Here is a 72,089-nt window from a genome sequence, read left to right as displayed (position 1 = left end):
TCGATGTCGCCAAACACGTCAAGGGTAACCGCAGTCATAGTCTCCGAGCTGATAGTCCATGTTGCGGCAAACGTCGCCAACCTGTCGTGCAGATGGTTGTTGTCTTTGAAACGTCCCCATCTGTTGACTCAGGGATCGGCACGTGGCTGGACGTTCCGTTACAGCCATGCGGATAAGAAAACTTGGAAACTTTCCTCATGTCAGTACGTTGTAGGTGTCGCAACATGCGCCAACCTTGTGTGAATGCTCTGGAAACCTTATCATTGCATATCACAGCACCTTCTTCTGTCGGTTAAATTTCCCATCTGTAGCACATCTTCGTGTTGTTGCAATTTTAATGGCCAGTAGTGTATTAAACTTCAGCTTCTAAATCAGTGTCGTTGCAGCCTCTTATCAGATAGAGAGCCCGCACAGCAGACAAGTAAGGTGGGCCTCCCTTCAAGAGCTCAGATAGAAACATCGCCAGACAATAGACTTCCCGCATAAACACGAAATACTTATTGAAAAGCTGTGTAACAGAAATCCACCACTAATGTGACTGCGTGTACCACTCTGCCGAATATGCGTTACAAGCACGCCAGCAGAGTCAGGCATGCACCGTATACCTATAGCTAGGACAGCTCCAGACAATGACTATTCTACATCTACATCAACATCTACATGATTACTCTACAATTCACATTGAAGTGCTTGGCAGAGGGTTCATCGAACCACAATCATACTATCTCTCTACCATTCCACTCCCGAACAGAGCGCGGGAGAAACGAACACCTAAACCTTTCTGTTCGAGCTCTGATTTCTCTTATTTTATTTTGATGATCATTCCTACCTATGTAGGTTGGGCTCAACTAAATATTTTCACATTCGGAAGAGAAAGTTGGTGACTGAAATTTCGTAAATAGATCTCACCGCGACGAAAAACGTCTTTGCTTTAATGACTTCCATCCCAACTCACGTATCATATCTCCTACACTCTCTCCCCTATTACGTGATAATACAAAACGAGCTGCTCTTTTTTGCACCCTTTCGATGTCCTCCGTCAATCGCACCTGGTAAGGATCCCACACCGCGCAGCAATATTCTAACAGAGGACGAACGAGTGTAATGTAAGCTGTCTCTTTAGTGGACTTCCTGCATCTTCTAAGTGTTCTGCCAATGAAACGCCACCTTTGGCTAGCCTTCCCCACAATATTATCTATGTGGTCTTCCCAACTGAAGCTGTTCGTAATTTTAACACCCAGGTACTTAGTTGAGTTGACAGCCTTGAGAATTGTACTATTTATCGAGTAATCGAATTCCAACGGATTTCTTTAGGAACTTATGTGGATCACCTCACACTTTGCGTTATTTAGCGTCAACTGTCACCTGCCACACCATACAGCAATCTTTTCTAAATCGCTTTGCAACTGATATTGGTCTTCGGATGCCTTTACTAGACGGTAAATTACAGCATCATCTGCGAACAAGCTAAGAGAACTCCTCAGATTGTCACCCAGGTCATTTATATAGATCAGGAACAGCAGAGGTCCCAGGACGCTTTCCTGGGGAACACCTGATATCACTTCAGGTTTACTCGATGATTTGCCGTCTATTACTACGAACTGCGACCTTCCTGACAGGAAATCACGAATCCAGTCGCACAACTGAGACGATACCCCATAGGCCCGCAGCTTGATTACAAGTCGCTTGTCAGGAACGGTGTCAAAAGCTTTCCGGAAATCTAGAAATACGGAATCAACTTGGGATCCCCTGTTGATAGCGGCCATTACTTCGTGCGAATAAAGAACTAACTGCGTTGCACACGGACGATGTTTTCTGAAAGCATGTTGATTACATATCAATAGATCGTTCCCGTCGAGGTGATTCATACTGTCTGAACACAGTATATGCTCCAAAACCCTACTGCAAACCGACGTCAATGATATAGGTCTGTAGTTCGAAGGATTACTCCTACTACCCTTCTTAAACACTGGTGCGACCTGCGCAATTTTCCAATCTGTAGGTATAGATCTATCGGTGAGCGAGCGGTTGTATATGATTGCTTAGTAGGGAGCTATTGTATCAGCGTAATCTGAAACGAACCTAATCGGTATACAATCTGGGCCGACCGCGGTGGTCTAGCGGTTCTAAGCGCTCAGTCCTGAACCTCGTGACTGCTACGGTCGCAGATTCGAATCCTGCCTCGGGCATGGATGTGTGTGATGTCCTTAGGTTAGTTAGGTTTAAGTAGTTCTAAGTTCTAGGGGACTGATGACCAGAGACGTTAAGTCACATAGTGCTCAGAGCCGTTTCATCCATATACAATCTGGACCTGAAGACTTGCCCGTATCAAGCTGTTTGAGTTACTTCGCAACCCCTAAGGTATCTACTTCTAAGAAACTCATGCTAGCAGCTGTTCGTGTTTCAAATTCTGGAATTTTCCATTCGTCTTCCCTGGTGAAGGAGTTTCGGAAAACTGCGTTCAATAACTCCGCTTTAACGGCACAGTCGTCGGTAACAGTACCATAGGCACTGCGCAGCGAAGGTATTAACTGCGTCTTTCCGCTTGTGTACTTTACATACAACCAGAATTTCTTCGGATTTTCTACCAAATTTCGAGACAATGTTTCGTTGTGCAACCTATTAAAGGCATCTCACATTGAAGTCCGTGCCAAATTTCACGCGTCTGTAAATTTTGGCCAATCTTCGGGATTTCGCGTTCTTCTGAACTTCACATGCTTTTTCCGTTGCCTCTGCAACAACGTTCGGACCCGTTTTGTGTACCATGCGGGATCAGTTCCATCTCTTACCAATTTATGAGGTATGAATCTCTCAATTGCTGTTGCTACTATATCTTTGAATTTGAGCCACATCTCGTCTACATTTGCATAGTCAGTTCGGAAGGAATGGAGATTGTCTCTTAGGAAGGCTTCTAGTGACACTTTATCCGCTTTTTTAAATAAAATTATTTTGCGTTTGTTACTGGTGGATTTGGGAGAAACGGTATTGAGCCTAGCTACAACGACCTATTCCTACTCTAGCATAGTAGACACTCGCCATAGCCTTCAGTGGAAAGGTGTATCTTTGTAATTATGTAGAGTGATATTTTCTTGTCATTGTCTTGTACTCTTATCTGGCTTTGCCAACACATGAAGTGTTGTGCTTCTTGCTGTTCTTGCGTTTGGAAATTAGTGCACGCCCAGAAGGCGTTTTAGTTATAATAAAGTGTTTTCAAATCTGATCATTAGTTCTTTCCTGCCTACCAGAGGACACTACAAACAGTGCACTCAAAAGACACGGAGAGTTTGTCCATGTGTACGTTCAAGTTTGTCTTCGCACCAGCGTTGTCAGCTCTTTTTGTTCCCGTGGCGTCCAGGTCTATTTTATTCCATATGAAGGTATAGTGAGTTATTCTTTTGATATGCCGACCCGTCATGAGCAGCCTAATTCTCTGGAAATCTACGATAGTTTAGTATATACTTTTCGTTTAACTTCGGATCAAGTACACACAGCGTATTTTGATACTGCTATCTATGCTTCCTTTGTTAAGTAGGTGAAACCCTTACAGGTCTGATAATTACTGTATAAAAGTGGTCCTCAGTTTCTTTCCCGTCACAGAGATGACACAGTATAGTCCTCCTTGCGGATGCTGACGTTGAGTCGACGAATTTTCGTGTGTTCATACTGCTTCCCGAGGAAGATAATGTTTATCTCAAAAACGTTTCGCTTAAGTATGGTGAGCTCAAACACATTTGCCTTGAGTACTGGTCCAGCCAGCAAAGACTTCTGCATTACAGCGGCACTCGTTCTGCAGAAATGCCGGTGGACTAATAGAATATTCTGTTTTATTTACAAGTGGGCGGTTACCGTATACACGTTACATACAGTGACCAGATGGGGACGTGCTTTTTATCTACATCTACACACATACTCCGCAAGCCACCGTACGGTCCATGGCGGAGGCCACCCTGTACCACTACTAGTCATTTCCTTTCCTGTTCCATTTGCAAACAGACAGGGGGAACAACGACCGTCTATATGCTTCCGTATGAGCCCTAATTTTTCATATATTATCTTCGCGTTCGGCAGTCAGCTTCTAATGCCTGTTCTCTAAATTTTCTCAACAGTGTTTCTCGAAAACAACGTCGCCTTCCCTCCAGGGATTCCCATTTAAGATCCCGAAGCATCCACTAACGAGATGTTCAAGCATACCGGTAACAAATCTGGCAGTGTGCCTCTGAATTGCTTCAATGTCTTCCTTTAATCTAATCTGATGATGATCCCAGATACTTTAACAGCACTCAACAATGCGCCACACCAGCGTCCTATATGCGGTCTCTTTCACAGATGAACCACACTAATATTCCCCCTCCCCTCCCCTCCCCCCAATATACCGAAGTCGACCATTCCCATTCCCTATAACATGAGTTGTCAACTTCATACGAATTGTCTTCGAAGAGTGTTTGTTTCGCGACAGTCTCTTGGACAGCAGCGTATGTTAAAGGTGGCATACCTCGAACCCTCTAGCGTTGAAGCAGGGTTGGGGGTTGGGTTGTTTGGGGAAGGAGACCAGACAGTGAGGACATCGGTCTTATCGGATTAGGGAAGGACGGGGAAGGAAGTCGGCCGTGCCCTTTAAAAGGAATCATCCTGGCATTTGCGTGGAACGAGTTAGGGAAATCACAGAAAACCTAAATCAGGATGGCCGGACGCGGGATTGAACCGTCGTCTTCCCGAATTTGAACCAGGGGCCGGGCAGTCTTCTGTTAGGGATGCCCACCGGACAGATTTGAGCTTCGCAGTTGGTGATTTTCTGCTGTTACAAATGAAGACGGGTTCTGGTGCGGCTCCCCTCACACGTACGCTGAAGTGATCCAAAATACGAGGGGCCGTTCATAGGATAGGGATACTAATAATGTTACTATACATTATTGCACTGCCTGTGTTATCCTCTTGAATTACGATGCAGAGTTCTTTTCGACACGAAAGCGTGTTCAAAGGGACATTATATTATAATTCTGAACGATACAGGCGCTGCAATATCGCATTTATCCGCCGACACCGCGCAAGCGACTTTCAATTAAAATGGCTCACTTGTACGGAAATATACACATAATGGATGTACGTGTACAGGTTGTAGACACATGGTTCACGTCATACTGAAGTTTGGACCTGATCTTGAGTCTTCCATGGACAGCCAAATGGCAAGGCGACCTCTCGTTATAAGCGGGAAACCCGGGTTAGAGTCCCGGTCTGGAACAAATTTTCACTGTCGTCACTCCATTCTACAGCTGATGGTTGCCAGTATTCGCAGCTGGGAATACATTTAATGTACTGCTGATGTTGTTTCCCCTGTCCTGTCCCCTCTCTTCCCCTCTCACCCTCCTCCGGTCCACCAAATCTCGTGCATCTGCTGATGCACTACATGATGGACATGGACTCAAGATTAATGAGCTGACAATTGAAGTGAAGGGTTTATAATACCTCTTTCTCTGCATGTAACTTCTTTTTTTCATGAAATGCTAGTTCTAAGGGATAGAGCGAGCAACAGTGTAAAAGAGCGATTGTAATTTTGAACGAAATGTTTTACAAAATCGGTGGAGGCTGTATTGGCGATCGATCTTCAACATGAAGATGCGTGACCGTGAGACGACACCTAGAAGTTTTGCGTCAGATCTGACCTTGTAATAAAATGACGTTTAAACAGGGACATCTGACTTCGTATTAAGGTTTCTGAATGAGGATGGGCTCAGTTTCTCATCGTACAGTGAGCACGGAAGGCTGCGACAATGCTGGCGGAACAAATGCGTCATCGTATTAAGACGACAGACATAGAATATTAGTGTCAAGTCATTTGTTGAAAGACATTTAAAGATCAGACTAGGGCAAGGAATTAATTCTATAATAATAATTCATTAAAGTAAATATTCATTACATTATAATTTAACTCAAGTATTCCATTACTACATGACATAATCCTTTAGTCCACCTGTTCGTGAGGAACGCTACGAAGCAATAGAACAGACGACGATGCTGAGGCACTAGTGTTTGTCCTCTCAAAACAACAAAAGAACAAAGAACAGTTCGAGCACAGATACCTACGTAATTTACTACGTCTCTGAGATCGGGAAATTGTGGAGATAAAGTTAAATGTCGTAGTATGGGTTCTGGCGCTTCTTCAATTTCCGTCGTATTTCCTCTGAACATCTCCAGCGTTCGGAACACTTGATGTCGATTCCCTTGTTCCGTTCGTTCCAGTTGCTGAGTCGCAGCACCCTCCCTGACTATCAGAATCTTTTGTCGGTTCTTGGCAGAACAACATTATAACAAATGAAAAGCACCAGTTTGGTCCTGTTCTACAGTATTAATTTTTATTTTGTTAACCGGTTTTCGGCTTACAAGGCCATCTTCAGATATTTACTGAGCATTGTCACAAAAGAAGTTACAATGTTTGCAAACAATATTGGAAGAGAAGTAACAAGTCCAGACTGAAGCAGTAACATACAGTAAGTAACATCTTCGACAGTGTGGTGGTAAAGCAATGAAAAAGTAAAAAATTGAACAGTAAATAAATAAAAATCAAGTAGATAGGAATAACTTTAACACAAAATAGGAACAGCACGCCTACATAAAACTTTGTATTAATAAACAGAGCTAATAAAATAAAATATAATTAGAACTTGACAAGGCTACAACAGGAGGTGCAAAACATGGAGAGTGACACTAAAAGAAGATACAATTATCAGTGTAACTACAGAATACATGAGGAACTTAAGCAAAATCAATAAGATGAACAGAAATAAATAAATGCAGGAAAAAGGAGGAGTTTGAAGGAACATACAGTAAATGCAATCTTTGAGAGTGTGGTGGTACTGTATTTTAACATTAACATTGTATTCAAAACTGTGGCGATGCAGCAGTTTGCATTAAATAAATGAAACAAGTAAAATATAAACAATATTTGATGAGACAACTACAAGAGATGGTAAACATGGACAGTAATACAAGTACCATTTAAAAGAAAGCCTTAACAATTGAAACTACTGTCTTCAATAAAACAAACGATCTTAATGAATACAGGAAAATGGGAATATGTAGGAACAAACAGTGTGGGAAGTAATGAACAACAGAGACGAATATGTGACGTTTTTGAGAGCGAAAGTGTGAACTGTGTCTGGTCATTTAGGGTTAGATCTGGACTGTGAGCTAGATGTTTGTTAATTTCTGGGGCTTCCAGCAGGTTGAGTTTACGGCGTTTGCTTGCTAAGTGAAGTGCATGGGACACTGGGTGGTAGTTGTGACCCTCACTCAGTACATGCTCAGCAAACGTGGAGTCAGAATTCTGCAACCTCCAGCTGCGTTCGTGTTCAGCCAGCCTAGTGGCTATGTTTCTGCCTGACAGACCGATGTAAAAATATGTCACAATCAGAACAGGTGATTTTATATACTACACTGTTGGGTAATAACTGGATCTTATCTTTGCTATTAAAAATATCCTGGGCCGTCATGTTCTTAACATAGTAAGAAAGCCTGTACTTGCAGGCTTTCAGTGCTTTCTGTGATACCTCACCTAGACATGATAGTTTACACAATTTCTTGCAGACAGTAGATGAGGAAGCAGATGGGACATAGAGGAGAGATAAATTTTTCCGTTTTTGTTTCCTGTGCAGGATGTGGTCAATAAGAACTGGATTGTAGCCATTGGCTGTGGCAATTTTATTGAATCTACCTCTGCTTCAAAAACATCTCTGGACATGGGCATAGATAAGAGACGGTGTACGATTGAGTGGAAAGCTGCATGTTTGTGAGCTGCGAGATGTTGTGAGCAAGAAGGTATTACTCTGTCTGTAGTTGTAGTTTTTCTAGAAATTTGGAAATAACGTGCGTGTGTACACCTATGACATCAACATTTTGTTAACGTGGGTCGGTCGCTTTCACTGGGGGTCATTCCGTGGAGACAGCTTCCTATTCAATCCCACCCATGACTGACTAGAATGTGGTGAACAACCCTCACACCTCACCGGTGGCCTGGGATAACTTCCCACGCAGCCGGCGTAAACAAGGGATCCACCCGGATCGTGCCCTTGCAAGAAAACAATTGAGGCATAGCGGTTCGATAGAATGCGGCACTAGACCCCCCTCCCTCAGATTCGTCGACGGAAGAAGCGATGGACAGTGACGGTCGAGGGGTGGAATAAGTTGCCATTTTCTTGTGTCTCTTATTCTGATTGATGTCCCAACTTACACCTATATTACCCTAAATGTTAACAGAATTGACGCCATCTAAGTTCGTTTTCGTTACGTCACTTTAATTATGATTCCTGTGTTGGTACTATGCCTTTTCAAGAAGTTTTGTTCAGCATTTTTGCTCTTCCTGGATTTCAGCCTGTTTTTATGTGGCCCCAGAATATTCCACAGCACCGCCCCATTTTTTCGTGGGGGTTTCCCCATTGCCGATGTTGAAGTACTTGATTCTGGTAGTGGGGTAAGGTGTCGTCATTCTGATCACACTTTCGTTGTTTCACGTGCAGAGTGTTGTTCGTATCATATAATGCTGCGTCCGCAGTTTTACAAAGAGGTGGTTATCTACTTTTTGCGCAAGAATCTTCGATGCCTCGTGTTAGGTGGTGAATTCAACTGTGTTTTACGTCCTGGAGATCAGTCCCCACATTATAATTTTTGTTATGATTTAAGTGAATTGATGTATTTGATGCCTTAGCGTGACGTGACGGAATAGAAATACCCTACCTCGGTTAAATACACGGTTTTTACCGCTACCTCTTGTAGCGGTTTTATTTATCTGATTGTTTGCGTGATAGGATTCTTGCGATTGACGTTATCCCCGTTTTCTTTTCCGACCACTGAGCTGTGGCTCCCACTGTAAACTTTGAATGGCAACCTACGAAACTATTTCGAACTCAGTGGATGCAAAAAATTGAAGCTTCGTCAGTGCTTAATACCATTCAGTACTGCTCGACCGAGGGACTTAAGGAAAAGTTAAGAAGATTATTACACTCTCCTGCATGAACTATAGGCCGACGCTCCTCTACCTTTCGCCGCATTAAAGCAAAGTTGTTGCAGCTCAAGCGGCGTCAGATGTAGACTGTTCATGTCAAATCTCAACCTCGCTCACTTGCTGAAGATAACTGGCGTCCTTGAATCACCTGCTTCGCCATAAGTGGCGACGTCGTCGCTCCTGAAGACCATAAGGTGACTGCTAGGCGGTACTGATTGCACTCTACACAAATATGACATGGGCCTATAAGCTGTGGATGTCTGCGTGAGACTCCTTCCCGGTGATGTTCGTGGAGCCCTAAGTAGACGATCACGCTTGCTCAGAATGTTGAATTTCTGGCCGTCTTTCAAGCAGATGAGATGCTTGTTCTTACTGCCGCTTCTCCCTCTCGCATATCACCTTCTCAGGACGGTTTCTCTCGAATGCATCGTTTACAGCGACAGTAAACGAAGTTTTGCAAATGATAACTGTGCCCAAAGTCTTTACGGAGTGTAAAATGATATTAACACCGAAACACCCACACCGCGTCACTGTGGATTTCTTTCGTCCCCTCACTTTGCTAAACTTTGAATTTAAAACTAAATGCTAGGTTATCTCCTCTGTTGGCGAACATGATCGGAGAACACCAGAGATGCCTTCCTAATCGCTCGGTTTTGACTTCAGTAGCGAAGTACCAGGCTGTGATTTCAGCTGCAGCAGCCACACTCGTTCATTGTGCCCTTGTGTTTCTGGATTTTAATAAGGCATTTGACCGTGCTTCTCATAGTTATTTGGTCCTTGTCTTGGAAGTAGTCGGTTTCACCCCTGACGCCCGTTTAGTTCTTTCCCACATCTTTCAGGACTACGCGGAGAAAACACTTGTTAATGACCAACTTACGCCATTGGCTGTCAGTAGGGGTATGCCCCAGGACATCCCGCTTTCCATATCCATATTTGTTCTAGCTCTAAAACTGCAGCTTCGCTGTCTCTCCCCTCAATTGCGTGTAATGACTCTCTCTGGTGCGACCATCATGGTTTGGTCGTATGACGACGATGTGGTGGTTCTCTTCCATCGTAGGAGGGGTTTCCCTTCCTAGAGGCGGAGTGAAATAATTATTATCTAGTTTTTTGTGCATGGTTGACTGAGGGCAAAAGTAAAATTCTTCCGTTTCGAGATTTCAGTGCTACTGTTTTTCTGTGGTTCACCGCTGTTGACTGACATACGTCATTGCGGGGCATCATCGGTCGTTGTTCTATTGAAATGGCGGCACTAAACAGGAAAACTGTAATTGACCAAATACAGCGGCACATACTGTAACACGAGCGCCACCAAGTTACATTTCTCCAAAAGTTCGCATTTTGGACACACACGTGTTGTGTAAGGAATTTTGCATTGCCCTTACAAGCTTTCTCTGACGATGGCAAAAAATACAGCAGTTACTTCGCTGGATTTTTGGAAACGTTACATATTTAGGTTTAGCTAAATAATCATAACCTCTCTGACATCTACATCTATACCCTTCAAACCACCATCAGGTGCATGGCAGAGGGTACGTCAAACTATAACAGTTATTAGGGTTTCTTCCTGTTCCATTCATGTATAGAGCGGGGGAAGAGTGATTGCTTGAATGCCGCTGTGTGTGCAGTAATTTATTCTTATCCTCCCAATCTCTGTGTGAGCCATGCGCAGGTAGCTGTAGTATGTTCCTAGAGTAATTGGTTTTCTCGGGATAGTTTACGTCTATCTTCAAGAATGTTCCAGTTCAGTCCCTTCAGTACCTCTGCAACACTCTCCCACGGATTAAACAAAACATGTGACGATTCGTTTTGCCCTCTTCTGTAGACGTTCAATATCCCGTGTTAGTCCTCTTTGGTACTTACACTTCCCCAGTATTCTACCAATAAACTGAACCAACGTCTGAACCTATGTGATCATTCCATTTCATATCCCTACAGAGTGTTACAGCCACGTATTTGTTTGAGTTGGCCGATTCTAGCAGTCACTCATTGATATTATAGTCATAGGATACTACGGTTTTGTTGGTTGGTTGGTTGTTTGGGGAAGGAGACCAGACAGCGTGGTTATCGGTCTCATCGAATTAGGGAAGGATTGGGAAGGAAGTCGGCCGTGCCCTTTCAGAGAAACCATCCCGGCATTTGCCTGGAGTGATTTAGGGAAATCACGGAAAACCTAAATCAGGATGGTCGGACGCGGGATTGAACCGTCGTCCTCCCGAATGCGAGTCCAGTGTCTAACCACTGCGCCACCTCGCTCGGTTACGGTTTTGTTTTGTGAAGTGCACAATTAACGTTTCTGAACATTTGGAGCAAGTTGCCAGTCCCTGCAGCACGTTGAAATGTTACCGAGATCTGACGAATATTTACGCAGCTTCTTTCAGATGGTACTTCATTATAGATAAATGCATCTTCTGCAAAAAAATGTTACTATTAATGTTGTCTGCCAGATCATTAATACACAACATGAACAAAAGAAGATCCTAACACACTTCCCTGGGCACACCCGAAGTTACTTCTACATCTGAAGATGACTCTAACTCCATGACAACATTCTGTGTCTTCCTACCAAAAAGTCGTCAATACAGTCACAAATTTCACTTGATACTCCGTATAATGTCACTTTTGACAATAAGCGTAGGTGTGGTACTGAGTTAAATGATTTTCGAAAGTAAAAAATTGTGCATCTACCTGGTTGCCTTGATCCAAAGCTTTCAGTACGTCATGTGAGAAAAGTGCGAGTTGTGTTTCAGAAGATCCATGTTTTCGAGATCCATGATGGTTCGCATTCAGGAGGCCATTCTTTTGAAGATACCTCTTAATGTTTGAGCTCAGAGTATGTTGTAATATTCGACAGCAAATCGATTTAAAGGCTATTGGACGGTAGTTTTCTGGATTACTTCTACACTCCTGGAAATGGAAAAAAGAACACATTGACACCGGTGTGTCAGACCCACCATACTTGCTCCGGACACTGCGAGAGGGCTGTACAAGCAATGATCACACGCACGGCACAGCGGACACACCAGGAACCGCGGTGTTGGCCGTCGAATGGCGCTAGCTGCGCAGCATTTGTGCACCGCCGCCGTCAGTGTCAGCCAGTTTGCCGTGGCATACGGAGCTCCATCGCAGTCTTTAACACTGGTAGCATGCAGCGACAGCGTGGACGTGAACCGTATGTGCAGTTGACGGACTTTGAGCGAGGGCGTATAGTGGGCATGCGGGAGGCCGGGTGGATGTACCGCCGAATTGCTCAACACGTGGGGCGTGGGGTCTCCACAGTACATCGATGTTGTCGCCAGTGGTCGGCGGAAGGTGCACGTGCCCGTCGACCTGGGACCGGACCGCAGCGACGCACGGATGCACGCCAAGACCGTAGGATCCTACGCAGTGCCGTAGGGGACCGCACCGCCACTTCCCAGCAAATTAGGGACACTGTTGCTCCTGGGGTATCTGCGAGGACCATTCGCAACCGTCTCCATGAAGCTGGGCTACGGTCCCGCACACTGTTAGGCCGTCTTCCGCTCACGCCCCAACATCGTGCAGCCCGCCTCCAGTGGTGTCGCGACAGGCGTGAATTGAGGGACGAATGGAGACGTGTCGTCTTCAGCGATGAGAGTCACTTCTGCCTTGGTGCCAATGATGGTCGTATGCGTGTTTGGCGCCGTGCAGGTGAGCGCCACAATCAGGACTGCATACGACCGAGGCACACAGGGCCAACACCCGGCATCATGGTGTGGGGAGCGATCTCCTACACTGGCCGTACACCACTGGTGATCGTCGAGGGGACACTGAATAGTGCACGGTACATCCAAACCGTCATCGAACCCATCGTTCTACCATTCCTAGACCGGCAAGGGAACTTGCTGTTCCAACAGGACAATGCACGTCCGCATGTATCCGGTGCCACCCAGCGTGCTCTAGAAGGTGTAAGTCCACTACCCTGGCCAGCAAGATCTCCGGATCTGTCCCCCATTGAGCATGACTGGATGAAGCGTCGTCTCACGCGGTCTGCACGTCCAGCACGAACGCTGGTCCAACTGAGGCGCCAGGTGGAAATGGCATGGCAAGCCGTTCCACAGGACTACATCCAGCATCTCTACGATCGTCTCCATGGGAGAATATGGTTCAAATGGCTCTGAGCACTATGGGACTCAACTGCTGTGGTCATAAGTCCCCTAGATCTTAGAACTAATTAAACCTAACTAACCTAAAGGCAGCACACAACACCCAGCCATCACGAGGCAGAGAAAATCCCTGACCCCGCCGGGAATCGAACTCGGGAACCCGGGCGTGAGAAGCGAGAACGCTACCGCACGACCACGAGATGCGGGCATGGGAGAATAGCAGCCTGCATTGCTGCGAAAGGTGGATATACACTGTACTAGTGCCGACATTGTGCATGCTCTGTTGCCTGTGTCTATGTGCCTGTGGTTCTGTCAGTGTGATCATGTGATGTATCTGACCCCAGGAATGTGTCAATAAAGTTTCCCCTTCCTGGGACAATGAATTCACGGTGTTCTTATTTCAATTTCCAGGAGTGTATTACCCTTCTTGCAGTCGGGCGCGACCTGTGCCTTTTCCCAAGACCTGGACATGTTTATCTGTTAGAAGGATCTCGGCAGAGTATAGGTAGAACAAGGGCTAAATCAACCGCAAATTCAGTATAGAATCCGATGGGATTCCGTCGGGGCCTGAAGCTTTGTTCAACTAATTTCAGCAGTGTAACAATTTCACCACTGACATTAATACACTACTGTCCATTAAAATTGCTACACCAAGAAGAAATGCAGGTCATAAACGGGTACTCATTGGACAAATATATTGTACTAGAGCTGACATGTGATTACATTTTCACGCAGTTTGGGTGCATAGATCATGAGAAATCAGTACCCAGAACAACCACCTCTGGCTGTAATTACGGCCTTGATACGCCTGGGCATTGAGTCAAACAGAGCTTGGATGGCGTGTACAGGTACAGCTGCCCATGCAGCTTCAACACGATACCACAGTTCATCGAGAGTAGTGACTGGCGAATTGTGACGAGACAGTTGTTCGGCCACCATTGACCAGAGGTTTTCAATTGGTGAGAGATCTGCAGAATGTACTTCCAGGGCAGCAGCCGAACATTATCTGTATCCAGAAAGACCCGAACAGGACCTGCAACATGCAGTCGTGCATTATCCTGTTGAAATGTAGGGTTTCGCAGGGATCGAATGGAGGGTAGAGCCACGGGTCGTAACACATTTGAAATGTAACGTCCATTGTTCAAAGTGCCGTCAATGCGAACAAGAGGTGACCGAGACGTGTAACCAGTTGCACTCCATACCATCACGCCGGCACACGTTAATTCGTTTGAGGCTGAATGTTAACAAAGTTGAGAGATACGTTATGTACTGGTGTCCGGGCCACGACGAACAGCATCCGTAATATCCTTATCATCGTCTTCACTTATCGACCGCTCGTACTGATTATGAACGCTAAGCAGGTTCAAAATGGCTCTGAGCACTATGGGACTTAACATCTGAGGTCATCAGTCCCCTAGAACTTACAACTACTTAAACCTAACTAACCTAAGGACATCACACACATCCATGCCCGAGGCAGGATTCGAACCTGCGACCGTAGCGGTCGCGCGGTTCCAGACTGCAGCGCCTGGAACAGCTCGGCCACCAGCGGCCGGCTACGCTAGGTAGGGAACCTGTCTCCCGTAATATTCGAAATACTCGTGCATTCGGTATCCTCCGAGTTGAATAACGTACGCGATATTCGTTAACTGCAGCAGTAGAAGTACCATCACATTTGCCATAAATAAACACCGTATCGGCGTATTCCTCTGTCGTAAATTTGAAAAGCATCCCTATTTCATAAAAAAAAACTACAAACTACGACAGTTACCATGTGGTTTCACTTAAATGCACTGCTGTTATTATGTTCTTTCATGAACAATACAGGAAACTAACTCGTTTCAAGGTTGGGAAACATCTGAAACAAGTCACTAACGGTTGCCAACAATGACATAAACGTTTCTACATTCTTAATGGAAAGTAAATAAATTTACTTGTATAATAATCTTTGATTCTCTGGATGTTCTAGAAAACTACTGGAGATACACGTCTGAGACATGTTACCTTAGATTCACCAGACCAATAAAAACAAAATAAATGGAAATCGTGTTTTACTTTGACCTCATACTGTTCAGCGATGGCTTCATACTATCCAAGTTGCTAAATTTCAGGCAAAATCTTTTATTAGTCGTAGTTCCGCAACTAAACATTTTCGTACCTATGTTTATAAGAACTTTTTTCTTTAGTTTTTCTTGTAGAATAACATATTAAAATATTTGAATATCATCGTGAATCACCCAACTTCGTCGTAAATATGTGGTCCCCACCAATGGCAGGCTGCATCGGATCACGTTTTCTGACACGGATGTAGCAAGTGTGTTCTTATATAGAAATAGTTTCCAGGTGAACTGCGGGATCTCAGTGTACATTGGGCGTAATATTTCGACAAACGACCACGTTGCATTATCATGTGAACTCACTGAAGGGAGGCAGCGCTGCAGTTTTACCTCCTCCGCCTCTCCCTCGGACAGACCGCTCCAATGGCCGTCCGCGCCGAGCATCGTTACCTGAAACACTGTTTTGTCCTGGGTTCGCTCCTAGGTGCTCGTGCTGGGTGCTGGAGATACCTCTGCTATTCTTCCACCTGAATCCGATGTCAGCTCGATGTTCGGTGTCTCCTTTCTCGTCTTGACCATTCTAATAACGGGGTCCCATGCCTTACTGACTAACATAGATTGTATGGTGATTTTTAGTTTTTATAACTCGCCTGCAGTTCTTCTGATGGTTAGGTAACAGCCCTCAACACCCCTCGCCCCCAACCCTGCTATTCTATGTCATGTAGTAGTGGGTGGTAGTTCCTGGAGGTGGTCTTAATTTGTAAATAATAAAGAAAGAAAATGCATATATATAAAGTCTCTATCTGGATGTTCGTGAAGAATGCTCTTACTGTCATATATGTATTGGTATAAGATACTGTGTATGGTTAGGTTTCTTATTATTTACGTTGTACATGTAGTTTCACGATGTTTTGTAATATCCAAAATTCGCCAATGTGGCTTTATCTGATAGCAATGAATGGCTTTCTATGTTTTTCAGCCTATCTCTTTTCGGCAGTTATGATACGTTTCAGATTAGAAAAGTCGTCATGCGAAATTTCTGGATGAATTATGTTTGTACATCTGTAGTTCCATGATCTATGCCTTTAATGCACAATGTTTACATGTAATCAAAGACTATAATGTACCTCGTATTCAGTTGATACTTCTATTGTTCTGTAGTTTTTACCTTTGACATAGTGATGTCTTCGACTGTGCTCTTCAATGTGTTTCTTGATTACATCGGTCAGTGTGTGGCTAGATGTATAAAGTTTGCTTCTTCATGAAATCTGTTGAACACAGCTATTACTGTAAAAACATTTGTAATACTGTGGGCTCAAAAGAGCAAATTACTCTTATTATGATACAATTTTCCAGCCATTCATGCCAGTAGGTAACACATTATTTACCCTTCTATTTACCTGTAAACAGTGTACTCTCTATTGATTTTATTTATTCTTTTAGGCTTATGTTTGATATTGGTCATTTGACGGAAACTAGTAGCGAAGCGCATTCTGAAAAATAAAGGACAGCTGCAGGTTCACCATGAATTTTAACAAGGATGTATCGGGTATCACAATTTATCAGTGTTTCCATTATTCGAATCTCAACAGTTTGCTCGAACAGCATGTGCATCGTGTGGGACCGTAGGACGGAACAGTGCGTGGTAGGAGTGGGGGTAGGGATGCTAGACGCGGAGGGCCGATGGAGCGGTCGATCAAAGGGCGACAGGGAGGAGATGGAAGCTCGATGCCGGCCCCCAATCAGTCAGTTCATCAGCGCACCGCATGACGACCACGTGTCCCTTTGCCGAAGCATTGTGCCCATTGCACACTGACACCCGGCAGTTCACGCGTAAACTATTTTGACATGACGTCTGCTGTGTAAAGCTGAAGAACCACACGTGCTCTTATAGCCGACATCCAGCATCTGTTTACCTTTTGTGAACATACGGCGAACTGTGTTGGCCCCAGAGACTGTTGGGTTTCCTTACCGGATCTGTTGACACCACCTACACCACTGACATTGTTGGGTGGCCTGCAACTTTGCTTTTTCCAGTCACGAAGAATAACACAATAATGTGGATGCATGGTCATTTTGTACAGTCCTTGCTGGTGACAGGGGAGAATATCATTCGGCGTTTCGCCAACGCATGTATTCTGCATACTAGCGAGCCGACAACTGCCCCACTTTCTCGACACCTTTGCTATTTTGCTTATCCTTAAAGTTTGCCGGCAGGGCTTGTCTGAGGCCGCATGTGGGTGCCGGATTCTTGTTATGTTGCACAAGTATACAACTACTCTCATGTGAGAAGGGACTTAACTTTCAGTAATGGTTGATGAGTGGTGGAAAGTTAACGGTGCGGATGACATGTGTTTAAAAGAAAAAACAGCTTAGCATAATTAGTAAAGTCGCTACAGAACCGAGCTTACATTAGTATGGACTTTGTGTCTCACTGTATTCAAAGTTTTATTTATTTATTTGTTTATCTTTATTCCACATTCGCATTTTCTACGTGGTTGTGAGACTTTCTTGTGAAATTAATAGTAATAATTTTTGTAATAAGAAGAAAAGATGGTGAAGTAATAAAATTGATATGGCGTTTGACTTCTAGCCCAAAGGTTAGAAGCTCGTATCCCGGCTAGGTCACATTTCCTCACCCTGGTTTAAGAGAGGAAACTGCAAACCTGGGTCTTGGAAACTGAAATGTCGAGTGATCGAGTCTCTGTCGGAATACGGATTTTTCAGTTTTCGTTTTAACCCAGTCTTCACCTCTCGACTATTTGAGGCCTCGTCAGAAACAATGTTCCGATTCCACGCTAAACTCTAAGTTCCCTTTCCCCATTGCGATAACTGGGTCAGGCTAGGGACGTGCAAGTCGCCAAAGTGGCAGCCAGTAGAAAGACTTGCATCAGGTCATTCAAGGTGGTGGTGGTGGTGGTTAGTGTTTAACGTCCCGTCGACAACGAGGTCATTAGAGACGGAGCGCAAGCTCGGGTTCCTTTCAAAGGAACCATCCCGGCATTTGCCTGAAACGATTTAGGGAAATCACGGAAAACCTAAATCAGGATGGCTGGAGACGGGATTGAGCCGTCGTCCTCCCGAATGCGAGTCCAGTGTGCTAACCACTGCGCCACCTCGCTCGGTCAGGTCATTCAACCTTACGATATTATTACTATCATTATTACTATTACTTCCCTTTCTCAGACGTTATGTCTGGTTAAAAATGGAAAGTGACGCGGACCTTGATCAAGCGCGACTTCCTTTTAACTGTACGGTATATGTTACATTGGATGTAGGAACTTTCGGGTAACTGAACATGTATCAATAATTAGAGATTTCTGTCGTTGTATATATACGTTTGGATGTAGCTGTATTGCGTTGATGTACTGGTGGATATTGTGTGATATGACTCCTGTAGTTGATAGTGTAATTGGTATAATGTCAACTTTATCCTGATGCCACATGTCCTTGACTTCCTCAGCCAGTTGGATGCATTTTTCAATTTTTTCTCCTGTTTTCTTCTGTATATTTGTTATATTGGGTATGGATATTTCGATTAGTTGTGTTAATTTCTTCTTTTTATTGGTGAGTATGATGACAGGTTTGTTATGTGGTGTTGTTTTATCTGTTATAATGGATCTGTTCCAGTATAATTTGTATTCATCATTCTCCAGTACATTTTGTGGTGCATACTTGTATGTGGGAACGTGTTGTTTTATTTGTTTATGTTGTATGGCAAGTTGTTGATGTATTATTTTTGCTACACTGTCATGTCTTCTGGGGTATTCTGTACTTGCTAGTATTGTACATCCGCTTGTGATGTGATCTACTGTTTTTATTTGTTGTTTACAAAGTCTGCATTTATCTGTTGTGGTATTGGGGTCTTTAATAATATGCTTGCTGAAATATCTGGTATTTATTGTTTGATCCTGTACTGCAAACATTAATCCATCCATCTCACTGTATATACTGCCTTTTCTTAGCCATGTGTTGGATGCGTCTTGGTGGATGTGTGGCTGTGTTAGGTGATATGGGTGCTTGCCATGTTGTTTTCTGTTTGCAATTTACTTTCCTTGTATCTGTTGATGTTATGTGATCTAAAGGGTTGTAGAAGAGGTTATGAAATTGCAACGGTGTAGCCGATGTATGTATATGAGTGCTTGCTTTGTATGTTTTGCTGGTTTCTGCTTGTTCTATAAAGAATTTTCTTAAATTGTCTACCTGTCCATAATGTAGGTTTTTTATGCCGATAAATCCCCTTCCTCCTTCCTTTCTGCTTACTCTGAATCTTTCTGTTGCTGAATGTATGTGATGGATTCTATATTTGTGGCATTGTGATCGTGTGTATTGAGTGCTTCTAGGTCTGTGTTACTCCATTTCACTACTCCAAATGAGTAGGTCAATACTGGTATAGGATAAATATTTATAGCTTTTATCTTGTTTCTTGCTGTCAATTCTGTTTTCAGTATTTTTGTTAGTCTTTGTCTATATTTTTCTTTTAGTTCTTCTTTAATATTTGTATTATCTATTCCTATTTTTGTCTGTATCCTAGATATTTATAGGCATCTGTTTTTTCCATCCCTTCTATGCAGTCGCTGTGGTTATCCAATATGTAATCTTCGTGTTTAGTGTGTTTTCCCTTGACTATGCTATTTTTCTTACATTTGTCTGTTCCAAAGCCTTATTTACATCATTGCTTAATACTTCTGTTATCTTTAATAATTGGTTGAGTTGTTGATTTGTTGCTGCCAGTAGTTTTAGATCATCCATGTGTAGCAAATGTGTGATTTTGTGTTGGTACGTTCCAGTAATGTTATACATAATTTGTATTATTTAGCATGTTGGATAGTGGGTTCAGAGCAAGGCAGAACCAGAAATGACATAATGAGTCTCCTTGGTGTATTCCACACTTAATCTGTATTGGCTGTGATGTGATATTATTTGAATTTGTTTGGATATTAAGTCTGGTTTTCCAATTTTTCATTGCTATGTTTAGGAACTGTATCAATTTAGGGTCTACTTTGTATATTTCCAATATTTGTAGTAACCACGAGTGGGATACACTATCAAAAGCTATTTAGTAATCCAGGTATGTGTAGTGTAGTGACCTCTGTTTAGTTTTAGCTTGATATGCTACCTCTGCATCTATTATCAGTTGCTCCTTACATCCTCGTGCTCCTTTGCAGCAGCCTTTTTGTTCTTCATTTATAATTTTGTTCTGTGTTGTATGTGTCATTAATTTCTGTGTGATGACTTAAGTTAATGTTTTGTATATTGTTGGTAGGCATGTTATGGGGCGATATTTTGCTGGGTTTTCTGTGTCTGCTTGAAATTTGCTATTTTATCTTTTCCAGGGGCTTTCCAGCTGTGTGTAGAATTAATTGCTCGGGTCACTTCATGTTTCAAAATTATCACTTCAGACATTTGTGGTATCATCTTGAATGTGTCTGTTTCTGCTTGTATCCACTGTGCATTTCTGTTATGTTGTACCGGGTTTGACCATATGTTGCTCCAGAAGTGTCGCATGTCTGTTATGTTTGGTGGATTGTCTATTTTAATGTGTGTGTTATCTAATGTCTGGTATAATTTCTTTTGGTTTGTGTTGAACGTTTGGTTTTGTTTCCTCCTATTTTCACTTCTTTTGGTATCTTCTGAGTTGTTTGGCCTATGCTTGTAATTTCTGCTTCTTTTCATCTAATTTCTCTATCGCTTCTTGTTATGAGATTTTACCTAACCTTTTTCGTTTTTTGTCTGATATTTCATTTCTTATAAATTGTGTTAGCTGTCCGATGTCTTTTCTCAGTTTTTCTATTCTGATCTGTAGCCTGTGTTGCCATGCTGGTTTTGTGGGTTTCTTCTGTGTGTTGGTTGGTTCTGATCTCTGCCTAGTGCGTATATTTAGTGTAGTGAGTGTTCCTATACAAACCAGTAGTTGTAAATCTTCCGTAGTTGTATTTTTATTTATTTTGTTGTGTATGATTGTGTTGATAGTTGTTATTGCTGTTTCGACTTGTGGGTTATTTGGTGGTCTATGCAAGAATGGTCTAATGTCTGTATTTGTATCTTCGTATTCTGTATATGTCAGCTGAAATGTTTCTGCTATATCTAACACGTGTGTCACTTCGTGTTCTATTTGTGCCTGTTCTGGTGGCTGTCTTAATATTTCGTTTTCCTCTGATTGTTTAATTGATGTGTGTTGTTCTTTGTTTGTTTGCTCTGGGATGTTTGAGTCCATTACTGTATTTTCTTCTTCTTCTGATTGCACATTATTTTTTTCAGTATTTGTTGTACTTGTTGTTTGATGTTTTCTAATTCTGACTGGGGTATCCTGTTATTTTTTATTTTTACACAGATCTGATTAGCTAGTCGTTGTTCTGTTAAAAATTTTAATTCTGGGTATATGGTAATAAATGTTGTGTAAACTTGTATTCTGTATCCAGTTGTGTTGGTTCCTAAGTTTGTTGCTTGGTAATAACAGAACATGAGGTGTTGGTTAACCTCATCTGACCATCTCATGCTCTGTGTTTGTTTTCCTTCTACAGTGGTTGCAGGAAGCATATCCTGCAAAACATCTCTATTTGGATTTGAATCATTTTCCGTGTGGCTAGCAGCGTCGTTACCATTGTGGACGGGCATAGGGTTCAAGCGTCATCCCCGACCATGACAGAGCTTGTCCGAGGCTTCATTAGTTCTGTCCTGAACCAACTAATCACACTAAAAGGGGGGTTAGCCCTATTAGTGGTTTGTTCTTTTCGTTGCCTTTTACGACTGGCAGAACATACCGGAGGCCTATTCTTTTCCCAGGTCTCCACGGGGATTATTATATTATTATTCTTTTCCATTTGGAACATCTAAGGACTAAGACCATTTTCAAATCTTCCTCCTCTGTTCTTCTTTCTTCTTCCTCAAGTGTTCATTCATCTTCTCACCATATCTCCTTCTCCTCTCCTCAGACCATTTTGACCCTGTATTCTTCCTTTTGCCTTGGAATCCTTAAAAATCTCTTTTTCTGTTGCATCTTTTTCACTTATGTTGTTTCTTTCCAAATCAGTCCTAACTTCTTGAGCTCAGGATATTGTTCAGTTCTTGTCCAGAATATATTTAAAAATTTATTAGTTTAACCTGTTGTCGTTCATTCTGTAAAAATGTCCAAAAAGTAGCAGTCGCCTCTTCGGTAGCGTTTCAGTTACGTTTTCTATGTTGCGATATACTTCATTATTTCTTAATTTCCACCCCTCTGTATTTCTTAGCAGGCAGTGTTTTTCGAATGATTCTTCCTTCAAGTTTGTGTCATTTTTAATTCAATACTAAACATTCACTTGCATAAAAACATTCTGGATTTATTGTTGTGTTGTTGTCCTGACATGAGTGCTAGACATTGAGTTTCAGTAATTTGGTTCCTAATCCCCAGTGTTGCCAGTGTCAGCTTACGTTCTTTTAGGTTTTATTTCCATCCTATTATGATTTTGTGTAGGATACAGTTGAAGAGGAGTGGAGACAGTCTGTCACCTTGCCTTACACTTGTTTTTATTTTGAATGTCATCCCGAAACTTTTCTTTTAACCTGATGTCTGTGAGTGTTTCACGAATAAGGTTTGCTAGTTGAGATTTAATGCAAGATTCCCGGATCACTTGATCTAGCGTTTCCCTATCAACTGAATCAAATGCCTTTTTAAAATCTATGTGTTACAACTGTCCTTAGTATTTAAGTCTGTGATGGATTATGAAATTTAGGTTGAAAATCCGTTCTGAGTAAGAACAGCCCTTTCTAAATTCACTCTGATATTCTCGCCAATGTCTATCAACTCTTGCTCGTATCTTGTTCAGTAATACTGTTGAAAATATTCTATAACCAAGTGGTAACGGAGATACTTCTGTAATTATTAACATCATGCTTATCGCTTTTCGTATTTAGTAACATTGTTGAAAATACACTCCTGGAAATTGAAATAAGAACACCGTGAATTCATTGTCCCAGGAAGGGGAAACTTTATTGACACATTCCTGGGGTCAGATACATCACATGATCGCACTGACAGAACCACAGGCACATAGACACAGGCAACAGAGCATGCACAATGTCGGCATTAGTACAGTGTATATCCACCTTTCGCAGCAATGCAGGCTGCTATTCTCCCATGGAGACGATCGTAGAGATGCTGGATGTAGTCCTGTGGAACGGCTTGCCATGCCATTTCCACCTGGCGCCTCAGTTGGACCAGCGTTCGTGCTGGACGTGCAGACCGCGTGAGACGACGCTTCATCCAGTCCCAAACATGCTCAATGGGGGACAGATCCGGAGATCTTGCTGGCCAGGGTAGTTGACTTACACCTTCTAGAGCACGTTGGGTAGCACGGGATACATGCGGACGTGCATTGTCCTGTTGGAACAGCAAGTTCCCTTGCCGGTCTAGGAGTGGTAGAACGATGGGTTCGATGACGGTTTGGATGTACCGTGCACTATTCAGTGTCCCCCCGACGATCACCAGTGGTGTACGGCCAGTGTAGGAGATCGCTCCCTACACCATGATGCCGGGTGTTGGCCCTGTGTGCCTCGGTCGTATGCAGTCCTGATTGTGGCGCTCACCTGCACGGCGCCAAACACGCATACGACCATCATTGGCACCAAGGCAGAAGCGACTCTCATCGCTGAAGACGACACGTCTCCATTCGTCCCTCAATTCACGCCTGTCGCGACACCACTGGAGGCGGGCTGCACGATGTTGGGGCGTGAGCGGAAGACGGCCTAATGGTGTGCGGGACCGTAGCCCAGCTTCATGGAGACGGTTGCGAATGGTCCTCGCCGATACCCCAGGAGCAACAGTGTCCCTAATTTGCTGGGAAGTGGCGGTGCGGTCCCCTACGGCACTGCATAGGATCCTACGGTCTTGGCGTGCATCCGTGCGTCGCTGCGGTCCGGTCCCAGGTCGACGGGCACGTGCACCTTCCGCCGACCACTGGCGACAACATCGATGTACTGTGGAGACCTCACGCCCCACGTGTTGAGCAATTCGGCGGTACGTCCACCCGGCCTCCCGCATGCCCACTATACGCCCTCGCTCAAAGTCCGTCAGGTGCACATACGGTTCACGTCCACGCTGTCGCGGCATGCTACCAGTGTTAAAGACTGCGATGGAGCTCCGTATGCCACGGCAAACTGGCTGACACTGACGGCGGCGGTGCACAAATGCTGCGCAGCTAGCGCCATTCGACGGCCAACACCGCGGTTCCTGGTGTGTCCGCTGTGCCGTGCGTGTGATCATTGCTTGTACAGCCCTCTCGCAGTGTCCGGAGCAAGTATGGTGGGTCTGACACACCAGTGTCAACGTGTTCTTTTTTCCATTTCCAGGAGTGTATTTTATAGCCCACTGACGGCGGAGAAGTACCTCTGCAATTATGTGCATCATGCTTATAATCTTTTTTGTGCAAAGGATGGATTTGAGCCACTTTCCAGTCTTCTGAAATCTTTTTAGAGTCTCATATTACTTCATACATGATCTCAGAGTTAGTTATAATTTTTGGTTGAGACCATTTTATAAGCTCAGCAGTACTTTAGTCTTCTCCACAGGCTATGTGGCTTTTCAAGTTATTTATTGCTTTTTCTAAATTTTGTCAGCTGTATGTGGTTGATATACGTCTGTGTTTTCGTGAAGATCTGGAAATTTTAGCTTTTAGTTGGGTCCTTCAGAGTTCAAGGGTTGTTCAAAATACTTTCTTAGTATTTCACAGTTCTGGGTATTCCTAAGGCCTATTTTATAATTTTCATCTCTGAATCAAATACTTGGAGCTTGGTAGCCCTTTAAATATATGATAGGAATTGCGTGAGCTATTTTTAACAAAGCTGTTTTGAATGTCAGTAAACTGTGTCTTCTCGAAAAGATCGTTTAGCACTATTTATTATTGTTGCTGTTTCTTTCCATTACACTTTAAATTGAACAAGGTGCTCAGTCTTCCCAGAACATTTTCATTTTTTCTAGTTTTTCGTTCTTTCTGCAGCTGCTTTTTCACAGGTTTCATTCAGCCAGGTTTTGTTGTTCATTTTCGTTGATCCAAATTCATTCTTCGCAGACCTGTTGATTTCTTTGAATACTTCTTACCAATTCCCTGATTTAACAATTTTTATTTGTTCTTGAAAAAGTTTGATTACCTCTTTTGTGAATTTGAGCCTGTCTGTGTTATATTTAATCAAGCTTTGCTTTTATTAGGGAGCAGTTTCGGTTTGATTTTACTCAGGTAATGATCAAATTCCCTGTTCCTTGTTACTTTTATATTCGTGATTTCCTTAATATTACTTTAAAAAGTAACCACGTTACCTAACTGGAACACCCTTAGTGTTATATTTGGATATATCCATCTTTTTGCTCTTCCTGGCAATTTTTTGAAGGAACATGACATTAACTTCAGCTGCAGTGTTTTTGAAAGATTAATTAGTCCCATGCCATTTTTGTTCGTTCCTTTTTGGACTATTTTTCGAAAAAATTTTTCTCCATATTTGTATGTGAAGAGCCCCTAATAACATAAGATTTTATTTTGAAAATTTTGATTTTTGTTTTTCATAAATCATCTACTTTATTCGGATTTTTCTTATTCTCATTATTAATTAGAGCATGGCAGTTAACAATGGCATACTGTTTGTTTTTGCATTTCACTGTGAGAAGAGAGAGTCTTTCTGAACTGGATTTGCATTATGTAACGTTATCTACTAATTTTTATGAATATAGAAGGCCGAACCAAGTATTCTCATCCCTTTCATAATTTTTATTAGCATACTGTGATTTTTGGTTTCTGTAACATTTTCGTCCAATGGCAGAAATACTGAATTCAGTGTTCCGAAACTGTTTCACTGCGGAAAATCGTAACACGGTCCCTGACTTCAGCCGTCGCACGGACGCCAAAATGGAAAATATTGAAATAAACGATATCGGAATTGAAAAACAACTGCTATCACTTAGTAGCGGAAAAGCATCCGGACCAGACGAGATACCCTTAAGATTCTACAGTGATTATGCTAAAGAACTTGCCCCCTTTCTATCAGCAATTTATCGTAGATCGCTGGAAGAACGTAAAGTACCTAGCGACTGGAAGAAAGCGCAGGTCGTTCCCATTTTCAAGAAGGGTCATAAATCAGATGCGAATAATTATAGGCCTATTTCGCTTACGTCAATCTGTTGTAGAATAATGGAACATGTTTTGTGTTCTCGTATTATGACGTTCTTAGATAATACAAATCTCCTTCATCATAACCAACATGGATTCCGCAAACAGAGATCATGTGAAACTCAGCTCGCCCTATTTGCCCAAGAAATTCACAGTGCCGTAGACACTGGCGAGCAGATTGATGCCGTATTCCTGGACTTCAGGAAGGCATTTGATACGGTTCCGCACTTACGTTTAGTGAAAAAAATACGAGCTTACGGAATATCGGACCAGGTTTGTGATTGGATTCAGGATTTCCTAGAAGAAAGAACACAACATGTCATTCTTAACGGTTCAAAATCTGCAGATGTAGAGGTAATTTCGGGAGTACCGCAGGGAAGCGTGATAGGACCTTTATTGTTTACAATATACATAAATGACTTAGTTGACAACATCGGTAGCTCCGTGAGGCTATTTGCAGATGACACGGTTGTCTACAAGAAAGTAGCAACATCAGAAGACTCGTACGTACTCCAGGAGGACCTGCAGAGGATTAATGCATGGTGCGACAGCTGGCAGCTTTCCCTAAACGTAGATAAATGTAATATAATGCGCATACATAGGGGCAGAAATCCATTCCAGTACGATTATGCCATAGGTGGTAAATCATTGGAAGCGGTAACGACCGTAAAATACTTAGGAGTTACTATCCGGAGCGATCTGAAGTGGAATGATCACATAAAACAAATAGTGGGAAAAGCAGGCGCCAGGTTGAGATTCATAGGAAGAATTCTAAGAAAATGTGACTCATCGACGAAAGAAGTAGCTTACAAAACGCTTGTTCGTCCGATTCTTGAGTATTGCTCATCAGTATGGGACCCTTACCAGGTTGGATTAATAGAAGAGATAGACATGATCCAGCGAAAAGCAGCGCGATTCGTCATGGGGACATTTAGTCAGCGCGAGAGCGTTACGGAGATGCTGAACAAGCTCCAGTGGCGGACACTTCTAGAAAGGCGTTACGCAATACGGAGAGGTTTATTATCGAAATTACGAGAGAGCACATTCCGGGAAGAGATGGGCAACATATTACTACCGCCCACATATATCTCGCGTAATGATCACAACGAAAAGATCCGAGAAATTAGAGCAAATACGGAGACTTACAAGCAGTCGTTCTTCCCACGCACAATTCGTGAATGGAACAGGGAAGGGGGGATCAGATAGTGGTACAATAAGTACCCTCCGCCACACACCGTAAGGTGGCTCGCGGAGTATAGATGTAGATGTAGATTTACATCTCCATTTCCATACTGAATTATCCGATTAGTATTCTCATAAGCTGTATCTCTTGTCCTTTGCTTGAGACATCGGCATGTATATCAGAACTATTGTAGTCTGTGTTGGTTTGCTGTCTATTTTGATGAGAACAGCCCTATTATTGAACTGTTCACAATGACCCACTCTCTGCCGTACCTTCCTATTCACAACGAATACTACTCCTGTTACACAATTTGCTGCAACCGTCGATGCTATCGTTTACTCGTCTGACCATAAATCCTTGTACTCTTCCCATTTCACTTTACTGATCCCCATTGCATCTACATTGAGCCCCTGTATTTCCATTTATAGATTTTCTAGCTCCTCACGTTCAAACTTCTGATATTCCAGGCTTCCTATCCCTTTCGTTTCTTATTCTATATTTTTATCATGATCATCTGCCCCTTGGCAACTCACTCCTGGAGATCTGAATAGGGGATTTGTCCGGAATGTGTTACAGGTCACATGTCCTGTAGATACACATTTCATGTCTTCATTGCAGTGATTCCACTGCATTCTGCACTATCATGACGTTTACCATTGCTGATTCTTCCATCTTTTAGGGGCACTATGCCGCGTCAAGGGCAAGGGAGTGCCCTCAACATTAACTTAAATATTGCTCGATTTGGAGAATGACGTAAAATCACTGACCTCCCAGCAATTAATGTGGCTATGTACTGTATATACAAGGGATATCCATCTACAGGGATTTTGCAATCAGTGAAGAGGTACCTGTCGAAAATCGTGGAAATTCGAATTCCTGAAGTCGATGTAAACTAAAGAAGACATTCTTAACTCACAATGCGGTGAGACTGTTCTTTCACTCAATGTACTGTGTATGTTTAATTGTTTCGCTTTAAGTACACTGAAGTCAAGTAATTAGCTTTCTCATTCGCTGGGTCAGTATTGCGCAGAAGCTGCAGTGAAAACAACGTTCTAACCAATGTACCACCACCTTCTCTGTATTACACAGGGGGCACTACAAATGATGGTAGTCAACGTTCTCCACGCAATCGGCAAACCAAAACCCAAATCCTTCCATCGAACTGCTACAGGTTACACCGCGTCCCGCCAGGTGAACTGCTCAATTCGACTGGCTACGAGAAGTGAAACGTTACCGCTGATCCGCCATCAGTCGGTGCAGAATTCTGACTTTGTGGCGAGTTGCTGATGATGACGGGGAAGACCACAAACGTCGGTTGTGAAGCGCCGGTCCCCCTTCCCTGCGAGCAGTCGGCGTAGTCCTACACCTGCGAAGGCCGTTCGTATCCATTGCTGGTGCACTTTTTGGCCATAAGGGGCGATCAAAATGTTTCTGGTCGAAGACTGTACAGTCCAGAATCGGTATCTCACTCTGGTTAAACTGCCGTAGGAATTGAGGAAGTCATGCCGCAGACGCAACAGGTAGAAGAAAACCCGTTTGGTGGGTGAAACAGTGTGTCCTGTTGCGTGAAGAAGTCCCTACTGCCTGTTGCACATTCTCGTCCGGAATGAATCGTCAACTCTTCGAGGCCTTTTTGTAAGTATTATTCCTGCTTCAGCAGGTGTGGTTTCATGACATTCCGGTAGGTCGTGGCGCTATACGGAGCCTTCAAAATTGTGTCTGTAACGGAGGTGTGTTTCAAGCAAAGAGCTGTCAGTGAATTTGTTTTGCCGGAAAACCAGAGCATCGCAAATATTCACTGGCTGTTGCAGATTGTCTACGATCGCGCAAAACCGTCCGCTCTCCAGTGTGCCGGCCGCCCGCACTCATCTGTGTGTCATCTACATCTACATCATTATTCCATTGTTCACAATAAAGTGCTTGGCAGACGGTTCAATGAACTACTTTCAAGCTGTCCTACCGTTTCACTCTCGAACGGCACGCGGGAAAAACGAGCGCTTAAATTTTTCTGTGCGAGTCCTAATTTCTCTTATTTTATCGTGATGATCATTTCTCCCTATGTAGGTGGGTGCCAACAGAATGTTTTCGCAATCGGTAGAGAAAACTGGTGATTGAAATTTCATGAGAAGATCCCGTTGCTATGAAAAACGCCTTTGTTTTAATGATTGCCATTGGAATTCACGTATCTATCTCCTGTACTTCACGATAATACAAAACGACCCGCCCTTCTTTGAACCTGTTCAATATCATTCGTCAGTCCCACCTCATACGGGTCCCACAACACACAGCAATACTCCAGAATAGGGCGGCCAAGTGTAGTGTAAGCAGTCTCTTTAGTAGATTTGCTGCACGTTCTAACTGTTCTGCCAATGAATCGCAGTCTTTAGTTTGCTCTAACCACAACATTATCTATATGATCGTACCAGTTTAGGTTATTTGTAATTGTAATCCCTAACTATTTAGTTGAAAATACAGCCTTCAGACTTGTGTGACTTATCGCGTAATCGAAATTTAGCGAATTTCTTTTAGTACTGCTGTGAGTAACTTCACTCTTTTCATTATTCAGAGTCAATATCCACTACTCGCAACACGCAGATATCATACCTAAATCATTTTGCAATTAGTCCTGGTCATCTGGTGACTTTACAAGACGGTAAATGACAGCATCATCTGCAGATAATCTAAGAGGGCTACTCAGAGTGCCTCCAATGTCGTTAATATAGATCAGGAACCATGGAGGGCCTATAACACTTCCTTGGCGGACGCCGGATTTTACTTCTGTTTTACTCGATGATTTTCCGTCTATTACTAAGAACTGTGACCTTTCTGACTGGCAATCACGAATCCAGCCACACAACTGAGGCGATATTCCGTAATCACACAGTTTAGTTAGAAGACGCTTGTGACGAACGGTGTCGAAAGTCTTCTGAAAATCTAAAAATATGGAGTCACTTTGACATTCTCTGTCGATAGCACTTATTACTTCGTGAGTATAAAGAGCTAGTTGTGTTCCGCAAGAACGATAGTTTCTGAACCCGTGCTTTCTATGTGTCAGTAAATCGTTTTCTTCGAAATGCTTCATAATGTTCGAATTCAGTATATGTTCCAAAACCCTACTGCAAATCGACGTTAGTGAAATGGGCCTGTAATTCAGCGGATTACTCCTACTTCCCTTTTTTGGTTTTGGTGTGACTTGACCAACTTTCCAGTCTTTAGCTATGGAACTTTCTGTGAGGGAGTGGTTTTATGTAATTGCTAAATATGTAGCTATTGCATCTGCATACTCTGAAATGTACCTGACTGGTACACTATCTGAACCGGAAGCCTTGCCCTTTTTAATTGATTTAAGCTGCTTTGTTACACCGAGGATATCTACTTCTACGTTTCTCATCTTGGCAGTTGTTCTTGATTGGAGTTCAGGAATATTCACTTCTTCTTTGATGTAGGAGTTTCGGAAAACCGTGTTTAATAACTCTTCTTTGGTAGCACTATGATCAGTGACTTCACCGTTGTTATCGCTCTGTGAAGGTATTGATTGCGTCCTGCCACTGGTGTGCTTTATATATGACCACAATCTCTTTGGGTTTTCTGCCATTTTCCGAGACGAGTTTCGTCTCCTGCAGTGTTCGAACATGCGGGCACTCTCGTTTGAGCTGATAGACCAATCACACTTAAATACGTGTCTGCACAACTGGACTTCTCGTGTTCCGTTAGGAGTGCACCAGTACATCAACTTCTCTCAAAAAAATTCACACTCCAGGCGTCGGTAGTGTATTCGCAGCATACTTTGTGGAGCACAAAAAATCTCTGTTTTCGTTGCTGCTTTGCTAAATGCTCCCTCGGCACTGATCTTTCACCTAACTCAATCGACGTTCTCCATGTGCTTCAGTGACGCGAATTTTTATGTTATCGTAGTCGTTTGATCAGGAAATGGATCATAGTTTCTTCAGTTTCTCCTTTAAGTGCAGAGAGGTAGCTGAGAAAGTGTGCTCGCTTCATTACCGTGAGCAGAGTGGAATTATTTTGTTGTCGGTGACGAGCTTTTCAATTTGCATAATCAATCACCGTAGCGGCTTCAGAGATGCGATGTCTTGGAATCCATTTAGTTTTTTACTTGTTTAGTATTCTACGAAGTCATCAGCGGCATCCTTTCTGCGCCCAAACCGGCTGCATTATCAACAATTACCAACTAATTGTTCGTAGAACGTGCCAGCGATAAATTATGTAACTGTGCCGGCTTTGGAAAAGACGGCGTCGCTCAGATTACGCTATCCCGTCTGCCATAAGGAGTGTTACAGCAACCAGCAGTGCCGAAAGTGGCGAGAGCTGACCCCACAGCTGTCTCTGCAATTCAGTATCCAGTCTTCCGCAGACTCCAGCGCCACGACATGGCCTCCACAGGTACAGTGCGTTACCGGTGGTATTTGGAGGCGTAAATTTTTGCAGCTTTTGTTTTAGTGTTGTTCTGTTCGAAGACTGTTGGATGCAGATCTTAACGCTAGTCTACCCTGTGCAACTTTCTACACTGCAGAATAACAACTGCAGCCTACACACATCTCAACCTACTTACTGTATTCGACCCACAGTCTCCGTCCTCACTTTCTACAACACCAGCACTCACCCCACCCTTCTCGTTGGAGGTCATCGGTCTCATCGGATTGGGGAAGTACGGGGAATGAAGTCTGCCGTGCCCTTTCAAAGGAACCATCCCGGAATTTGCCTGGAACGATTTAGGGAAATCACGGAAAGCCAGAATCAGGACGGCCGGACGCGGCATTGAACCGTCGTCCTTCCGAATGCGAGTCCAGTGCAATAAGCACTTTTTTCTTTTTTTTCTTTTTTTTCTTATGTTAGGGCCTCTCATCACCCCTTCTAGCCCTTCCATTCGCTCTCCTTCATGCGCCTTCTTCGGCGAGCTTCAACGCCCCACTTTTTTTAATTTTTAAATGGGTTACTAAACTGAATTGCATCTTGAAGACAATGTTAGAAAATTGTAATCTGAATATATTACTGTGAAAATAACTCTCTCTATAATACTGTTGACTGCATCAACGGAACGCAAAATTATTCTTCCATTAGAATTTAAACAAAAATGAGAGAGAAGCAAAAGTAAAAATTAAGAGAGGAAATTAAACTTCTTCAGTGATGCACGTCTTATGCATTACAATAGTTTTTCCCTACTATTCTTGTGCTGTGGCTTCACTCCTGTTACTTTTTGGGAAAACATGCTTTTTCGGGGTTCTGTTGAGGCCTTCACGGCTACCGTATCGGCCCCGGGGCACACGAAGTCCCCACCGTACTTCACCCTCAACAGAAATCCACTACTTTGGCAGTCTATCTTGTTCCGTTGATTTCATATTATTTAGGTATTAAAAGATGCCTTGTTTCTGAAACAAAATTTGTATCATATTCCCGAACTTCTTTTTATGGTCTTTGTTCCGGTATATTTTGAAGTATTCTCGATATTCTTGTAGATTGTCATTGCCTTTGTTGTTGACAACATAATTGACAAAATTTCCGAATAGCCACAAGATGACATTGTTTTTTTGTGATGGAAAGGAAACTACTTCTGGGAAGAGTATATCGTGTAGTGTGATTTCTCTTCCATCGGTCCGTTTGAGAAAAGCGACTTGCAATACAACGTCATTCCAAATATTCTTGTATCCATTACAGATGAAGCGATGCTTTAAGGAGTCCAAATTGTGACATTTTTGGCACACATAGTTTGCATGTAGTCCTATTGAGTACAGTTATTCATTGGTACTAATTATGTTGTTGACAACTCTGTACCATGACGCTTGCACTTCCGTAGTCAGTGTTTAGTTATTTATATTAGTCCATACTTTTTTTCCAAGTTTTTGTTGGGATACTTCAGCTCCATTTTATTTTGGTTTTCGGGTGATTGGAACTTCTCTACATATATTTACTTGTCCTCTTATTTTTGTTTGTTAAAATGCATGTCAAGTAGCTTAATTCTACATAAAAATCTTTAATATGATTTAGATTGTAATTTATGTTGTGAACATCTACTGGCGGCTGCATGCTTCCGGGTTTAGAAGGTGAAATAGAGCGGCAGTTATGCTGTTCGGTTGCGTCTCTATAAGTTTTAGCATTATTTTAATGAAGACTGCAGTATTTTTCCTCCGAAGGTCTGTCAGCCCTAGGCATCCGTTTTCGGGTCTCGATGTAGTCGTTCCTACTGCTACTCTAGAAATATGGCCTTTCCATACGTATCGACAGATTGTGCTCATTATAGATTTCGCTATGTCTGGAGGTGTTGGTAAGATCTGAGCGACATATGCAGCTTTCGAAAGAACTGCACAGTTTATTAGTTTAATTCTTTGATTGATATTTAAGTCTCTCGTTTTATGCAGGATTAAGCTGTCTCTGATCTTTCCAGACACCTGTTTCCAATTAGCAGCCGTTGTTCTTAATGGGCAACTGTAAAAAGTTATGCCCAAAGCAGTGCGACGATCCACCCTGTTTGCCCACGGTAACTGTACATTGTCAAGACCCTGTAAATTTAAAAAGGAACTTTTCGTTTCATTTATCCTCGCACCAGTTACCCTGCTATAAAGCAATAACTTGTCCGTTAGCTGGGCACAGTCATCATCGCTCCTTACTAGAACTCCCACATCGTCAGCGTATGCATTTGCAACCGTCTTCAGCCCAGCTATTGTTACGCCTTCTAAGGTTGTGTTCAAAAGCCATAAAAGGGGTTCCAGAGAAATCACATAAAACAACATGGACAGGGGACTTCCCTGAGGAACTCCACTAGATATCAATACTTCATTAGTATATTGTCCATTGATTGAGATTTTGGTTCGTATGCCTCTGACGATGTTCATTAAAACCGCTAAGTTGCCGTCATTCAAACCTATGTGTTTCAATGTTCTGAACAGATATCCGTAGTTAACTCTGTCAAACGCTTTAGTAAAATCAATGAATGCAATGCCTCCATTCGCTGACGATGATGAGAAAATAGAAATAATGTCTCGATATTCACATACAGTCTTAAAAATGGTACATCGAGGGAGACACGTTTGGTGGCATCCAATGACTTTTTCTAAAATCGGTCCCATTCGTTCTTTAATTGCACGTGCAACTACCTTGTAATCTGAGCTCATTAGACTGATCGAGCTCATTTCAGTAATATCTTTCGTGTCCGTACTCCTTCCCTTTGGAAGTAGTACAGTTACACTTTCCTTGAAAGCATCAGGAATTTCCTCTCCCCTCAAGACGTCATAAACTGCTTCCGTGAATTGGAAACCTATTAGGTGCCAAAAGGTCCTATAAAACTCCACAGGCAGGCCGTCTGGGTCGGGAGACTTTCGTGAAGGTGAAGATTTGAGTATATCAAAAACCTCGTCATTCGTAATTTCTGACGTTAAGCCTCTGTTCTCCTCCTCTGTAACAACTGCCTCTATTCCGGAGTTCTGTAAAAACTCTTGTACTGAGTTGTCGGCAGTAGCATTTCCAGAATATAATTGCTGAAAAAATCTATGTGCTTCATTTAAGATATCTGTCAGGACTCTGTTATCTTCCGTTCTGAGGCTGGCAATAAAATTTCTTCTTCTGTTTTTTGTGTGTTGTATCAAGCGGTAGATGAAGGTGTTTTCTGCCTCCACCGTCGTTCTAGTGTGTGATTTGATTTGTAATCTATCCAAATGCACCCTCTTGATACATATCATTTTGGCTTTAACATTTTTAATATTGATAAAGACGTCTTGAGACACTGGTTGGTCGTAAAGGTCTCTTGAGCAAGAGTAGTAAAACTCCATTGTGTGTCTTGACCACATTGCCCTTTTTTTGGCGTAAGATATCAGCGCTGCTGTTATCTTTTTCTTAGCGCCCATTATCCACCATTCAATAGTTGTTCTATGTTTAGTACGCATCCTTAAAACAGACTGCCAAGTTTCTTGCATCTTTAAAGCTAGAGCGTTTTCATAGAGGGTATTGATATTTAATATCGATAGTGGGCGACCCCAATATGTCTTCTGACTGGTTAATTTGATGCTGCACCTCACTCCGAGGTGGTCAGAGAAGGCAGCCGGTATCACCTCGATACTACTGATTTTGGTGTCTAAAGTGGGGGTCACATATATTCTATCGATTCTGATCTGTGTAGCACCAGTGCTAAATGTGAAGCGAACCAGCGTCGGATATTTTATTTCTCACGCGTCAAACCACTTCATGTTTGTGACCAACGCCTGCAGTTCTTGGGAAAAGTTAAAATTTGGTCGCTGATCCTTTTTATTTAAAACGCAGTTAAGATCTCCACCAATAACAATTTCTGCAGGGTTTTCTTCGAGTAGAAATAAAATGTCACTTTTAAAAAAGGCTGCCCTTTCTCGTCTCGCATTGTTGCCTGATGGTGCGTAAAGGTTTATAAAAGTGGTGTTAAAAATTTTGCAACTAATTCCCCTCCCCGACTCTAAAAGGCACACGTTTGCCATCTCGATCCCTTCTTTAGCAAGAATGGCTGCTCCACTCGCGTTTTCTGGAGCCACATTCAACACCTCATTGTACCCTGAAACATACAATTCTTTGACATTAACTTCCTGCAGGAAGGCGATATCTGTATTGACTGATACAGAAAGTACTTCAGTGCAGCTACCTTTGCTTGACTCTGAATTTTGTTTATGTTTAGGGTGGTCACGTTATATGTATGTTCCACTGTGAGACGCTACAAGACAGTAAATAGTGGACGCGTTACTGGAGCCGCGTACAATAACTTCTGTTTAGATATATATAGTGTTATTTTATTTTACTTTCATTCCTTTGACGGTTTTCCTTCTTTTTTTCTTTTTTCTTTCTTGTTAGAGTTCAGTGTGACAATTTTTAATAAAGAAATTCTTCCTCAAAAACCCCTTCCGCCCCCATTACATCGGTCTGATCCTCCTTTTCGTCCGCCCAGTTAAATCGTGGCGCGGTGATGTCGTGTCCATGTTCTTGTCCAAGTCGGGTTTCATTGTCCATATCTGATGTCGTACTGTCATGCAAGGGTTCAAATGTTCCGTGTGGCGTGTCAGCCCGTTCTTGTTTCTTGTTCCGATCCGAAGACTCGCCGACCGCTTCCTTTTGTGTATTTTTGTCCTTCTTTTCGGTCTCCTGTATCTTCCTTAGACGCTCTCTTAAAGAAGGGGCCAAGTTCTCTGCAGCTTGATGTGCTCTTCGTCCCTCTTAATTTTTTGATGATTTCGCTGAAATCGTCGGTGAAACCTTTGGTGAACTTCCTGGCGACTCCATGGAAGGTCGAGGAGATGTCACCTGTCCCGCCTTCGTGGCGGAAGATTTTTCAGCTCCGTTAATTTCGGAGTGGGCTGTTGCTGCTGTTTCTACGACACGTGAGATGGGTGGTGTCATTGGTTCGTCTTCTTGCGCCCCCCCCCCCCCCCCTTTTCCTTTGACGTTTCGTGAAACTGTCTGTGGTGTCCTGTCATCCGTATGGTCGTCAGTTATTTGTTGCATCTCTTCCTCTTTATGTCCATCCACTGTAGTTCTCTCTGGGATGTTGGTCCTGTCGTGTGTAACTACTGCTTCGTATTCTACCATGTCTACATCAGGTATTATCAATTAAGCTTGTCGCCCGTTGGAAGAGTTGTCAGACTCAGAGTGCAAGCGCGGTGCGCCCTCTGTGACGTCATTACTGGCCAGATTCTGATTGTCATCGTTAGTCAACTCCGCGGTGCTTCCCGTTTCTGTGCGCGCGTTGGAAGGTCCCGCCTGCTCGGCCATATTCTGTTGATAGGGGGCCCGGCTAGCTGCCGCGGCAGCGTACGTCACTTGCATGCTAACAACTTGTCCCGGGACAGCCGCCTCGTTAGTCGGTAACTGAGGAACACGGCTTCTACTGCACTCACTTCTGGCGTGCCCTGTGGCGTTACATAACGCACAAGTCCGTGGCTGCCCATCATAAATTATGAGAGCGCGATGGCCACAGATATTCAAGTAAGATGGGATATGTCGTAAGAGCTCAATCCGTCTAACTCCATTCAAAACCGGAAACATATATTGCTCCGACCATTTTTCTGCAATATTAGTTACAACCCTGCCATAGGGCTGAAGAGCAGTATTGATTGCTCCGGTAGGGACCTCGAACGGCAGTTCGAAAACTCTCACTGTTCGAATGCCTAGCCCAGCATGGGAAACAAGGACGTCACTAACGGTTCCGTCTGCATGATTAAATTTCATTTTGCCACCACACTTGTCAACTATCGAGGATCACAAATCAGAGGAAATCAATTTCAAAAAGACAGAATTGGAAACAAAAGAAAGATGAACGCCAACAATTTCGTCTCCTGTGATCTTAACTGTTTCTGAAAGCCACCTTTTGATTTTAAAAGCCTTCGGTCTTTTGCAGGTCCAGTCAAAGGTGAATCTAACCGCATCTCTTCTTTCACAGTTAATTTCGTTCATTTTGTCATTTTAAATCACTGAAAGATGCAAAGTAAACAAAGCGCTCTACCGACCTTCGTAACAGCCACACAGCCGCCGTGTACGCCAGCCCTCCTAGCGCTGCCGCCACACGTCCGTCCAGCTCTGCGGCCGAGCAGCGAATAGTGTCCACTGAGCAACGTCGCTCGGTACCCTTCTCGTCTCTCTGCTTCCAAAGAGATGATTCCTTGATGCCTCACGGATTCATTATATAAATAGTTATTCAGTATGCCCATCACATCTTCAGCATTATATTGTAGCACCACATTACAAAATATTTTAATATTGTCTGCACTGTTTATTGGCCATATTTCACATGTGTACAATGTTACACTCGATACAGGTACCTCCAGAAAATATTTCCTGATATTTACATTTCTATACTTTTTTGACAAATTTCCTTTGCTTGCTACGCTTTTATTGTTATTTCCAGTCTGCGTTTTATATTCTCTCTTCCTAAACTAATGTAATTTATTTTGCTGTCCAAAGACTACCTACAGCGTTTCATATACTAATTTCCTCATTATCGACTGATATAATTTGATCACATACAATTATCCCTGTTTTACTTCCGTTCATGTTCATGTTTTAACACATCTCCAGGACAAAATCCATTCCGTTCAAGTGGTCTTAAAATTGCTTTATTGTCTCTGACATAATTACGATTTCATCATCAAGCCAAGACGTTTCTTCTTCCCCCATTGACATCAAAATCCCTTTCAAAAATTCTCCTTACTTTCTTTGACAGTCTGTTCAGCGTGCAGGCTGAGTAGTACCGTGGATAGATTAGAACACTGTCGCACAACAACACCAACTGCTGATTCCCTTTCATAGCTTTCATCTCTAATAACTGCAGTCTACTTACTGCACAAGTTGCAGATAAACTTTCGCTAACTATATTTTCTCCATACTGTCTTGTGAATGTCAAATAATGTAGTTCAGTCAACATTGCCAAAAGTTTTCTCTGTATCTATGCTAATTGTGTCGAATTCTACTAGTATTTCGACTCTTCTGTAAATAAAGCGTGTCAGTGTATTCGTACCTGTCAGTACCCGCCTTGTTTGGAATTGCAATTTCATTACATTCTTCTTGAAGTCTGCGCCTATCTCGCCCGCCTCATGTATCTTGCACAACAGGTAGAAAAATTTGGTCATATCTGGCCTTCCCAAGGATAACAGTAACTTTTAGGGAATTTCGTCCACTCCATAGACCTTGTTTCCACTTGGGTCTTGCGGTAGTCTGTCAAATCCTACTCATACTATCGTACGTCTCTTCCGATCTCCACTTGCGTCCTCTTTGCAGTGTTCAAGACGATATTAATGAACCCGTAATCTATGGAGATTCACTCGAGAATGTGAAGACAATCAAGATATTACAAGTAACAGTTTATATGTCGTATCATTTGCAACACATTAGAGGAAATTATATTTGCACGTTGCTCGAAATCTTTATTCAGTAAACAGAACTTGTTCTAGAAGTGCTTTTAAGTATTTTAAACAATGTGGTTAATATCTCATGTAGTGACCCCAAAGTATTTATTCAGCATTATAGCAATGAATTCTGTACAGACGTAAAGTTCTTTGTGACGTCTTTAAGTCACTCCATAAAATACATCTGAAAACGCCATTAAACGTGACTTGTGTTAGAGGTGCAACCATCTTCGAGAAAGCCAAAATTTCGATTCCTTTTCAATCTGTTCTCCCTTCGCTTCGTTGTACAACAACGTAGTAGTTAAATTAAATCAGGATATTTTTACCTGTTGATTGCCTAATAATTCTAAACCTACTATCCGTCGTGAAAAAAAAAAATTCGTATCCTATTCACACTTACATATTTTTCGCTTATAATGTTCAGGTAAGACCTCATGTACGGAAACTCTGCTTTCCTGTATAACAAAGAGTATGAAATAGGTTGAGCGAATAGGAATAAAATCTGAAGTTCGTGTATTCAGTATTAGGACTGAAATTATGTTCTTTTGGAACGCGTAATGTCTGTCAGTCCCTGAACACATTTAAAAAATGTACACCACGCCTAAACAAAACATTATTAAACCTGGAAAATGTTGTAGTGTTTACTAGTTGTCTAGTTAGGGCATCTACCTAGGACTTTTATGAACAATAGCTTCATCTAAATCTACTATTCACAATAAAGTGCCTGGCAGAGGGTTCAATGAAACACCTTCAATCTGTCTCTCTACCGGTCCACTCTCGAAAGGCACGCGGGAAAAACAAGGGCTTAAATTTTTCTGGGCGAGTCCTAATTTTTCTTATTTTACGGTGATGATCATTTCTCTCTATGTAGGTGGATGCCAACAGTATGCTTTCGCAATCAGAGGAGAAAACTGGTGATTGCAATTTCATGAGAAGTTCCCGTCGCAACGTAAAACGCCTTTGTTTTAGAGATTGGCACTCCCATTCACGTATAATGTCTGTGACACCATCTCCCCTATTTCGCGATAATACAAAACGAGCTGCCCATCTTTGTACTTTTTCGATGTCATCCGTCAGTCCCACCTGATGCGGATCCCACACCGCACAGCAATACTCCAGAGTAGGGCGGACAAGCGTGGTGTAAGCAGTCTCTTTAGTAGAACTGTTGCACCTTCTAAGTGTTCTGCCAATGAGTCGCTGTCTTTAGTTTGCTCTACCCACAATATTATCTATGTGATCGTTCCAATTTAGGTTATTTGTAATTGTAATCCCCAAGTATTTAGCTGAATTTATCGCCTTCAGACTTGTGTGAGTTATCGCGTAATCGAAATTTAGCTGATTTCTTTTAGTACTCATTTGAATAACTTCACACTTTTTCTTATTCAGGGTCAGTTGCCACTTTTCGAACAATATAGATATCTTATCTAAATTATTTTGCAAGTAGTTTTGATCATCTGATGACTTTACAAGACGCTAAATGACAGCATCATCTGCAAACAATCTAACACGGCTACTCAGATTGTCTCTTATGTCGTTAATATTTATCAAGAACAACAGAGGGCCTATAACACTTCCTTGGGGAACGCCGGATATTACTTCTGTTTTACTCGATGACTTTCCGCCTATTACTACGAACTGTGACCTTTCTGACAGGAAATCACAAATGCAGTGGCGCAACTCAGGCGATACTCCGTAGGCACGCAGTTTGGTTAGAAGACGCTTGTGAGGCACGGTGTCGAAAGCCTACTGGAAATCTGCAACACAGCACGTCTACGTTAGTAACTTAAAAGTCTCAGACAGATAACGGCGTAACGTAGGAAAATGTATTAGACACACTGACCACTGTGCAAATAGGTGACTCGCAGCTCCGACTACCCATCACAGTTAAACCATTTAAAAGATACATAAAAAATGAATTACATTAAAAATCATTAAGACAACATGAGGAAACAGATAGGAATGGTCGTTCTTAACATGCAGTAAAAAGCATAGCGAGGTTACAAGTCATTTAAATTGAGAGGTACAAACGGTTGTTTTAGCTATATGATATAAACCATTGGTTAAGAAAATATACAAGCTACAAATCATTTGAAAAGAGAGGAAATACAGTCAAAAGACAATCTGTTTCCAAGATAAAGCTGATCATTTAGCAGATATTTGTACCCCGGACGACAATGCTTATACATTTCTCTCCGAACTAAAACATTCATTTTGCACCTTGTATCCATTAAGTGCAAGATTTCCACAATAAGTAACGAAAGCGGTGGGGTAAGTGCTTTTCGGCTTTAAGATTTACTTCGGACGGTCTCGCGTTCTTTATTCAGTAAATGATCACGGAACCGAGTCTTAAATGCCCTTGTTATTTGTCCTACATAAAAGCTTGGGCATACGCCACACTGAACTTTTATACCCCTGACTGTAGATACTCATCAATACGATGTCTCTCGTTACGTATAAAAAGAGTAGTGAGATTATTAGTGGTGATCGCCACACTGAAGTTCTTTTTAAGCTTTCATATAGGACAAACAGGAAGGGCGTTTAAGACTCAGTTCCGTGAACATTTATTGAATGAAGAACGCGAGACTGCTTACGAGTCAACTCTGTACAACATTTTAAGGCTGAAAAGCACTTACACCCACAGCTTTCCTTATTAATATGTAGATCTTGCACATAATGGATAAACGGTGCAAGATGAATATTTTAGAACAGATAGAAATTTATAAGCATTTCCGTTCTAACTCCAAAGATCTGCTGAATGATCAGCTCTCTCTCTCTTGTAATCACGTTGTTTTTTTATTGTATTTCCTCTCTTTTCAAATGATTTGTAACTTACCTATTTGCTTAACCAGTGGTTTATATCACAAAGTTCAAATGGTTCAAATGGCTCTGAGCACTATGAGACTCAACTGCTGAGGTCATCAGTCCCCTATAGCTTAGAACTACTTAAACCTAACTAACCTAAGGACATCACACACATCCATGCCCGAGGCAGGAGTCGATCCTGCGACCGTAGCGGTCTTGCGGTTCCAGACTGCAGCGCCTTTAACCTCACGGCCACTTCGGCCGGATATATAACAAAGTTGAAACGACCATTTGTACTTATCAATTCAAATGACTTATAACTCGCTATTTGCTTAATGCTTTTTACTGCATGTTAAGAACGACCATTTGCATCTGTTCGCTCCATATTTTTTAAATATTTCGTCTGTGATGGCTAGACGGAGTCGCAGGCCACCTAAGTGTATAGTAGTCAGTGTGCCTAAAACGTTTTCGTTCGTTACGCCGTTATCGGGTTAAGGTTTTGAGTTACTAACGTAGATGCGTTGTTATGTACGAGAGCTACAGGCAGAGGTCCTAAACGGAGAGACGACCTGTAAATACGCACTGGGACCTCGCGCTCGCCAACGAGTCGGATGTTTCAGCCGGGCCGGGCCCACTTATTCGCCTCACTGAACTGTTACAGGCTCGTCTGATCCCGAACGATGTCAAGATTTTCTTTTGCTTTCCTGAGAGTTCTACTCCAAGAGACGTGCCTGTTTCTGGAGGAGACGGGGCATTCCGAGAAATGAGTGTAGACGACTAGTGAAGCTCTCAAGCGAATGGAATATGCGTAGCCGGGAGTAGGACTGTTGCTAGTCAACCGAAGCGTTCGCTATCGGGCGTTCGTCTTTGACCCGTTATGTAATGATGTCATACTTTGGCGGCGTACTTAATACATGGAAATGGAGGAGATGCGTGACACCCTAGCACATTAACTTTCCTTTCTGAAGTACGGTCTATTGTCGGAATATATTAAACGCGAAAACTCCATGAAAATGCGTAAGCTGTCTCATTCCCGTGGCAGTGATAATTTTATGCTGCTGTGTCAACAGGAGACCTGAATCGACTAGTCGGCGGGGAACCTAATTTGAAAACGCTAGGGAGGCCACGCGAGATCCTTTACTTGACTTATCGTTGAAACACTTCTCTCGCGAGGTGGGTGCCAGAAATCCTACAGTTAAAAAACGATTGAGAAGGTTTATATTTTTATTTATGTTTGGTTGATTATTGTTAGCCCGCATCTCGTGGTCGTGCGGTAGCGTTCTCGCTTCCCACGCCCGGGTTCCCGGGTTCGATTCCCGGCGGGGTCAGGGATTTTCTCTGCCTCGTGATGGCTGGGTGTTGTGTGCTGTCCTTAGGTTAGTTAGGTTTAAGTAGTTCTAAGTTCTAGGGGACTGATGACCATAGATGTTAAGTCCCATAGTGCTCAGAGCCATTTTTTTGATTATTGTTATTACAGAAGGAGTGTTGTTATGCTTTTTAAACTTTATTTGACAATTGTCAGTTGGGTAGGTATTTATTTCTAATCGTTTTTGAGTTGGTTGGAATGTATATTAGCCGACGTCCTTACTGCAGTGGTAACACCGTTTCCAGTCGGCTCAACGAAATAAACGCTGTCGGGATGGTTAGCACTTGGATGGGTCACCGCCGAGTGCTGTTGGAAAACGGGGTCCACTCGGACCTTTTCAGGCCAGTCTCTTGAGGAGCTCCTTGACTGAGAAGTAGCAGCACCAGTCACGAAAACTGATAGCGGCTGGGAGAGCAGGGTGCGTACCACGGGCCCCTACGCATCCAGTGATGGCCTCTGGGTTTAGGATGACAGGGCGACCGGTCGGTACCATTGGGTCTTCATGGCTGGTCTTAGGGTGTTTGTTTGGTTTTTGGAATGCATATTGATAATGTTAAACATCTTTTATTTCTTGTTTGTCGCTAGCCTATGTTGTTTGTGCCATGGTGTTTTTATCCATGAGTATATGTGCTGTTACAACGTGTGCTACCAGTCGTACTTCGTGAATGGCTTCTGTTTCCGTTGTAGCTGTTGCTTGTTGGTGGCTGTTGTGAAATTAATTTTAGCAACGCAGAACATATAGTACCATTACAGCGCGATTAATTCCAGTTGCAAAAGATTTTAACTGGCCTGAAATTAATGCTCGGGTAATGGCACCATTTCTACGTGCGCCGTTCGGATTTTACATGCAAAAACAGCCATCCTCTTTCGAATTTTACGTTTAAAAACCGTCACCCATAAATAACGCTGGACTGGAGCGAAAGTGGTGGTTGAAATTAGGTACACTTTCGCTTTAAGACAAGTTTTATCCGTTTGAAAGTGTCTTGGTTGTTTCGATATTACGTTCGGAATACGGTTTCCTTGGAGGTTTTTGAACAGCGCCACTTCTATAGACTACTTTAAACTTTTACAAATCAGTTCTGACTTTGCACTAAGGTAGAGAAATGGATAAAGTCGAAACTATTTCGTTTATCTCATAATCTCTGTCCGTTGTGGACATACGATGGCTTAAAGTAGAGCCAAATGAACAGAAACAGTTTAAAGTGAATCAAATAAATAATGAAGTATTACAATATAATTGCAAACTCGTTTTAAAATATCTAGGCTAATTCGGATTATAAGTGCAAAAAACAGATCGCCGTTTCAGAGTTTTGCGATTCGGTTCAACTTTTGTAAGAAGATAGACAAATACATATATTTTGTGGTCGTTCTGTTATTTCGTGAAAGCTATATCCATTGCCACGATATAAGCAACATTGTTCGGAAGACAATAAAAGGCCTACACCAGACAAGTCTTCGCCCGAGTCAACAAAAATCTGCTTCGTCTGCCAAGATATGGCAGTCTGACGTCAAAATCGTTGGGAAAATTGGGAACCAGAATGAAAAATTGTAGCGAAAAAAGGCGAATATGTCCTGGGCACAGTTAGGGATGAAAAAGAATGGAATTGGTCCTTTGACTCATCTGACAGCTTCGAAGACATTTAAATCAGAAAATTTTAACACATTCGCGCTTTTTTTTTAAGTTTTAACCCTACTTGCCCACCGCAGTGAACTCTTAGACCCATCCCCCGTTAAATGTATGGTGAGGTGTGTAAGGGCAAATAGACAAAAATTTATATGCTTCCAGAGAATGGGATGCATCTTCAATAGGTACTATCGCGGATGAGGATACATGCACCCTAAGCATTACTGACACATGTCATATTGCACTGCATGACAACAGCCATGTTGGAAGACAGGATGGGCTACAGTCTGGAACCGCGCGACCGCTACGGTCGTAGGTTCGAATCCTGCCTCGGTCATGGATGTGTGTGATGTCCTTAGGTTAGTTAGGTTTAAGTAGTTCTAAGTTCTAGCAGTTAAGTCCCACAGTGCTCTGAGCCATTTGAATTTGGATGACAGGATGGAATGTGTTATGTTATATGACAAGACGTAACGTATATGTTACACTACTTGACATGATGCATATTAGTACAGGACATGGGTATTCATATCAACAAAAAAAGCGCGAATAATTCAAAATCTATTGATTTAAATATCTTTGCAACTGTCAGATAAGACGAGATGCTAGTTCCTCTTTTTTTACACCCCTAACACTGGCTAGGACTTATTCGTCTTTTGTGTGCTATGTTAGGAGCATTTTTCGTTCTGGTACAAGCAGTGTATCTATCGTTTTGCATTTTTTATTTATCGTTCGACAACCTATGCCCGATCAAAGAAGACTGCGAAAGTGAAAATGAAACAGATTCGCAACTTTTCAATGACCAGTTTCACGAAAGAGTGAATTTCTTTTGTCGGAATTAAAAATTGTTTTAACCACTAAAATTATTACCACTTTCCCCTGGGCTGCCAAACAACAATATCTATATTTGAAGAAGTACTGTGCTGTCTGTACACTGCCATTCGTAATGGGACGTGTAGAAGTCTCTGCCAAAACATGATATAGTGCAACACATGAATTTGAAGAGATTAACATTGTGATGAAGCTTGTATTCTGTATTCTGTACATAAATATACAGCGTTTACCTACAAGAAGTTCATTCTCCTAATGGCATTGAATATTGAATGTACAGGATGTAGTGACTGCGAGAGATTATCCACATCTTGCTGAGGGCATCTAAAGCAGGATATAAATCACTAATTATGCGTTCCTCATCTTGATGGATACTGCAGTAGTCGAAGTAACTGGAACAAGGCACTGTCTCCAGAGTCAAATTCTTCTGCTCTTCCAGCAGTTCACACACCTGCTGGTTCTGTACTATGAGGACCCTATATCTCAAATATATAAGTTCTGAATACACTCTGCTCAAATCAGCGGTACTGTTAAGAGTCCTTCACTTGCTATCACTTTCTTTTTCAGCGTTTGTGCTGAATGCTGGAGTAATTGCATTAGCTCTAACAGTTGGGATTCCGATATTTCCAACGTTGGCAGATCAGACACCGTGTACTGCAGAAACAACTTATCCTTATGGGAACGCAGCAATAATTGTCAAAGTAAGTGATGTAATCTGTACTCTGATTAAAGTTAATAGTGAAGTGACTATTCCAGTTCATCTGTTCCATTTACAGACAACCGTTACATGCAGTCCAGATCATGATGGCCACAAAGCAAGCGTCTGTTCGAAATCCGATGTGGAGGTCACGAATCATATTAAAATAGAGCACCACAGTCAGGAGACAGAGGCGGTAACGACAGGTAAGAGGAACTCAGCTGTTTATGATCGCCAACGCTCTTTAAGCAATAAGGTATTATAGACATTTTTAATAAAAATAACTATTATTAAATTAATTGGCCGCGTGTAGTTGTCTGCACAAAGTACGTGGCACATCCACACAAAAGTGTGTTTCTCATTATCGTGTTATTTATAGTTACAACCTACAATACAATTCTCATATTTATTGACTTATTTTGCCCTTACTTTGCAGCTCTGTGCCACACGTGTAAATATTCCAGTGCTCTTACACAGTTTGTATAAAATTTCTTGTTCTGGTCGTGAGCATAAGCCTACTGGAGAACAGACAGCCACTCGCAAACTCGCAACTGATAACACTCGTAAGCTTCTTGAACAAACTGCTTAGAGAGCTTCACCTACCATGTCCTTCCTCTGATTATAAAGATACCAATCTGGTAAAGAAAAATATGCATTATTTTGAGGAGGTGATGGTTGACAGTTTTTAGGATACGTACACAGCTATATTACTGAAAAATTTACGACACAACCAGTTATATTCGTTAACAAAATATATTTTGTTCTCTGCAACACAACAGAAAACCAAAATAAAGTACATCATAAACGAAAACTGTAAATGTAGTAGTCAACAAGACCTCCTCCTACATTAGTGACGAGCCACATGACAATACTGCGTTAACAAGCGACCAGTAGTATAGAACACCTCGTCAAAGGTGTGGTAACGACTGGAACCAGTCGTGTAACAAATTTTTGAGTAATACAGGTGTGTGCAATAATCAGTTTTTAGGAAGGATAAACATGTTCAAACAAACTGAGATTACTACATTTGATCTGAAATTGTTTAATTACTAATACATGAAAAACAATTTACATTTCCAACTGATAGTAAACTCTGGAATTACAGATTTCTACCTCAAGAGCAATATTTTCTTGATTTATCAGCTCCATAGTAAAAAAATAAGAGGTACAAAATTTGTAAATAAACTAAAATTGTGATTTTTGTGCTATAACGTACATATCCAGTTGTATAAATGTCAGGCTCCATATAAATCACACAGTGCAAACCCCAGATATTTATAAAATTAAATAAATATATTTTTCTGAAATATGAGCTTATCGAAACTATTTTGACTAGTGGCTTGTCTCTTACAGTATTCGATCTTCCACTTCAGTTTCTTGTCTGAAACGTGTTTTATAGTGCTACTGACTAATGTCCCACATGAATTTATTTCACATCTGCGATCGCTGTCTTAGCTAGTGTATTGCCATATACTGAACACAACTGTTGCGTCCATTAAGCATATTAATATTCACAGTGCTCACAGTCCTCATTAGGGAGCGCTCAAATTTCGTCAAGCAGCTCTAGAAATTGTACATATTGCAAACAATATCTGCGCCAATAGCGTTCTGTGATTCGTAGTTATGGTTCTCGAACTCAGCTAATATCGCACAAGTATGTCTCCAGACATCTCGAAAATATGGATTTTCAGAATGCCCCCCAGTGACCTATTTTCAGTCTCTCGCATGCAGAGCATAGGACTTTGACGAAGATGCGAGAGCACACTCGATTTCGGACAAGGTTCACAAACTGTGCAAACGTGTCAGACCTGAGTTTCTCCTGGCGTATACAATTTTCAAATAACTTCGCAGAATTCAGCCATGCAACACTTTCAGCGACCAGCTATTTTCAAGGCAAACTGCAACGGAGAGGCGACGTACATGCAAGTTTAAAACCTCGGTTCTCGGACTGAAGTAGGAAAGGTAACACACACACTGAACACTAGTGCCACCAAAGATGACCAAAGTCAGACTATCGATAGTGACACTACGAATTCTCAGGTGACGTAGCATTGACACTGTCTCTCTGTTTCTTGACAAGGGCGAGAGCCGGATTCCAAACAGAGTTTAAACAAAAACCTCCATCCCTGTTAACGTGGTTGCTCGCTAATTTAATCTCAACTGCCTCCTTAATAACACTGTCCCAATAGCTGGACGTGCATGCCAATATCTCGATGTTATTATAAATCATGGGGTGACCAGTATCCAAGCAGTGTATGGCAATAGCAGATCTACTTGGCTACTGTAATCGTGTGTGCCATTTATGTTCAGTACATCGGTCCTCCACGGTCCTGATAGTTCGACCAATATATGCCATGCCGCAGCTACAACGATTAGCGATCGCTGAAAGTGTTACCTGGCTGAATTCCCGGAAGTTATTTGAAAGTTGTATACGCCAAGAGAAACTCAGGTTTCACATTGTTTACCTCTACGGGGAGGAAATGTATTGGTGTTCGCGTAAGTTGGATAAACTTCGTAGCTGTCGAGTTAGATTGCAATGTGCTTTGTCGTTTTTTTTTTGTTTTTTTTTGAGGTGTCGAGACGAAAATCATGTCCCAACATTTGCCAAGGTTGTGCACCGTATTAATTCTCCTGCCGCCAATCGCATCAAGCAACTTGCTGGCTTGGCTCTTGTTCGTGAAAGGATTCGTTTTACTCGTCGACGTTTGGATTCTGTTTCCAAAGAATTGTATCGTTTTCATTTAATGGTTGCATCGGAAGTGTCTGATTTCACTTGGGATTGGTTGGACGGTGCCTCATGGACTCAAGATGACTGGGAATACAATTCCGTTACTGCCCGGTATTTGGAAAAGTTTGAACGTTTCCATCGCGCGGAGTCTGATGTTATATCTCGACGTTCTGTGATGAATCTCACAGAGAAATCTTTTGACGACACACCTTATCTGTGCTTGGGAAGTGTTTAAAGTTTGCACCCACTCCGAAGAGTTTGCCGGTAGTTGATTATATTGGTTCAATTGAAAAGGCAATTTGCAAACTACCTGCTGACACTGCAGAGGAGGTTACGAGGGAGGCATGCCGTGTGTTGACTAGGGCTCGTCCACTTAAGAGTAATGTAACAGCAGCAGAGAGGGCTGCTTTACACTCTCTCAAAGTTGATCGTGATATTGCTATTTTACCTGCGGACAAGGGCAATGCCACCGTTGTTTTAAATAAACAGGATTATGTTCAAAAGTTGAAACGTTTACTATCTGATTCAGCGTATCGCAGAATCGATGCTGACCCCACAGAAAGTGTTGAGAGAAAGACCAACAGCCTCCTGAAGAAAAATGGTTTGTCGCAGGACACTATTAAGAGTCTTAACACTTATAGTGCTGTTCCTCCTAAGTTATATGGTCTTTCGAAGATTTACAAGGATGGGGTTCCTTTCCGTCCTATAGTGAGTAACATCGGCGCTCCGGCGTATCGTGTAGCCGAGCATCTTGCTTCTCTGTTGAGTCCACAAGTAGGTCGGTGTGAACATCATATCAGGAACCCCGCTGATTTCTTACGTCGTTTGGAAGGACTGTGATTGAATGGCTCTGATATTCTAGTGAGTTTCGTTCTAGTCTCTCTCTTCACTCGTGTTCCTCTGTCTGATTCGTTGTGGTTAATTGAGGCTAGGTTTGGTGCTGAATTAACTAATCTCTTTTGGCATGTGTTAACATCCACTTACTTTTTATTCAATTACTAGTATTACGAGCAGACAGATGGAGTTGCGATGGGTAGTCCGTTGTCTCCTGTGATCGCAGATTTGTTTAAGGAAGACGTCGAGGAACGTGCGTTGGAGTCGGCGCCTTTGAAACCCGCCTGTTTCTTTAGATATGTTGACGATACCTTTGTTGTTTGGCTCCATGGTAGGGAGAATCTGAATTCCTTTCTAGAACATCTGAACTCGGTCCACCCGAACATTCGTTTTACGATGAAGATGGAAGAGGATGGTTGCCTTCCCTTTCTTGACGTGTTGGTTAGGAGGAAGGATGATGGATCATTGGGACATGCAGTCTACAGGAAATGTACTCACACCGACTTGAACTTACAGGCTAATAGTTGTCACCATCCGGCTGAGCGTGAAGGGGTACTACGTACCTTGGTACACAGGGCACATGTCATTTCTGACGCTGAGACTTCGCCAGCTGAGCTGTCCCATCTTGAAGATACATTTCGTCAAAATGCTTATAGTGATAGACAGATTGAACGTGCGTTGCGCTATCGACCATCTATACATCGAGTGATTGTTGATAGTTGTGAGTCGACACCTAAGTCTACTGCCTTTTTGCCTTACGTAGGAAACACTTCTAACAAGATCGGTCGTATTTTACGTAAATACGATGTGAATTTTTTTTCCGACTTCCATCTAAAATTAGAGCACTTTTGAGTTCTGTTAAGGATGACCTTGGTCTGCGTAAGGCAGATGTATATCGTATTCCTTGTAGCTGCGGCATGGCATATAATTGGTCAAACTATCAGGACCGTGGAGGACCGATGTACTGAACATAAATGGCACACACGATTACAGCAGCCAAATAGATCTGCTATTGCCACACACTGCTTGGATACTGGTCGCCCCATGATTTATAATAACACCGAGATACTGGTATGCACGTCCAGCTATTGGGACAGTGTTATTAAGGAGGCAATTGAGATTAAATTAGCGAGCAACCTCGTTAACAGGGATGGAGGTTTCTGTTTAAACTCTGTTTGGAATCCGGCTCTCTCCCTTGTCAAGAAACAGAGAGACAGAGTCAATGCTACTTCACCTGAGAATTCGTAGTCTCCCTATCGATAACTCTGACGTTGGTCATCTTTGGTGGCACTAGTGTTCAGTGTGTGTGTTATCTCTCCTGCTTCAGTCCGAGAACCTAGGTTTTAAATTTGCATGTACGCTGCCTGTCCGTTGCAGTTTGCCTTGAAAATGGCGGGGTGTTCTCCCGCCGAAATATCGGCGGTCGCTGAAAGTGTTGCCTGGCTGAATTCCCGGAAGTTATTTGAAAATGTGCAAACGTGTTCCCCTCCCGTAGGCCCCTTCCTACACAGCCGACCTCCTCGCTGTCCCTGGCCTTCCTCGTCCTCTTTTTACCCCGACGATCCCTCTCTACTTCGACCTTCATCAGTTATTTTGCTCCCCAAATAGCAAAACTCCTTTACTAATTTAAGTGTCTCATTTCCTAATCTAATACCTTCAGCACCCCCCGACTTGATTCGACTATATTCCATTATCCTCGTTTTGCTTTTGTTGATGTTCATCTTATATCCTCCTTTCAAGACACTGTCCATTCCGTTCAACTGCTCTTCCAAGTCCTTTACTGTCTCTGACAGAATTACAAGTCATCGGCGAACCTTCTCCATGGATTTTAATACCTACTCCGAATTTTTCTTTTGCTTCCTTTACTGCTTGCTCAATATACAGATTGTACAACATAGGGGAGAGGCTACAACCCTGTCTCACTCCCTTCCCAACCACTGCTTCCCATTCATACTCCTCGACTCTTATAACTGCCATCTGTTTTCTGTACAAGTTGTAAATAGCCTTCCGCTCCCTGTATTTTACCCCTGCCACCTTCAGAATTTGAAAGAGAGTATTCCAGTCAACATTGTCAAAAGCTTTCTCTATGTCTACAAATGCTAGAAACGTAGGTTTTCCCTTCCTTAATCTAGCTTCTAAGATAAGTCGTAGGGTCACTATTGCCTCACGTGTTCCAATATTTCTACGGAATCCATACTGATCTTCCCCTAGGTCGGCTTCCACTAGTTTTTCCATTCGTCTGTAAAGAATTCGAGTTAGTATTTTGCAGCCGTGACTTACTAAACTGATAGTTCGATAATTTTCACATCTGTCAACACCTGCTTTCTTTGGTATTGGAATTATTATATTCTTCTTGAAGTCTGAGGGTATTTCGCCTGTCTCATACATCTTGCTCACCAGGTGGTAGAGTTTTGTCAGGGCTGGCTCTCCCAAGGCCGTCAGTAGTTCTAATGGAATGTTACCTACTCCCGGCGCCTTTATTCAGGTCTTTCAGTGCTCTGTCAAACTCTTCACGCAGTATCATATCTCCCATCTCATCTTCATCTATATCCTCTTCCATTTCCATAATATTGTCCTCAAGTACATCGCCCTTGTATAGACCCTCTATATACTCCTTCCACCTTTCTGCCTTCCCTTCTTTGCTTAGAACTGGGTTTCCATCTTAGCTCTTAATATTCATACAAGTGGTTCTCTTTTCTCCAAAGGTCTCTTTAATTTTCCTGTAGGCAGTATCTATCTTACACCTAGTGAGATAAGCCTCTAAAGCCTCTACATCCTTACATGTATCCTCTAACCATCCCTGCTTAGCATTTTGCACTTCCTGTCGATCTCATTTTTGAGACGTTTGTATTTCTTTTTGCCTGCTTCATTTACTGCATTTTTATATTTTCTTCTTTCATCAATTAAATTCAATATTTCGTCTGTTACCCAAGGATTTCTACTAGCCCTTGACTTTTTACCTACTTGATCCTCCGCTGCCTTCACTACTTCATCCCTCAAAGCTACCCATTCTTCTTCTACTGTATTTCTTTCCCCCATTCCTACCATTTGTTCCCTTACGCTTTCCCTGAAACCCTGTACAACCTCTGGTTTAGTCAGTTTATCCAGGTCCCATCTCCTTCAATTCCCACGTTTTTGCAGTTTCTTCAGTTTTAATCTACAATTCATAACCAATAGATTGTGGTCAGACTCTACATCTGCCCCTGGAAATGTCTTACAATTTAAAATCTGGTTCCTAAATCTCTGTTTTACCATTATATAATCTATCTGAAATCTGTCAGTATGTCCAGGCTTTATGATTCTTGAACCAAGTGTTAACTATGATTAAGTTGTGCTCTGTGCAAAATTCTACCAGGCGGCTTCCTCTTGCATTTCTTAGCCCCAATTCATACTCACCTACTACGTTTCCTTCTTGCTTTTCCTACTACCGAATTCCAGTCACCCATGACTATTACATTTTCGTCTCCCTTCACTATCTGAATATTTTTTTTTATTTCGTCATACATTTCTTCAATTTGTTCGACATCTGCAGAGCTAGTTGACACATAAACTTGTACTACTGTAGTAGGCGTGCGCTTCGTGTCTATCTTGGCCACAATAATGCGTTCACTATGCTGTTTGAAGTAGCATTACCCGCATTTCTATTTTCTTATTCATTATTAAACCTACTCCGGCATGACCCCTATTTGATTTTGTATTTATAACCCTGTACTCGCCTGACCAAAAGTCTTGTTCCTCTTGCCACCGAACTTCACTAATTCCCACTATATCTAACTTTAACCTAACCATTTCCCTTTTTAAATTTTCTAACCTACCTGTCCGATTAAGGGATCTGACATTCCACGCTGCGAACCGTATAACGCCAGTTTTCTTTCTCCTGATAACAACGTCCTCTTGAGTAGTCCCCTCCCGGAGATCCGAATGGGGCACTATTTTACCTCCGGAATATTCTACCCAAGAGGATGCCATCATCATTAACCATACAGTAAAGCTGCATGCCCTCGGGAAAAGTTACAGCTGTAGTTTCCCCTTGCTTTCAACTGTTCGCAGTTCCAGCACAGCAAGGCTGTTTTGGTTAGTGTTACAAAGCCAGATCAGTCAATCATCCAGACTGTTGCCCCTGCAACTACTGAAATGGCTGCTGCCCCTCTTCAGGAACCACACATTTGTCTGGCCTCTCAACAGATACCCCTCCGTTGTGGTTGCACCTACGGTACGGCTATCTGTATCGCTGAGGCACGCAAGCCTCCCCACTAACGGCAAGGTCCATGGTTCATGAGGGGGGGGGGGATAAATATATGTAGTTTACTTTTTGAATGAAAACACACGCAACACTTGTGTAATGTTCTACAATATTTATTATTCATTTTACAAACCGTTTTAAGGCTGTTACGCCGTTATTAGGTACAAAGATAAACACATGGTGCAGTGAAATATTTTAGGATCAAAGATTTAAAACTAGTGCATTTAAGAGCACCTCCATTTTCGGAAATTAAAAATGTTAATGTTAGATTAGAGAAAGGAAGATTAACTATCTTGAAATAATGGAAATTAGTAAATATACATGGTGTCCCAGCTATCTTGTCCACCCAAAATATCGCTGGTACAATAACAGCTATTGGAAAACGACTTTCACCGGTATCAATGTAGGGCTGGGGCCCATGAATGTACATATTCGGAAACATTCTAAAACGAAAGCATATGTGTTTTTTAACACAAACTTATGTTTTTTTTTAAATGGACCTCCTATATTTTTTCTTCAGCTATCCATAGCATAACAAAGCACATACACAATGGCGTTGATTGCATCGCAATATTCCCATTACATCCCGAGATATTGAGACGCGAAGTTGACGCTTGAAACACCCGACATGCGCTGGCAGCGCACGTCCTGAGGCTCAGGCGTGAACCCCATGCTGCCCGTAATCGCGATGTGATTGACATGTGTAATCACACCTCCATACTTATCAAGAGGGACACTTACGAATACTTAGTGCATTTGCTGTTAAAATTTTGACATCCGAAGTGTCTTAACTGTCTATGTAGTCTATTTAGCTCTCTACGTATCGACAACCGAATGTTCATCAAACGACCTCATACTAGCACCCAGCCTGAGAAACATCCATGTACGTTCCACAAGTAGTACAATACACAAGTAGCTGCTTCCTTTCTGTACTGCACTCCTGACCTATTAAGGAGGGTTCTGCAGTTCTCTACCCCTACACCAGGTCCGGAAATCTGCAGCCAATACCGTAACAGAATAAAAGGAGCCTTTGATTGAGTACCTTCACTCTCCTCAAAACCGAAGTACCCCGATCAGTCCTGGGAACGATGCACTCTGCGAGCGATCACAGCGCTGCATCACTTCCACCAGCCGCCGGTACGAACTGTGGACGGTCTCAAAACCAACCTCCTCCTGTGGTACCCGCCAGACCGATTGTACATTGGATTTCTTTCTGGTCCTGGACGCTATTTACCTAAGAGGCTGCATAATGCGCCCAACATTAGAGCGCACGATAACCAGCAAACTCTTCCCCTTGTGCGTCTGTTCGGATGCTGCCGAAGGAGAAGTCACCAGTCCACTCACAGGGTGAATGGGCGAGGCCAGACAGACTGCCTGCACATTGACTCTGCATCTTGGGCGCAACCAAAGCGTTAAACTGTCGCCACCTCGGCCTGTTAGCTAAGACTGACGTGGCCCTCTACGAATTTGGTTACGTCACTTCCTGCTATATCACGTTGAGAAGTCACTTCGCCACGTGGAAACACAAATAAATTCTGCGTGCCTCCTAAAGTGGAAGCAATAAGATGCAAGAACGATCTCTATATCGAAAGCACATCCTTTGAGGCGCCATATTGTATTTTTCGAGTTCAGCTGAAATGTATACTTTGGGTTTTATGTTACAAACTTTCAGTCTCCGCATATGTGCTGTTCCTAAGCATCAGCACATTTAACATCTGGAGAATGCACTTTTATTTGTATGATTTTTTGTAACAAAACGACGGTAAACGTTATACCGTTAGTTAAAGACTTTCCATATTGTTATTTTCGTGTTATACCTCTCGTATCATGAAACTAAGCCGTTTTAATGCAATGTCACAGTGGATATTCTTAGAAGACGTGCCATTCTTTGTCAGATTTGTTATAATTAAATGCCAGTTAATAGCATACGGGCGATTAAATTTTTCTTCAGAGGACCGTAAAATGAAATACAATGTCATTCATTGCAGAACTTCAGTGTGGCGTAGTTGGAAGGCCCTAAGTTGAAAAGTTGTGCGTAGCGGGTTCACATCCCGCTGTATCCAAATATTATTTACTTCCTTTCATTTTCAGTTTTCTAAAAGGTTGTGATATTAGAAATGATGTTTGTGTTATTTGATGTTATGGAAAAACAGGACTGAGTTTGTTACATATTGTGAGCTTTTATAGCTTGATATCGTTATTGACTGAACATGTGTCTGCCACGTTTGTCCTATTACACGTAGAAGGATATTGAAGGATTTCTGTGTACTACAGACAGAAAACATGACTAGCGTATGGACAAGGGTAGACGTCAGAGTTTTAATGGAGCTAACTGTAGACTTTTATGGAATGATCTGTCAAGCACGAGATAGACGGAGAAGACGTCAGTCAGGTCTGTTACTGTCGTAACTGCAAAGCGGTGGGCTTGGAGTCATACATTATCATTAGAACAACTGCAAACAGAATGATGATTTACTTACGTGGTCCTAGTATGACACAGCACTGATATTATTCCCTCGCGATGTGCGGATTTCAAATCTGACCTCACCATTCTGGTGCTTGTGTTTGCAAATTCTTTGGTTCATGGTAGTTTAACCATATGCGGTCCCTGGTGACTAACGTTGTAAGGAGATATCCCTTCCATGACCAACAAGCTGCAAAAGTACTTCGCAAGCATTAAAATCCATTGTTTAAATTCAGGTGTCATTTTCTACGCATCAGCCTCCCACCATGTGAAAATGTGCCCCATCGTACATGTTGTGACCAACAGAAAAACCGAGCGAGGTGGCGCAGTGGTTAGCACACTGGACTCGCATTCGGGAGGACGACGGTTCAATACCGTCTCCAGCCATCCTGATTTAGGTTTTCCGTGATTTCCCTAAATCGTTTCAGGCAAATGCCGGGATGGTTCCTTTGAAAGGGCACGGTCGATTTCCTTCCCAATCCTTCCCTAATCCGAGCTTGCGCTCCGTCTCTAATGACCTCGTTGTCGACGGGACGTTAAACACTAACCACCACCACCACCAACAGAAAAATTACATGTGTTTACATACGCTGCGTCGCCATTATGCCTCGCTCTGCATATGACACGAGTCTGCAGACGCAGCAGTTGCCTAGCAATATCTGCTCTTCCACCTAGGTGCACGTGGGTAAAATATATTGTGTGGTCCACGCTTATGAAGGTTGCCCTGAAAGTAACGTCATAAACTGCTCGTTACCACCTTTTTGATCCGGAGCGTAGCAACTGCGACAGACAGAAAATTGCTACTGTAAAACATGTATGCACATCGCACCACACCTAGCGCCGTCGGAAGCTCTTCCCGTTTGCATCCAAAACTACCCGAAGTTTCATATATGGTACGCAGTGTGCCAGAGAATTTAGGATAAACTTTCAATGCTGAAACTCAAGCGCAACTTTAAGAATTTCAGATCAGCCTGCGTCGAACGTTTAGAATCAAAAGTTATTGATGGGTAACCCCGACAGTCAAATATGAAATCCAGTGGCTTTATTAATTCATATAGGTGGTTGCGAAAACTGTAGGATAAGAAAACCTGTGTAATATGAAGGTGTGCGTCAGATGGTATTGGAACAGAACATTCTCATAAATTCCGTCAGCTGAAGTGATATTCACAGGTCAGTTCTGCTGTACATGGCTGTGCGGCTGGATCCGTGCTGATGGTTTGAAATTTACAGCGAACAGGCACGAATGAAACGGTGTTTGTATTCGGTCATGACAGTAACACAAAAGAGCTGCGTTTAGAGAACGCTGTAAGTCCGGAGATAGACTGTGTGTTCGCTGTCTACTATGGATCCGGAATCAGACTGTTGGACGATCAATTTTCAAAACTTTTCAGTAGCGGTCTGTTGCTTCTTTTGTAAGTGTTTTGAGACGAATAAAAAAATTGTCTAGTGAAAGTGCAAAATCGACAGTAATTGTCTTTTAGTTGTTGATGACATTCACAGGGCCTGGGGAAAATAACATAAACAAATTAAAGGTAGATAGCAACTACACAAAACTTCTAACTGACAGATAAAATATATATAACAGAAAGTAAGTGTTGATTTTTACAGAAAGCGTAAGCATTTTATCTGTATTCTGTAGTAAAATAGATGTGTTTGCAGAAGTTCCTACTCTTCGCTCTAATGCCTGCAATAACGACACCGTGGCAACGACTGGAACACCTAGGGACGTTCGTGCTGGATATACGAAATATGATGGTGTGGGTTATTACAAAGTGCCCCAGTTACGTGCGACTTGGTCTGAGGCGAAAAGTATTTGTGAAGAAGACGGTGGCCACATGGTGATCATTAATTCCAAGGAGGAGGAAGAAGTCATTAGAAAAGTGATTTGCGGCCAGATTCTGGCGAGGGTTGGATACCGCTACGAGCCGCAGAAAGGCTACTACGAGACAGTTCTCGGTAAGTTGCAACTGCCTTCAATAAATAGGAATTTAAGATTTATGTAAGTGTGAAGCTTGTATCCTTGAAACTCACCACACAAACAGCTAATGTCACATTTATAAAAGCCTACCATTTCTTCATAAACTGTTTTCTAGCTTCGAGGGGTGTCCACAGATTAAATTTTAAAGAGATGTCTATTGAATACGACCCGGCCATTACCTAGTTGTACCTTGTTGTTGATATATCTGTTATTATTGTTGTAACTGCATTACAACGTGCTGATTCCTGAGATTGGGTGGGGGGGATTGTACTCTTGTCACTTTTCATCACAAGTGTTTTAGGAACGTATAGATAGTTTGAAAGTACTTAAACAAAAAAGATGCCCATTATTACAAACAATTAAACATACTTTGGTTGTTCATTGATCACGTCGAAAATGTTCAGCGCTTATTACAAAAACACGAGCTAAAGGCGATCTTTATTTTGGGAATGAATAGCTGCAAGCCTTAGGACGTGGACCATTAGCCAGCAGTGGGAGGGGATGTTTGTGTTGCGTGTAGAGGTGTGGCAATGTGAGGAGCGCTGGTGTGTTGGTATATTTGGATGTGTGGATTGGGAGAGTTTGCAGGAAGAGGCAGGGGATATGGATAAACAGGATGTAGGCCATGGCATGACGGACGAGAGTGTGTTCAGCCTGTTGATGGATATGTGTTGGTATGCGGGGTCTGTACGTTAATTTACGATCAAACAGTGCCATCGGCTTAATGGAATTCAGGAAACCAATAGAGCAGGGAGCGGTTTATGCACATCGCCAATGTTAATGACTTAAGAGAAACAAAAGATGACAGAGCTTTGATCCGTGCCTGCAGTGGTAAATCATACTGTCAGTGGTGGCCAAGGATGAGCGATTAGGCGAAATCGTTGGAACAAAGGGCACAGACTTTCGGGAAATGTGAAACTCAATGCAATGTCTACAACGATTATAGCGTTAATGGAAGTCAATGTACACCAAAAGGACGAAATTTGAGTAATTAAACTGATCGGTTTCAGAGTTGGTCAATTGATGAGCCACTGAGAATAATTTCTGAGTAGCTTGGAAGGTAAGTTTATATATTGATAAATGAGCCTGTACATTATCAACTCAGAAACGTTCCTGTAGAAATCTGTGAGCCTGAGGCATCACTGGAAGGAGATATCGTGCAAATTGCTTGTTGGGTGGAATGGAATGAGGGATCACTGGAAGGAGATATCGTGCAAATTGTTTGTTGGGTGGAATGGAAAGAGCGATTCAGCAGGTTCCTCAGAGTTAGAAATGTAGAGGGTGATAAAGAATTGTAGATGTGACACTCCAGCTGCACAGACCTTGCCAAACCAGCCTCACCGACCAGAAGATGAAAACTAAACGCTATGAGCTCTGCTCGATCTCCCCATTTAAGAACCTGGTCATGTGACCACTACCTTATGTAACACAGCACCTTGTTGTTGTGGTCTTCAGTCCAGAGACTGGTTTGTTGCAACTCTCCATGCTACTCTAACCTGTGCAAGCTTCTTCATCTCCCTGTACCTACTGCAACCTACATCCTTCTTAATCCGTTTATTGTATTCATCTCTTGGTCTCCCTCCAAGATTTTTACCCTCCACGCTGCCCTCCAATACTAAATTGGTGATCCCTTGATGCCTCAGAACATGTCCTACCAACTGATCCCTTCTTCCAGTCAAGTTGTGCCACAAATTTCTCTTCTCCCCAATTCTATTCAGTACCTACTCATCAGTTATGTGATCTACCCATCTACAGCATTCTTCTGTAGCACCACATTTCGAAAACTTCTATTCTCTTCTTGTCCAAACTATTTATCGGCCATGTTTCACTTCCATACATGGCTACACTCTATACAAATACTTTCAGAAACGACTTCCTGACACTTAAATCTATACTCGATGTTAAAAAATTTCTCCTCTTCAGAAACGCTTTCCTTGCCATTGCCATTCTACATTTTATATCCTCTCTAATTAAATAATACCGATTATTTGTTTTTGTGATCTGTGTTATTGAGAAACATGGAATATGAAATCAAATCTCATTCAGTGCAACGTTATTGCCATCTAAATACAGTGGCACTCTTCACAGTAATATTTTTCGAAACGTGTAGATAGATTTAAAGTACTTAAATAAAAAGTATGTCCGTTATTACATATAAGTAAACGTACTTTGGTAATTCATTTATATTTCTGTCATCAATGAATATTTCCGTCTTTGGAAGTGGATGTTAATGAGAGAAAAAGTTATTAACTCATAATGCGGTGAAACCGATCATTCACCCAACATGTAAGACAAATTGTTCTGTTTTAGTTACATTGAAGTGCAGTAAATCACCGGTTGTCAAGTAATGACAATTCTCACTCACTGAAGCAGTCTTGGGGTAAAAGTTTCAGTCCAACGATATACTTCCATTCTTTGTAATTATTGCTGGTTAAATAATATACAGCTGGATATTTTTCCAAAAGCGTAAATTCGCCAACATGTTGTTGCACACTACCTATGCGAGTGATCATCTACACGCTGCTACTTCTACAACTATAAATGCTGTGCGGTGCAGATCTTTTAACATTCTACTTGTATATTACTTACTGTACTTAGACTCATTGTTAAGGAGGTTTCAAATATTTCTATATCCATCACATTGATAATATATTACTGTTGCAAAGGCCTTTCTGATACTGAGTTGTTTCTGTTAGTTAAATCTAACTAGAAGTGCCTGAGATGTATGAAACGTAGTAAGTGACTTTAGTGAACTTCAAAGTAGTGAAAGTTTGCAGGAGGACAAGCGTGCAGTGATTCAGTCTTTCACCTTGTGTCATCAATAAACTACCTATTCTATTTAATTTGAACTGTTTACTGTAGGACATACATTATGGTGTAATAGATATTCATAACCTTAAGAATTTCTTACTCAAAAAGTCTTAATTGCATGCTGACAATAGTCCATGTGAAACTCTGTGCTTGTGAAATGTTACCCTGAGACAGGACACTAGTTAAGAGCCAGACACAAGTCTAAGATCTGAGCTGTAATTTAATATGCAGATCTTTAATGGATAACGCCAATGATTGAAGGTCCTAGCTATAAATCTTAATGAGGACGATTGTACACAGAAGTTATTTCATGTGAATGGAAGGAGTTGACACAAACAGTTTCTCGATGACTAAAGTAATCAAAATATAGTTACTCCTAATATATTATGAATGAATATGAAATTATTCATCAAATCTTTATGGAAACTCTTACTAGTGCATTTGTTGATTTGCGCCATTCCTTCTGTGCTAATAACAATATGAAAATTATGCGCGAAACTCGTTGACTACAATGGAAAACAGTGCCTACACCCTAATAGTTTTTGATGAACTCACACATTCACTCGCCCCGCGGGGTAGCCGTGCGATCTGGGGCGCCTTGCCACGGTTCGCGGGGCTACCCCCGCCGGAGGTTCGAGACCTCCTTCGGGCATGGGTGTATGTGGTGTCGTTAGCGTAAGTTAGTTTAAGATTAAGTAGTATGTAAGCCTAGGGACAGATGACCTTATCGGTTTGGTCCCACAGGAACTTACCATAGATTTCCAATTTTCCATGCATTCACTACAGCAAAGCCGAAAATGACACAGGTGATCGTACTGATTGCTCCAAGTGCAGATCAACAAAAGCCCTGTCGCGCCAGTGCTGCTCATTATGCTGATCGTAATTGTTCACCGACAGCAACGCAAAACATCGCCCTCGTTCAAGTGGCTCTGCGGTAGAGGAGAAGGTTCACGCTGTTGTTGTTATTGAGGTCCTCAGTCTATAGACTGGTTTGATGCAGCCCTCCATGCTACTCTATCATCTGCAATATTATATTCATCTCCAAGTAACTACTGCAAACTATATCCCTCTGAATCTGCTTAGTATATTCATCTCTTGGTGTCCCTCTACAATTTTTACCCTCCGCGCTGCCCTCCAATACCAAATTGGTGATCCCTTGATGCCTCAGAACGTGTCCCACCAAACGATCCCTTCATCTAGTGAATTTGTGCCACAAACTCTTCTTCTCCCCTATTCTATTCAGTACCTCCTCATTAGTTACCCATCTAATCTTCAGTATTCTTCTGTAACATCACATTTCGAAATATTCTATTCTCTTCTTGTCTAAACTAGTTATCGTCCATGTTTCACATCCATAAATGGCTATACTCCATACAAATACTTTCAGAAACGGCTTCCTGACACTTAAATCTATACTCGATGTTAACAAATTTCTCTTCTTCAGAAACGCATTCCTTGCTATTGCCAGCCCACATTTTATATCCTCTCTACTTTGACCATCATCATTTATTTTGCTCCCCAAATAGCAAACATCATCTTCTACTTTAACTGTCTCATTTCCTAAACTAATATACTCAGCATCATCTGATTTAATTTGACTGCACCCTGGTTTTGCATTTGTTGATATTCATCTTATGTCCTCCTTTCAAGATACTGTCCATTCCGTTCAACTGCTCTTCCAAGTCCTTTGCTGTCTCTGATAGAATTACAATATCATCGGTAAACCACAAATTTTTTATTTCTGCTCCATGGATTTTAATTTCTACTCCAAATTTTTCTTTTGTTTCCTCTACCTCTTGTTCAATATACAGATAGAACAACATCGGGGATAGGATACAAATACTTTCCCAACCACTGCTTCTCTTTCATGCCCCTCGACTCTTATAACTGTCATCAGGTTGCTGTACAAATTGTAAATAGCCTTTCGTTCCCTGTATTTAGCCCCTGCTGCATTTAGAATTTGAAAGAGAGAATTCCAGTCAAGACTGTCAAAAGCTTTCTCTAAGTCTACAAATGCAAGAAACGTAGGTTTACCTTTCCTAAATCTAAGATATGTCGCAGGGTGAGTATTTCCTCACGTGTTCCAACATTTCTACGGAATCCAAACTGATCGTCCCAGAGATCGGCTGCTACCAGTTTTTCCATTCGTGTGTAAAGAATTTGTGTTAGTATTTTGCAGCCGTGAATTATTTAACTGATAGTTCGGTAATTTTAACACCTGTCAACACATCTTTCTTTGGGTTTGGAATTATTATATTCCTCTTGAAGTCTGAGGATATTTCGCTTGTCTCATACATCTTGCTCACCCAATGGTAGAGTTTTGTCAGGGCTGGCTCTCCGAAGGCTGTCAATAGTTCTAATGGAATGTTGTCTACTCCCGGGGCCTTGTTTCGACTTAGATCTTCCAGTGCTCTGTCAATTCTTCACGCAGTATCGTATCTCCCATTTCATCTTTCTCTACGTCCTCTTTCATTTCCATAGTATCGCCTTTGTGTAGACCCTCTACATACTCTTTTCACCATTCTGCTTTCTCTTCTTTGCTTCGTACTGGTTTTTAATCTGATATTCATACAAGTGGTTCTCTTTTGTCCAAAGCTTTCTTTAATTTTCCTATAGGCAGTGTCTGTCTTACCCCTAGTCATATATGCTTCTACTGCCCTACATTTGTCCTGTAGCCATCCTTGCTTAGCCACTTTGCAATTCCTGTCGATCTCATTTTGAGACGATTGTATTCCTTTTGCCTACTTCATTTATTGCATTTTCATATTTTCTCCTTTCTCCAATTAAGTTCAATGTATCTTATGTTATCCAAAGATTTCTACTGGCCCTCATCTTTTTACCTACTTTATCTTCTGCTGCCTTTACTATTTCATCCCCCAAAGCTACTACCCATTCTTCTTCTACTCTATCTCGTTCCCCCGTTCTTGTCAATTGTTCCCTAGTGCTGTCTTAAACTCTCTACAACCTCTGGTTCTATCCGCGGAAATCTCTAGCAATTTAAAACCTGGTTCCTAAACCTCTGTCTTATCATTGTATAGTATATCTGATACATTCCAGTGTCTCCAGGCCTCTTCCACGAATACAATCTTCTTTCATGGTTTTTAAACCAAGTGTTAGCTATGATTAAGTTATGTTCCGTGGAAATTTCTACCATTTGGCTTCCTCTTTCATTCCTTACCATCATTCCATATTCACCTACTTGTCCTTCTCTTCCGTTTCCTACTATCGAATTCCAGTCCTCCATGACTATTAATCTTTAGTGTCCCTTCACTATCTGAATAATCTCACCTGCGCTCCTAATTTTTTATTCATTACTAAAACAACTCCTCTATTACCCCTATTTGATTTTGTACTTATAGCCCTGTATTCACCTGATCAGAGGTCTTGCTCCTCCTGCCACCGAACATCTGTAATTCCCACGGTATCCAACTTCAACCTATCCATTTCCCTTTATAATTTTCTAACCTAACTACCCGATTAAGGGATCTGACATTCTACGCTCCGATCCGTAGAACGCCAGTTTTATTTCTCCTGATAACGGCGTCCTGCTGAGTAGTCCCCGCTCGAAGATCCGAATGGGGGGACTCTTTTACCTCCGGTATACCTTAATAGTTTCACTGACCTTCAAAGTAGTCACCAGCATTGTGTATAACCCGTTGCCAGCGATGTGGAAGTCGTAGGATACTCTTCGCAGTGCCAGTTGTGTTGAGAGTTCGTGCGGCGCAGTATATTGCTCGACGAATTTGTAGCAGTTATTCATTTTTGGAACACAACCTACGACGAGCTTAGAAACAGAGGTGATGACACTTTCTGCAGGACCTAACCATCATTTTGCAGGACAATGCTCAAGCACGTACAGTGCAAGCTCTTACTGATTTGTTTGACTTATGGGACTGGAAAGTGCTATTCCACCTACTGCACTCGCCTGACTTAAGCCCTCTTGAGTTCAACTCGATTTCTAAACGGAAGGAAACACATCATGGCGTTCGCTTCAGAACTGCTACAAATGCGTCGAGCAATATACTCGTGGTAGCGTTCTCGCTTCCCGGGCACGGGGTCCCGCGTTCGATTCCGGGCGGGGTAAGGGATTTTCACCTGCCCCGAGATGACTGGGTGTTGCTCTGTCGTCTTCATCATCATCATTCATTCCCATTACGGTCGGAGGAAGGCAACGGAGAACCACCTCCATTAGGACCTTGCCTAGTACGGCGGTGCGAGTCTCTCGCATCGTTCCCATACGCTCTGTCATGAAGCATGGGACTTCGTTTCCGTTCTTTACATTGTTTCTAGCTCACTACCACCTAGATTAAATGTTGCAAATGTGGCAAAATAAACGCAAGTCTGCAAAATTTCCGTATGTAGCTTTAGCTTTGGACGCCAGTGTATTACTTCACCTATATTGCCTTACATGCCCACAACATCACCAAATAGCATTCAGTCCCACGATCGGCAGTGAACATCATGTTTGGGTAACTCAAATCGATTCAGCATGCCGGCCGGAGTGGCCGTGCGGTTCTGGGCGCTACAGTCTGGAGCCGAGCGATCGCTACGGTCGCAGGTTCGAATCCTGCCTCGGGCATGGATGTGTGTGCTGTCCTTAGGTTAGTTAGGTTTAATTAGTTCTAAGTTCTAGGCGACTGATGACCTCAGAAGTTAAGTCGCATAGTTCTCAGAACCATTTGAACCATTTGATTCAGCATGAGCTTCCTGGTATTCCGTTTGCTGACTGCTCTTCTTCTGTGCCTTCAGGTGAACCACTCGACTCCGTTGGCTACATCCACTGGGACGAGAGCGCTGGTCCACCGTCCATGGAAGGTGAATGCGGTGCCGTGTGGGAGGCAACGGGCAAAGTCAGGAACATCCGCTGCAAAGTCCCGCTCCCATTCGTCTGTGAGCTGCCAGCCTAGCAAAAGCCTTTCTTGTCAGGTGCTTCGGTATTCTTGTGCTACTGATGATGTAATCTCTTTTGTCAAATAAACAGAAAGTACTCTTTCGCGCATATTTCTGACTACGTGGATATGTGTCTTCTGAAAAAAAAAACCAGAGTAAGTACCCAATAAATGACTTAGACTGGTGAAAAGTATAAAAATGCAACACCATCAAGGATAAGGTCATTTTGTTGACCAGGTTGTAAGAGTAGACGACAACAAATTCAGACCGAATGAAACTCACAGGTCACAGTGAAAGATAAAGAAACAGTCACGTCAACACACAGTCCACCCACCTCCTCTGGTGGCAGTGCAGGCGTGTATTCCCGCATACAAACGATCATAATGGCCTTCTGTGATAGACTGGTCTATCGCAGTATCTTCCTCCTTTTGTTGAAATTCTGGAATGTTCCTTCTAGACAACGAATGAGCTCCCGCTTCACCATGTTCTACAGATGTTCAGCTGCCGAGAGATATGGTGATCTTGCTGGCAAGGCCAGTTGTTGTACACTACAGAAAGCAAATTACATCACAGCAGCCGTATGAGTATGTGCACTGTCCTGATTTGCCAATAGCACAGGGATAATGGTATGCGCAATGTAGTGCGCACCTGTTGCTTTAACCAGTAGATAAATCAAATGTGACCTCGAGTTGTAACTGATGGACTCTCGCACTGTGAAACATGGAACGGAGCCAGTGCACTCTGGACTAGGCAGCTTCATCTGATCTACGCCATACGCGTCTAAGGCCATCACTCGCGTGCAGATAGAACCCAGTGTCAACACTCACGACAACAGGGCGCCATTCCACTCTCCATTCGATTCTTTGACGGCACCAGAGCAGCCACGCTCGGCTGTGCCTTGTGTCAGTGGTGGTCTGGCCAGAGGCACACGTGTTCTCAGTCCTGCTGCAAGCAGATGGTTTTCAACTGTCCTCGGTGGCACAGCAGATCCAATGTGTGCCCAGAGTTCTTCCCTAGATGACGTTAAGTCGACCACTGGTGCCCCCACAACTAGCTAGTCTTAACGTCCGTTTGTAATACGCGGAGACCAGAACGTGGTCTGCACGTATGGGAATGTTCCACAAACCACTGTTGAAAGGAGAAACACAACGCCGATACACTGTGCTCAACATGTGCGACAGTCCGTCAATATGTCCATCCACCTTCTCGCAGACCAAAACTCCCACTCCATTCAAATTATTGGAGTTTTACAGCAGCAGTACACACTAATCTGTGGGGCCCGGTTGTACACTAGAATAAATGTTGCCAATAATGTACATCTCTAAACTCGGTACGGTCACTGTCTGCAGAATCAAAACAGAGGGCACACATACATCTTTCTCTGATGTGCTTCCTTTTCGCACCTTACGATCGTCAATATCCTCTGCAATCTGCGTGTACTACTGTCCAAAGGGTCTTTCGCGACGGCATACATGAACAAAACGCTTGCGCGCCACATTGGGTCTATCTGATTGGCTGCTGATTATGTCATCATGCCTATATAAGCGAGAAACCGTAGCAGTCCCGGCAGTCAGTGAACTCCTGACGACGATGGCGGAGATAGACATCGAAAGCGCGAGGATTTTATTCGAATTGAGGCAGCTTGAAAACCGAGTGCAGTAACTATTCTTTGACTCAGCCTGCATATTCAGCCTCAGCTTCAAATTTCAACAGCTAAATAGTCGTGGATGCCATAACAGATGTTCTTGCAACATTTTATTTCTCCTGGAAAGCCTTTTCCATCTACATTTATGTTTCTTATTCTATTTTTTTAGTGCCCTTTACAGTCAGTATGACGAAGGAAAATGAGTTAATATTGTAGCCACGAGTGTCGAACTACAAAAACACTGGAATTGTTTTCATAAAGGGTTAACACACTAGTCAAAGCAAAAATCAAATATAAGTGAATCGATTCTGAGATCGATGAGTGCCTTAGCGCCGAAATAAGGTGTGCAGCCCTTAGCATGTATACAGTGACTTTAAATTTCATCATAAATTGAAACCGAGCGACGTGGCGTAGTGATTACCAAACTGGACTCGCATTCGGAAGGACTGCGGTTCAAACGGGCGTCCGGCCTTCCTGATTCAGGTTTTCCGCGATTTCCGTAAATCGCTTCAGGAAAATGCCGGGATGGTTTGTTTGAAAGGGCACGGTCGCTTCCTTCCCCATTATTTCCTAAATCTATGGGAACGATGACCTCACAGTTTGCTCGCCCCCCCCCCCCCCCCCAAAATCAACCATAAATTGAAGAAATCTTCCAAGCAGTAGTTGAGAACTTTCAGCAAACTACTCCTGGGGTGGCTGTGTTGCCGAATGTGATACAATTTTAATGTAGTCGTTCCTAGGTGAAGAAGCCAAATGACGAACTTCTTATTGAATAATTCATGTAAATACATGATGTTCCAGCGTTACGAGTTACCTTGTATTAAAGCCTCACTTCAACGTTAGTATGAACAAGGTCTGAAAAAAATGATTCAAATGGCTCTGAGCACTATGGGACTTAACATCTGCGGTCATCAGTCCCCCTAGACTTAGAACTACTTAAACGTAACTAATCTAAGGACATCACACACATCCATGCCCGAGGCAGGATTCGAACCTGCGACCGTAGCAGCAGCGGGGTTCCGGACTGACGCGCCTAGAACCGCTCGGCCACAGCGGCCGGCTACAAAGTTTGAAATCACATGGGAATGAAAGGAAGATCCTAAGGTAATGAAAAAAATCACACTGTATAGGAGAATACATGACACAAAGAGCTAGGAAAACCCAGTTACTCCACACATGGAGACGCATACCGCGAAGCTACCTGAGTATGCTCTAATGCACGAGGGGGAATGCGGAACGGTACTACAAGGCAGCAGACGCAACAAGGCATGATGTGCCTGTAGACATGCAACACACAGTAGTGCAGTGATGCGACTGCGAAGTGGAAATACGAAGAGACAAAGACAGCTAAACCAAGACCAGGCAGACTTCCCGTACTGACGGAGAGGAATGGTCGAGCACTGCGGAGGGTGGTTGGCAAAAATCGCACGAAATCAGCGAAAGTAGTCACCTGCGAGTGCCAAATTGCTGCCAGCAGTCCAGATAGGACAATGACTGTGCTTAGGAGAGTAGAAAGAGTCGGGTATGATGATCGAGCAGCTCCTGATACGTCACACTTTACTGTGGTCAGCGCTAAGCGACGCTTGAGGTCATGTACAGAGCTACATGACTGGACCACGGCTGACTAGAAGCGAGTGCTCCACACTGCACCCTGTGGCAGTCCAATAGAAGGGGCTGGGTTCGACGAATGCCTGGAGAAAGTTAGTTGCCATCAGTGCCCACAGTTAACTACGAGGAAGATGGCGTAAGAGTAGGGGGCTTCTTTTTGTGGGTACGTTGTGGTCCCTTTTTCGCACTTAATAAACCGATAATTGCGATAGGATATGGATCCATACTGCAACATTGTGTACTGTGTACAGTAGAGGAGCTTTTCGAAAAATATGACCCTTTAGCAGCATGGGAGAACACCCTTTCGTAAAGCAGCATCTGTGGTGCAACTGTCTGTGGACAATAACGTTCCTGAAATGGATCTGTCTACTCAGAACCCCGACCTAAACTGAAAGAAACACTTTTCAGTTGGAATGTCGGTTTTGCTCCAGACACCAGCATTACACATCTCTGGTTTCGACTCCTGCACAGACTTACAGACACCTCACCAAACCCATGTCCAGCAGATTCCATGCCGTCGTAAAAGCGAAGCATGGACACACGCCATATTAATAACCAGTAACAGGTGTCCGGAGACTTTTGATCAGATAGTGCACGCTCAGCGTTGTGCTATAAGGAGAACATGCATGTGATGACTACGTGTGAGGGGTTTATTTTGGGTAATTTGAATTTGATTTACGCAAGACATAAAATGAACGATTGTAATTTATGTTGTGGGAAAAACTTCGTGTCGTTCATTCAGCCCTCTAAATAATTAACAAGTATGGATGGTTATTCGAAAAACGTAGAAGTGCATCTGTTAGAAAACAGGCCTAATCAAACAGCCGAGTGCAGTAACTACGACTTGACTCTCGTTGATTTGAACTGGTTACATTCGATTCTGCGAGTGTTGCAACAATTGATTAAATCGGTAGTAGCGATTCTTGAGGCTATGTGCGTTTAGGATAATGTGAGGAAAAGATGTTAGTCTGGCGGTAGCGATTGTGCTATGCCGCTCTTGTTCCTAAGCGACCTTGCGGCAGTCATTTGTTTTCCATGGAGTATTTTATCTAGTTGACAGTCATGTTGTACTTTCACTTTTTAGTTTTCATTCCTGTGAGATTCCTGTTTGACGAAAGCATCTTTGCTCAGACGTTTTTAACCATGGTGTGATTACATGTATTCCATGTAATTATTTTTATTTTGATGAAGATTGCGCTAGTGCAATCGAAACCATGGTCAACTGACAAAAATGATATGTAATCAGTGTGGCTACATATACATCCTGTAATTAAAGATGAAGCAGCTAGCATGAAAGAACAGGAATGTATGTATGAAACATTCGAGGCAGTAAGCAAAGCGGTAGGTGCAAAGCAGTAGGCACCAATCCGCTGCAAAATCAAACTGAATCAGTTGACGAAATTCCGATGCTGGCAGTGAAGTTACATACTGTGGAAAAGGTTGCTTGATGACGTTGGGGAGCAGAATGAGGACCAGATTGAAGGTGTAAGTCGGTTCGCAGAAAACGTAGAACAGAAAGTTGCAGGAATAGCCTCGGATATGCGGCATGAATAGTCTCTTTCAATGCCGAATTGTTGACACAAACGACTAAAGTACGGGGAAAGCTAGATGAGCATTCAAAACAACCAGCAGTCGTCACAAGGACCAGAGTACCAGTCTTAGTCGTTGACATAATGCAGAAATGGATCATTTGGTCGAACATTATCTTACGGCTACAAAGACAGATGACCGACGTTATGGAGCAGGGTAAATTACTTCCTTCCTCACGTCGCTCTGTACTGTCTGACCCACCTGAAAGTCCATTCAGTGTAGACGACTAGGCAGCGAGAAGGGAACGAGGCAAGAGGATGAGCAGACAGAGAGATTTTTATCTGCACACCTCATCCGCTCCATTCATAGACAAGGTGCATCTGGTTGCCTTTATCAAACTATTTTTGGGGATACTGCAAAAAAGTGGGGTGAGCGTCGTATGTTGCACGTCGTTTACAAGTCGGAGCTTACATACGTGGGCTAAGAATAACAGAGTTCCGATACCCGTTCGCAAAATTTGAAGCTGCGTTCATAGCAAAATTCCGGTGTATTGCTGCGCAAGGAGGAGAAAGAAATGGCATATAAGGGAGACCATTCGAGGGAGGCAGTGAAATGAATATTCGCTTTTGCAAGAAATGCAGCGACGAAAAATAAGTAATTTATGGGAGCAATTTCGACCT

At 42.5% G+C, this 72,089-nt stretch overlaps 1 protein-coding gene across 2 annotated transcripts; it reads left to right on the top strand.

Moving 5' to 3' along the window:
• Nucleotides 1-31,781: 31,781 nt before the first annotated feature.
• LOC124596167 (hemolymph lipopolysaccharide-binding protein-like) lies at nucleotides 31,782-66,711 on the top strand. Of its 2 annotated transcripts, none has more exons than XM_047135205.1 (5): nucleotides 31,782-31,895; nucleotides 46,549-46,682; nucleotides 46,758-46,884; nucleotides 58,610-58,903; nucleotides 66,486-66,711. In XM_047135205.1, the coding sequence occupies exons 1-5, from the start codon at nucleotides 31,883-31,885 to the stop codon at nucleotides 66,641-66,643; spliced, it is 726 nt and encodes a 241-aa protein (XP_046991161.1). In that variant the 5' UTR covers nucleotides 31,782-31,882; the 3' UTR covers nucleotides 66,644-66,711. The 2 variants fall into 2 exon arrangements, with proteins under 2 accessions (XP_046991161.1, XP_046991160.1); XM_047135204.1 differs by having other exon boundaries at nucleotides 58,607-58,903.
• Nucleotides 66,712-72,089: the final 5,378 nt, after the last annotated feature.

This window comes from Schistocerca americana, chromosome 2 (assembly GCF_021461395.2).
Source record: "Schistocerca americana isolate TAMUIC-IGC-003095 chromosome 2, iqSchAmer2.1, whole genome shotgun sequence".
Taxonomy (NCBI): domain Eukaryota; kingdom Metazoa; phylum Arthropoda; class Insecta; order Orthoptera; family Acrididae; genus Schistocerca; species Schistocerca americana.
Note: the sequence above shows the minus strand (reverse complement) of the source record. Positions and strands in the feature narration are given on the sequence as shown.

Excerpts from the sequence above, each read along its gene's own strand:
- LOC124596167 (XM_047135204.1), top strand. Across the intron at positions 46,683-46,757 it reads ACGCAGCAATAATTGTCAAA|ACAACCGTTACATGCAGTCC; the intron begins GTAAGTGATGTA and ends TTCCATTTACAG. Across the intron at positions 46,885-58,606 it reads GACAGAGGCGGTAACGACAG|AAGTTCCTACTCTTCGCTCT; the intron begins GTAAGAGGAACT and ends ATGTGTTTGCAG.